Source organism: Carcharhinus amblyrhynchos, chromosome 7, assembly GCF_965287045.1.
Source record: "Carcharhinus amblyrhynchos chromosome 7, sCarAmb.v2.hapA, whole genome shotgun sequence".
Classification (NCBI taxonomy): Eukaryota; Metazoa; Chordata; class Chondrichthyes; order Carcharhiniformes; family Carcharhinidae; genus Carcharhinus; species Carcharhinus amblyrhynchos.
In genome coordinates, this window is record NC_137330.1 from 752443 (window position 1) to 824531 (window position 72089).

Consider the following 72089-nt stretch of genomic DNA (forward strand, 5'->3'; position numbering starts at 1 on the left):
TGGGAGTTCAGTGTGAGGAAAGACCCTGTTTGGGGAATACTGTAACAACCTGTGATTCTGGGAAAGGTCTCAGTTTTCATTTCACTCATTCATATTCAAAGAACAAAGAACAACACAGCACGGGAAACAGGCCCTTCGGCCCAACGAGCCCGCACCGCCATTTTAACATTATGAGTGCCCTCCTCTACCCATGACCTTTGTCTACACCTATTGGGGAAGATTGAGGGAAGACTAATTTAGGGACAATTTGTTACACCAATCAGCCTAAGAGCACGTTTTTCGGAGCACCCGGAGAAAACTCACGCACTCATGGGGAGAATGTGCAAACTCTCGCAGACACTACAGTGATGGATTTGATTGTTATAACCCATTGTGTTGTAACTCTGACACTGGTGACTGGAGCCTAGATTGTCAATGCCATGGGAAATGCCTCATTCTTGTTGTTAGTGCTCCATCCATTAACACTCTCTGGGGACGATAACTCAGGAACAATCCAGCATTCCCACTGGCCACAGCCAATGTTCTATTGAATGGGAACATTCGTTCCAAATTTACAGTTCCAGCTCCGAATGTTTCTGAGGATATCCAAAGTTGCCATTGGACGTCCTTGTGTCTGTTCTGCTATCCAATTGGAGTGTGAGAGATCTAAATCTTCTCTAATTTCACACACCCTGATGACCTTTCCTCTAACAATATAAAATAACAAAAACCTTTCACCCCCGAGTCTATAATTTACAACCGATCTAACCTCAGCTGTGATTTGAGGAGTGTGTGAGCTGATCTAGACTGCTCCTCGAGTGAGGAATTTCTTGCCAGCGTCGCCCTTGAAAGGGTGATTTCTAATTCTGTGATTTTGCTGACTGTTTCTCCAGGGTGAGATGAAAGAACACAGATTCTCCCAGAATGCTGCATCAAGGAATTAATTTCCCTCAAACAATTCCATTTCACCCGTTTCTCTTCCACACTCAGCGCTGTCCATGCAGACTGTTGTCAGAATTCACCCCATTGGACCCTGGAATCATTCCAATGGATCACTCCAGCTGGGGTCCAAGCTCAGAAACATCTGTCCTGTCCCACCCAGCCCATCCTCCAGCTGTTTAAAGCTTTCAATGGCTATCTGTCTCTCTGTCCCCTCCTGTCCAAAGGAAAGGATCTCCCTCTCTATCCCTGAAAAACAGTCACAATTGTCCACCCGACACCAGTCCCATCCTCACAGAAAAATCATTTCGTTGCTATAGTGCCTGTAATGTGCTAATCCCTTACTGGGTGTGTCAAAGGGAGCCATTAATTATTGAACACTGAGTGGAGATCTTAGTGTTGACAACTCAAATCAGTGTGGAGGGAGGGAGGTGTTTATGAGTGTCATTAAGTGGGGGGAGAGAGAGAGAGAGACAGGGGGAGAGGATTAGGGAGGGGATTCCAGAGGTCAGGCCCCCAGGCAGCTGAAGGAGCCCATTGTGGAGCGATGGAAAGTGGGGGAGAGTTCCCGAGGCAGCATTTATCCGGGTATGGAGAAATCAGAGGGTTCATAATCTAGAGGATCACACACAGATAGAGAGGAGTCGAGGACCATGGAGAGTTTGGAGAAGATGTTTGAACATTTTTTTTAAATGCAGCTTTTGTTCAGTTCAGTGGGGATGGTGCCGGGGGGATTATGTTCTTCTGTGAGTGGAGTAGCAGGAGGTGCTTTGGGCAGGTGAGGGGTGGGGGGATGGTAGTGGGAGGTGGTGAACTTGACTTGGCTTGGATTAGGACAGGGGCTGTGGGGGGATGGGCAACAGATATGTGGCTAATATTGGTCCGCTATCGGGTGAAAGATGGGAGGGAAGAGGAGAGATCCCGGGATGTGTTTCTATCTGATAGAGTCTGTCCCACCATTTAAACTGATGGAAAAGACAGAATCGACACTCAGTGGATATTCCAGTGAATATATCTTTCACTAGTTTCAATCTGACCCTCTGCTTCTCACTGTCTGAGTTCCTCTTTCTTTGAACATGGAGTTGGGGGTAGGGTGTTAGCGTGGATAGAGGATTGGTTGTCAAATAGGAGGCAGAGAGTGGGGGTCAATGGGTGCTATTCGGATTGGCGGTTGGTGACTAGTGGGGTGCCCCAGGGGTCGGTGCTGGGGCCTCAGCTATTTACCATTTATATAGATGATCTGGAGGAGGGAACCGAGTGCAGGGTGTCGAAATTTGCTGATGACACCAAGATTGGGGGAAAGGCAAATTGTGCGGAGGGTGTGGAGAGTCTGCAGAAGGATCTAGATAGGCTGGGCGAATGGGCCAGGAAATGGCAAATGGAATTTAATGTTGGCAAGTGTGAGGTGGTCCACTTTGGTAGGAAGAATGGTAGGAAGGACTATTACTTACGAGGCGAAAAACTGCAGCAGGCGACGTTGCAGAGGGACCTCGGGGTCCTTGTGCATGAGTCGCAAAAACCCAGCTTGCAGGTGCAGCAGGTGGTCAGGAAGGCGAATGGGATGCTGGCCTTCATAGCGAGGGGGATTGAATATAAAAGTAGGGAGGTCTTGCTGCAGCTGTATAGGGCATTGGTGAGGCCGCAGCTGGAGTACTGTGTGCAGTTTTGGGCGCCGCACCTGCGCAAGGATATTTTGGCCCTGGAGGGAGTGCAGAGGAGGTTTACTAGGCTGATACCGGAGTTGAGGGGATTGAGCTATGAGGAGAGGCTGAATAAACTAGGCTTGTACTCGTTAGAGTTTAGAAGAATGAGGGGAGATCTCATTGAGACGTATAAGATGATGAATGGGATGGATAGGATAGAGGTGGAGAGACTCTTCCCGCTCAAAAAAGACAGTAGGACTAGGGGGCACAGCCTCAAGGTAAAGGGGAGGCGGTTTAGAACGGAGTTGAGGAGGAACTTCTTCACTCAAAGGGTGGTGAATCTCTGGAATTCTCTGCCCGTTGAAGTGGTGGAGGCTGCCTCGCTAAATATTTTTAAGAAGCGGGTTGATGGGTTCTTGATAAGAGAGGGGATTAAGGGTTATGGGGAGAGGGCGGGAATGTGGAACTGAGCCACAACAGATCAGCCATGATCTTATTGAATGGCGGGGCAGGCTCGAAGGGCTAGATGGCCTACTCCTGCTCCTATTTCTTATGTTCTTATGAACTGAACCTCTTGCAAGTTGTAACCACTGCTTTCCGTTATACCACCTCACTACTATTAATATTCCCCTCAGTGCTGGACATTCTCCATTGCTTAGATCATTCTGTTTCTATTCCATTTCAACTGAAATTGAAGCATTTTGGGATAGTTGTGAGTGATTCATTGTTTGTGTGCGTGTGTGCGAGTGTGGGTCAGAGAGAGTGTGTGTGTCAGAGAGAGAGTGTGTGTGTCAGAGAGAGTGTGTGTGTCAGTGAGTGTGTGTGTCAGAGAGAGTGTGTGTGTCAGAGAGAGTGTGTGTGTGTCAGAGAGAGTGTGTGTGTCAGAGTGTGTGTGACTGTCTGGTGTGTGGGTGTCTTGCGTGTCTGGGTGCTGTCTGTAATTGAGTCAGTGTCCATTCCTGGGAACTTGTACTGACTCCATTTCCCACTCAGTGAGAGATGAGCACATCTCGGAGCTGTGACTTGTCCAAATGGACAGAGACTAAAGCCTTTCATTTGAAACAGGGCATTGGCTTCCTGCTCTCCTCAGAACTGATCTGTCGATCTCCATCTTTAACCATCTCAATTGTCACTGTTCACAGCTCCATCCACTCCGGAATGGAACTCCATCACTTGTACTGAACATTCATCACCACTCTCTGGGTGAAGAAATTTCTCCTCACTTAATCCTAAAAGGATTATCCCCTTATTCTCAATCTATGACCCTTATTTCTGGAGTGCCCCGCAATCGAGAACATTCTTCCTGAACCTATCATCTTTAACCCTGTTACAATTTTAAAATTTCTCAGATTCCCTCTCACTCTTCGAAACTCCAGTGAATATAATCCTAACCAATTTAGTCTCTCCTCGTATAACAGACCTGCCATCCCAGGAATCAGCCTGGTAAACCTTCTCTGTACTCCCTCTATCGCAAGGACATCCTTCCTCAGATAAGGAGACCAAAACTGCACTCAATACTCCAGGCGTGGCCTCACCAATGCTCTGTACAACTGCAGTAAAATTTCCCACTCCTATACTCAGAGCATCTCACTTTGAAGGTCAACATACCATTTGATTTCTTTACTGCCCGCTGTACCTGCGCACTCACTTCCAGCAACTCATGCAGCAGGACACCAAAGTGTCACCGTGTATCCACCTCTCTCAATTTACATCCATTCAAATAATAATCTGCCATCCTATTATTGCTATGAAGTGGATAACCTCACATGTATCCACATTTTACTGCATTGCCCCACATATCTCCACTCCTTCAACCTGTCTAAATCACACTGAACCATCTCTGCATCCTCCTCACAGCTCACCCTCCCACCCAACCTTGTATCATCTGCAAACATGGAGATAATGGGGTCCTAGCACAAATCCCTGTGGAACAGCAGCACAGATCCCTGTGGAATCTCACTAGTCAATGACCACCAATAGGAAAAATGTCAATTTCTGCCAACTCCTTGCTTCATATCGGCTAACCAGCTTTCTATACATCTCAAGAGACTAACCACAATCCTGTGGCTTTAACTTTACAGAGTAGTCTGCTGTGTGAGACCTTGTTGAGTAGGCCATTCGGCCCCTTGTTTTCTGCTCAGCCATTCAATTAGATCATGGCTGATTCTCTACAATATTCCTGCATAATCTACTTATCCCTTGATATCTTTAATATCTAGGAATGTATTGGTCTCTGTCTGGAATATGCTCAGTGACTGGGACTCCAGATCTCTCTGGAGAAGCAAAGAATTCCAAATGTTCTGAGTGAAGAAATTCCTCTTCATCTCAATCCAAAATGGCCAACTTGTCATTTCGAGGCAATGGCTGTGATTCTCCCAAAAGTCCTGAATTGGTTGGAGAACTGTTCTAAATCCCGAGTGTTCTCTTAGTTCAGCTTCTCACCTGAATCTCCACATTCTGTGCACTGCAGAGATCCCAGTCTGGAATCTCATGAAAGACCGGGGGCGTGGGGCCTATTCACGCTGGTGTTTGACAGTTCTGGAATTCTGCACATATGCGGTGGTCCCAATCTGTCAGTCTTCCCATTTGCTGGCCAGCTCGATTGCTAGCCAGCCCAGGACTCTGGCAGTGCTGTCCTTCCAGCCCCTGAGAATTACAACCAGTGTCTCTGTGATGGTGGGCTACCCAGTGAGGGGAAATGTACATTCTTCATCTACCCTGTGGAGCCCTGTGAGGATACTGTCTGTTTCAATTACATCGCCTCTCATTCTGTGATACTCGAGATAAGAGAGCACAGGTCCAGGCTGCTCAGTCTCTCCTAAGAGGACAATCCCAGGACTCAGTCTGGTAAATGGTCACTGTACTCTCCCTCTGTGGGAAATATCTCTTTCCTTTGGTAAGGAGATCAAAACTGTAGACAGTGCTGGAGATGCTGCCTTACCATGGCTCTATGCAAATGCAGCAAGACACCTTCACTCCTCTACTCAGGTCCTCTTGCAATGAAGGCCAACATAACTTTGACCTTCCACATTGCTTGCTGACCCTCCACATTTGCTTCCACGGATATGTGAACAATGATATCCAAATCCACCTTGGACATCAAGTCTTCCCGATCTCTATTTCAGAAATACTCTCACTTTCTGATTTTTCCAAAGAGGATGTTACATTTTTTTCCACATTGCATTCCATCCGCCATATTCATGTCCACACACTTCACCTGATTAAATCTCCTTGATGCTTTGCTGTGTCCCTCTCAGAACTGACATCCTCTCCTACCCCCCTCCACCGCTGCCAAAACTTGGGGACATTGCCTTTGGGACATGAGAACAGTTGGGTGTTTTGTCTTTGACTGGCCCAATGTGACACAATGGGTCGCAGGGGCTTTTTTTGTGCTGTTGATCTCTGTGACTCTCTGATCGTCCCCCCACCCCCACCGTGACAATCCGGGATAGCGGCTGTGAACAGCTGGGGCCCAAGCACCGATCCTTACGATGTCCCATTTTACTCACTGCCCCAGAAGCTGAGAATGATCCTTTTATTGCAAATTTCTACAATGTATTTTTTGAACATTTCTCAGCCTGTGTCAGTATATCAATGCCAATCCTGTGTACCCTCATTCTGCACATTAATCTCCTGTGTCCTTCTGAAAATTCCAGTGTACCACATTCACTGGTCCTCCCTTATCTATTCCTGTAGGTAAATTCCCTGAACACGCTAACAGTGTGGTCGCTCATGATTTCCCCTCAGTATATCCATGTCCACTGTCCAATCCTGGGGGGTCTGCAGTGTGTGGGGAGTGGGGGGAGTGGTGAGGGGTGGGGATCTTTCATACTTTGATTGTATCTCTGGTGGGATTAAAGGAGGTCCTTAATTACAAGGCTTAATACATTTCAACAGATTCCATCAGTGCATTTTCCTGTGATATGTTTAGCCCCACTCTGGGTTCTGATGCCCTGTCCATCCTATCAGGGTCTACAATCTCCTTTATCTTTCTGTGAAGCCTCTGAGCTGAAATCACATCGTTCCGCTGTGACCTCTCTCTAACACCGCTCACCTCTTTCTCAAACTTCCTCACATTGTTGCTAATCTGTATTAAAAGTGTTTATCTGTTTCCTGCAGATTTCTCCCCAACTCTCCCAATTTATCCCATCTCTCCCGACTCACCCCCTCCCTCCTCTGAATACAATTCCCTGCCCTCGCTGCCAAGCTGGGAAATACCCACTGAACCTTCTCGTATCAAATGAGAACCACACCAGCTTCTCCAGTCTCTCCCCATGATCCAAGTCCCTCGATAAGGATCAGGGGGTAAAGGGGTGGGATATTCACCATCAACGGGGTTCATTCGTGAATGAGAGTCTTCAGCGAATTTGGGAAATTTAAATATGGGACAACACTTGAGCACAGTTCTGGAATATTCTGTGAAATATATTTTGGCCTAATCTGTTAGTTCTGAGTCACTGTCCTTCCTGGCACTGGCTGAGTTCCTTTTTTTTTCAACTGAAGCTTCTTCAAGTTGAAACCACTATCTTTCTGCTGTGACGCCCCATTGCTATCGCTCTCATCTTTAACACTGAACACTTTCAGAGTGTTGGCTCATTCCTCAGAGTCGTGTCCAGCTTGTGTGAAGGTGTTTTTTTTATATTTGGGGATGGGTGTCTTTACAAAGTGTGAACTCAAGGCTCCGAGTGAATAAGTCAGGAGCGGTTACATCTGGGGAACTTGTATTAACTCCCTGTCCTCATTCACCCTGCTGGAGTTGAGGATATCACTGCGATGGAGATCTGTAGAGTGAACAGAGAATGTTAGAGTGTTTGTGCTCAGAATCAACCTCCCAATTTGCATATATCACAGTCTGAATTGTCACAATTCATGCCTCCAGCTGTTCTATATTGGAAGACCAACCCTTGCATTGAAGCAGAGAAAATGGAGCAAGAGGACGCCATTCAGCCCTTCGATCCTGCTGTGCTATTCATTATCATGGCTGATCATCCAACTCAATAGCTTGATCTTCCCGTCACCCCAAATCCTTTCATCCTTTTCACCCCAAGAGTTATATCCAACTCCTTCTTCAAAACATACATTGTTTCAGCCTCAGCTGCTTTCTGTGGTAGTGAATTCTCCAGGCTGACCACTGTCTGGGTGAAGAAATTTCTCCTCACCTCAGTTCTAAACCATCGACTTTGTATCCTCAGACTGTGATCCCTGGTTTCTGGATTCCCCCACTATCCCACTAGAGAATGGAGACTAATGTCCTTCAATGAACACATGACAGCAGTTTCTGTTTGTGGTCAACATTTCATCATCTCATCCTCATTTTGTTCAGTTTAACAACCCAAAGTGAGAATCCATTCCATAATGGTGCTCCCTGACACAGACAGACAGACTGACACAGACAGACAGACTGAGGGACATGCAGACTGGAAGGGACAGACAAAGGTAAGGACACACAGACAGACAGAAAGACAAGAGACACACAGACAGGTAGGGACAGACAGAGACAGACACAGTGACACATACACACGGAGACACACACACAGACAGGCACATGCTCACATGGACATACAAATAGAGAGACTGCAAAACAGACAGACAGACTGGAAGTGTCAGAGATAAGGACACAGCGAAACACAGACATACATAGATAGACACAAATACAGGGGCTGCAACAAAGATGGACAGACTAAGATACACACAGACAGACACATACACAGAGACTGCCACAAAGACAGGGTCAGGCACACTGTCAGAGACATGCAGAGGCAAGGTGCACACACACACAGATACACACACACTCACACACACACACAAAAATATGAGAATACTGGGAAGAAACTGATTACTAATATAAAAACTACGATAGAATCACACTGAGCTGAAGAGGCCCTTCAGCCCATTGAGTCTTCACCAGCACACGAGAACCACCTGACTTCCCACCTAATCCCATTCACCAGCAGTTGTCCCATAGCCCTGAATGTTATGATGTGCCAAGTGCTCATCTAGGGATTTTTTAAAGAATGTGAAGCAACCATCCATTGACATTCTCTGGGGAAGATATCTCAGGAACAATCCGGCATTCCCAGTGGCCACAGCCAATGTTCCATTGAATGGGAACATTCATTCCAAATTTACAGTGACAGCTCCGAATGTTCCTGAGGATATCCAAAGTTGCCACTGGACGTCCTTGTGTCTGTTCTGCTGTCCAGTTGGTGTGTGAGAGATCTAAATCTTCTCTAATGTTTACCTGTCTCTCTGTCACCTCCTCCCCCACCCAATCCAACAGCAATAAACTCCCTCTCTGTTCCTGAAAACAGTCACATTATCCAACAAACACCAACCCGATCCTCACAGAAACATCATTTCATTGATTTAGCGCCTGTAACGCAGTAACCTCTCACTGGACGTGTCAAATGGAGCAAATATCCATTGAACACTGTGTGGAGATGTGAATGAAGATGACGCAAAACAGTGTGGTGGAAGGGATGTATTTTGGAGTGTCACTGAGGGAGAGACAGACGGCATAGAGGATGAGGGAGGGGATTCCAGAGTTCAGGCCCCCAGGCAGCTGAAGGAGCCCATTGTAGAGCGATGGAATGTGGGAGAGAGTTCCTGAGGCAGCAATTATCCGGGTACAGAGATATCAGAGGGTTCATAATCTCAAGGTTCACACACAGATAGAGAGGAGTCGAGGACCAAGGAGAGTTTGGAGAAGATGTATGTCATTAACATGGACAATAATAACAGATACAGGAGAACACTATCCAGACACGGGTTCCCTCCGGGTCTCACACAAACTCAAATGTCAAACATGTCAGTGCTTCTTCAATAATCTCTGGGTCCAGACGGGGCTTCCATTGGCTTTCCGTTTAACAACACTACATGGACAGCCTCACATCAGAGAGGATCACCACCAGATTCACAAAGGGAATCAATGAGAGAGGGAGAATAATTGTCAGGCTGGTCAGAGACACTCACCTCTGGAATGAGCCAATATGTTGATTTCACAATTTTTAAATAACTTTACAACACCAATTCTAACATTCCACTCAGCTTCAGAACACAGGCAGAAGATAATGGATTTTCTCACTGGGTTGTTCTAGGGTGTTCCCAGTTTCTGAAACTATCTTTCAAATGTTCATTCTTTTGGAATCAGTTCCTCAACTCTCTGTGTGGAACCTCAGTTCAGGATGTGAGCACTGTCCTTCTACATAGGTCAATGGATGGTGTTTGTATTAACAATGTTTGGACATGTGATCCCTCCAATCTGTTTCTAATTGTTTTGTCCATTTGTTTTCTCACAGGGCAGCTAATAAAGCCACGGATATCGCTGAGTGAACCCACCGGGGTGTATGTTGTGGGAGAGACCGTCACCATTACCTGCACCGTCGATGGCAATTATCGAGATAAAACCTTCCATTTTTACAAAGGTCACCAACGTCTGACCTCCAGTGAAATTGACACAAAAGACAGCATTGGAACATTCCGGAACACTGGTAGAAGCAATGAGGGGTCATACCAATGTCAATATGAGATTTCCATCGGGAATAGGCAGCTCATATCCCCAATGAGCGAGAGTGTGACAGTGACTACAGCAGGTAAGTCACAGGGAGCAGAGATTGTTAAATATGTTGATTCAATGGGCTGGGTTTGTTTATAAATTCATCTTCAATTCCCACCACAAAACTGAACAGCCAGTGTTAGGAGGGAGCAGCAGATCCGAGTGAGTGTCCATTTCATCAGTGTTAGGAGGGAGCAGCAGATCCAAGTGAGTGTCCATTCCATCAGTGCTAAGAGGGAGCAGCAGATCCGAGTGAGTGTCCATTTCATCAGTGCTGGGAGGGAGCAGCAGATCCGAGTGAGTGTACATTTCATCAGTGCGAGGAGAGAGCAGCAGATCCGAGTGAGCGTCCATTTGATCAGTGCGAGGAGAGAGCAGCAGATCCGAGTGAGTGTCCGTTTCATCAGTGCTAGGAGGGAGCAGCAGATCCAAGTGAGTATCCGTTTCATCAGTGCGAGGAGAGAGCAGCAGATCCGAGTGAGTGTCCATTTCATCAGTGCGAGGAGGGAGCAGCAGATCCGAGTGAGTGTCCATTTCATCAGTGCTAGGAGAGAGCAGCAGATCTGAGTGAGTGTCCATTTCATCCGTGCTAGGAGGGAGCAGCAGATCCGAGTGAGTGTCCCTTTTATCCGTGCTCAGATAGAGCAGCAGATCTGAGTGGGTGTCCCTTTCATCAGTGCGAGGAGGGAGCAGCAGATCTGAGTGAGTGTGCATTTCATCAGTGCTAGGAGGGAGCAGCAGATCCGAGTGAGTGTCCATTTCATCAGTGCGAAGAGAGAGCTGCAGATCCGAGTGAGTGTCCATTTCATCAGTGCTAGGAGGGAGCAGCAGATCCGAGTGAGTGTCCATTTCATCAGTGCGAAGAGAGAGCAGCAGATCCGAGTGAGTGTCCATTTCATCAGTGCGAGGAGAGAGCAGCAGATCCGAGTGAGTGTCCATTTCATCAGCGCGAGGAGGGAGCAGCAGATCCGAGTGAGTGTCTATTTCATCAGTGCGAGGAGGGAGCAGCAGATCCAAGTGAGTGTCCATTTCATCAGTGCTAGGAGGGAGCAGCAGATCCGAGTGAGTGTCCATTTCATCAGTGCGAGGAGGGAGCAGCAGATCTGAGTGAGTGTCCATTTCATCAGTGCTAGGAGGGAGCTGCAGATCTGAGTGAGTGTCCATTTCATCAGTGCTAGGAGGGAGCAGCAGATCCAAGTGAGTGTCCATTTCATCAGTGCTAGGAGGGAGCAGCAGATCCGAGTGAGTGTTCATTTCATCAGTGCTAGGAGGGAGCAGCAGATCCGAGTGAGTGTCCATTTCATCAGTGCTAGGAGGGAGCAGCAGATCCGAATGAGTGTCCATTTCATCAGTGCTAGGAGGGAGCAGCAGATCTGAGTGAGTGTCCATTTCATCAGTGCTAGGAGATTGTATGGGCTGTCAGGGAGGGGTAGAGCCTCTGGGTGCGGGAACATGTCACGTCCTTTCAGGGCTGTTTGTCCATCCTTTGTCCCACCTGGCACTCAGTTCTCACCTGTGGCTCCCTGTAGCTGTTTGAATGCGACAGCGGCCACACCCCGGGCAATGGCTTCGACTAGCCGGCTAAACCGGGTGAGGGTAGCCGACAGGTCTCAACCCTCGGTGAGATACGGAGGTGTCTATCCCAGCATGTGAAGACAGACTCCGGTGGATTTGAGTGGACGAGACCAATGGAAGGTCCAATGGCCAAGAAGGTGGTCTCTGCAAGCGTCGTGGAATGCGAAGATCAGACAAGATACAGAAGACGTCCTGGTCATCCACTGCGCCTAGTCCCATCTCCAGCCGTCTTGACTCTTGACTTGCCACTGGATCCAGATGGAAAATGGGAAGAGAGAGACGGACGCTGTGCAACTCTCCCTCACTTTAATCCAAATCAGGTACTAGTTTTGATGCCATCATCATCATCATCGTCCAGTTCAACCTTTGAAGTCCTGTGGCAGTGGGTGAGAGACGAAACAGCAGGTGCTGTTTCCCAGGTACACTGGGAGCTGTATTCACACAGGGGGCTCAGGTCTAATGGTCATTTTCCGCTGACCGAAGCAGCAGTGAAACTTGGTGTCTACCTGGGCGACTGAGCAGCCCTCTTCAGGAACGCACTGCTCACCTCCGTAGAATGAGGAAGGGGCTCGAAAAGGTGCCCTAAACATTGCCTGCTCCACTCCACTCTGGCCAGTTTACCGCGGCTGGTGGAGATCCCATCTTGCGGTTGAACAAACAAAATAAAACACAAGGTGACACCGCTCACCATTAGCACTTGGAACATGAGCACGCTTTTGGACAACCCTACAGCAGACAGACCACAGAGAAGAACAGCCTTAGTTGCCAGGGAGCTTGCAAGATATAACATTGACATTGCTGCCCTGAGTGAAACGCGTCTTGCCTACATAGGTCAGTTGACTGAAACTGGAGGTGGATACACTTTTTTCTGCAGTGGTCACGGCAGCGATGAGTGTCGTGATGCTGGTGTTGGATTCGCTATCAGGAGTCACCTTGTTCGGAAACTTGCTAGTCTACTCAAGGGTGTGAACGATCGGCTCATGACAGTACAGCTTCCGCTACAGAACAGAAGTCAAGCCACCCTGATCAGCACCTATGCCCCCACAATGAAGAACCCGGAAGAGATGAAAGACAAGTTCTATGAAGAACTAGACGCCCTACTATCAGCAGTGAGCAGTACCGACAAGCTGATCTTGCTTGGCGATTTCAATGCAAGAGTAGGGTGTGACTCTGCAATCTGGCAGGGAGTCATTGGGAGGTATGGAGTGGGCAAGTGTAACAGTAACAGCCTACTCTTAATGAAGACCTGTACACCACACAACCTCCTCATCACCAACACAACCTTCCGTCTGCCTACCCGTAACAAGACCTCCTGGATGCACCCCCACTCTAAGCATTGGCATCTTATCGACTATGTCATTGTCAGGAGAAAAGACAGGCAGGATGTCAGAGTGACCAAGGCCATGTGTGGTGCTGACTGCTGGACAGATCACAGGCTCATTGTCTCCAAAATGAGGCTCCGCATCAGACCCAAAAGGAAGCAAGGTTATGAAAAGAATCAATGCGGCCAAGCTAAAGAACCCCAGCATAGCTTCAGCACTAGCTGAAGACTTAGAAATCAAGCTTGCTGACCTACACCTCGCAGGCAGCACTGAGGATGACTGGGAATGCTTCAGAGATGCTGTCCATTCATCTGCACTGAAGATGCTCGGGCCCTCTACCCGCAAGCAGCATGACTGGGTCAACAAGAATGATGGGGAGATACAGGCTCTACTTGTTGGAAAGAACCGTCTTCATCGGGCCTGTCAGAACGACCCATCTTCAGCTGCCAAGAAAAATGCTTTTACCAGTGCTCGCAGGACAGTCCAGAATAAACTGCATAAAATGCAGGGTGCCTGGCTGAGCGCCAAGGCAGATGAAATACAGGGATATGCTGACAGAAACAACTTGAAACGGTTCTATGAAGCCCTCAACACTCCCTACGGACGTCAATCTGTCGGGAGATCCCCCTCCTGAGTACAGATGGTACAATTCTCATTACAGAGAGGACTCAGAACCTGCGGAGATGGGCTGAACACTTTGAAGCCGTCCTCAACTGACTTTCATCTATTAACGATGAGGCAATGGACAGGATTCCCCGGGTCGATATCAACGGCGCCATGGATGACCCACTGTAGTAGCTGAAGTCACGAAAGCTGTCAGCCAGCTATCCAGTGGCAAAGCCCCAGGGGCAGATGCCATACCAGCAGAGACCTCCAAAGCAGGTCTTGTACTTATTGAGAAGCTCACCGAGTTGTTCCAGTCCTTTTTGAAGCAAGGATCCATTCCTCAGGAACTTAAAGATGCTTCCATCGTACACCTCTACAAGAGGAAGGGCAATCAGCAAGTATGTGACAACCACCGAGGAATCTCGCTGCTCTCCATCACAGGAAAAACCCCTTGCAAGATTCTCTGAACTCCAGCATGAACAATTCTAACCTGGTCAATCTCTCCTCATACATCAGTCCCACCATCCCCGGAATCAGCCTGGTAAACCTTCGCTGCACTCCCTCGAGAGCAAGAACCTCCTTCCTCAGAAAAGGAGACCCAAACTGCACACAATATTCTGGTGTGGCCTCATCAGGGCCCCTGTATAATTGCAACAACACATCCCTGCTCCTGTACTCGAAACCTCTCGCAATGAAGGCCAACGTACCATTTGCCTTCTTTACCACCTGCTGCACCTGCATGCTTACCTTCAGTGACTGATGCACAAGGACACCCAGGTCCCTCTGCACACTCCCCTCTCCCAATTTACAGCCATCAGCTAGTAATCTGCCGTTATGTTTATGCTTCCAAAGTGAATAACCTCACATTTATCCAAATTATACTGCATCTGCCATTGATTAGCCCACTCACCCAACCTATCCAGATCATTCTGAAGGATCTCTGTATCCTCGTCATAGTTCACTCTCCCACCCAACTAATCCCACCCAATTGGTGTGAGCAATTCTTGAGAGTATGAAAATAGATTAGTCCCCTGGGCCAGATGGGATTTATCCTCGGATTCTCTGGGAGGCTCGGGAGGAGATTGCAGAGCCTTTGGCTTTGATCTTTATGTCGTCATTGGCTACAGGTATAGTGCCGGAAGACTGGAGGATAGCAAATGTTGTCCCCTTGCTCAAGAAGGGGAGTAGAGACCATTCTGGGAATTATAGACCGGTGAGCCTTACTTCTGTTGTGGACAAAGTTTTGGAAAGGAGTATAAGAGATAGGATTTATAATCATCTAGAGAGAAATAAATTGATTAGTGATAGTCAACACAGTTTTGTGAAGGGTAGGTCGTGCCTCACAAACCTTATTGAGTTCTTTGAAAAGATGACCAAAGAGATGGATAAGGGTAAAGCAGTTGATGTGGTGTATATGGATTTTAGCAAAGCATTTGATAAGGTTCCCCATGGTAAGCTACTGCAGAAAATACAGATGCATGGGATTGAGGGTGATTTAGCAGTTTGGATCAGGAATTGGCTAGCTGATAGAAGGTGATAGTTGATGGGAAATATTGAACTTGGAGTTCAGTTACTAGTGGTGTACCTCAAGGATCTGTTTGGGGCCACTGCTGTTTGTCATTTTTATAAATACCTAGATGAGGGTGTAGAAGGATGGGTTAGTACATTTGTGGACAACACTAAAGTCAGAGGAGTTGTAGACAGTGAGGATGGATGTTACAGTTTGCAGAAGGACATAGATAAGCTGCAGAGCTGGGCTGAGGGGTGGCAAGTGGAGTTTAATGCGGGAAAATGTGAGGTGATTCATTTTGGAAAGAGTAACAGGATTACAGAATATAGGGCTAATGGAAGGACTCTTGGTCGTGTCGATGAGCAGAGAGATCTCGGTGTACATGTGCATAGATCCCTGAAAGTTGGTACCCAGGTTGATAAAGTTGTTAAGAAGGCATACAGTGTGTTAGCTTTTATTGGTAGAGGGATTGAATTTCGGAGCCGTGAGATCATGTTGCAACTGTACAAAACTCTGGTGCGGCCGCTCTTGGAGTATTGCGTACAGTTCTGGTCGCCGCATTGTAAGAAAGATGTGGAAGCATTGGAAAGGGTGCAGAGGAGGTTTACTAGGATGTTGCCTGGTATGGTGGGAAGGTCTTATGAGGAAAGGCTGAGGGACTTGAGGTTGTTTTCATAAGAGAGAAGGTTAAAAGGTGACCTAATTGAGGCATACCAGATGATCAGAGGATTAGATAGGGTGGACAGCCTTTTTCCTCAGATGGTGATGGCTAACACGAGGGGACATAGCTTTAAATCGAGGGGTGATAATTATAGGACGGATGTCAGAGGTAGGTTCTTTACTCAGAGGATAGTAAGGGCGTGGAATGACCTGCCTGCAACTGTTGTGGACTCGCCAACATTAAGGGCATTCAAATGGTCAGTGGATAGGCATATGGATAACATTGGAATAGTTTAGGTTAGAGGGTCATTAGATGGGTTCCACTGGTCGGCGCAACATCGAGGGTCGAAGGGCCTGGACTGCACTGTAATGTTCTTTGTGCTAACCATGCGTCTGTTGCTGTGATCCTCATTGCTCTGCCCATCATCCTGTCCATTTTTCTCTTCTGCATTTCTTCATGTTCGCTTTATTTTCTTCTTGACTCCGTCTTCTAAAGAAGGGAAAATTCCAGAAAGATCTGCATGAGATTAGTACCAAGGTCTGCATCTAAACAACACAGAGTCCTGGACCAATAGTGTAGAGTGAGCTGGGAGTGTTTGATGGGGGACAGTGTAGAGGGAGCTTTACTCTGTATCTAACCCCGTGCTGTACCTGTCCTGGGAGTGTTTGATGGGGGATATTTGGCCTTGGAGGGAGTGCAGAGGAGGTTCACTAGGCTGATACCGGAGATGAGGGGGTTGGACTATGAAGAGATAGTAAGTAGACTGGGTCTGTACTTGTTGGAGTTTAGAAGGATGAGGGGGAATCTTATAGAGATGTATAAGATAATGAAGGGGATGGATAGGGTAGAGGTAGAGAGATTATTCCCGCTCAGAAAGAACAGCAGGACTAGAGGGCACAGCCTCAAGATAAGGGGGGAGCAGTTTAGAACGGAGTTGAGATTCACCACTCAAGAGGGTGGTGAATCTCTGGAATTCTCTGCCCGTTGAAGTGGTGGAGGCTACCTCGCTAAATATATTTAAGTCACGGGTAGATAGGTTTTTGGTAGGCAAGGGAATTAAGGGTTATGGGGAGAAAGTGGGAAAGTGGAACGGAGCCACTTCAGATCAGCCATGATCTTATTGAATGGCGGGGCAGGCTCGAAGGGCTAGATGGCCTACTCCTGCTTCTACTTCTTACGTTCTTATGGATAGTGTAGAGGAAGCTTTACTCTGTAACCCCATGCTGTCCCTGTCCTGGGAGTGTTTGATGGAGGACAGCGTAGAGGGAGCTTTACTCTGTATCTAACCCTATGCTGTACCTGTCCTGGGAGTGTTTGATGGGGACAGTATAGAGGGAGCTTTACTCTGTATCTAACCCCATGCTGTACCTGTCCTGGGAGTGTTTGAAGGGGGATACTGTAGAGAGAGCTTTACTCTGTATCTAACCCCATGCTGTACCCGTCCTGGGAGTGTTTGATGGGGACAGTGTGTAGGGAGCTTTACTCTGTATCTAACCCCGTGCTGTACCTGTCCTGGGAGTGTTTGATGGAGGACAGTGTAGAGGGAGCTTTACTCTGTATCTAACCCCATGCTGTACCCGTCCTGGGAGTGTTTGATGGGGACAGTGTGTAGGGAGCTTTACTCTGTATCTAACCCCGTGCTGTACCTGTCCTGGGAGTGTTTGAAGGGGGATAGTGTAGAGGGAGCTTTACTCTGTATCTAACCCCATGCTGTCCCTGTCCTGAGAGTGTTTGATGGAGGACAGTGTAGAGGGAGCTTTACTCTGTATCTAACCCCATGCTGTACCTGTCCTGGGAGTGTTTGACGGGGGACAGTGTAGAGGGAGCTTTACTCTGTATCTAACCCCATGCTGTACCTGTCCTGGGAGTGTTTGAAGGGGGATAGTGTAGTCTCCGAATCGACTACTTCACTCTCCATCTCAATAAAAAATTCTTCATGTTATGGGTGCTCATTCCCAAGGGGTCTCACACGGCTACATTGACAATGATTCCCTTCTCATTACACAGTGCCTAATCTAAACTGGCCTCCTCTCTCGTTGGTTCCTCCACATACTGGTGAAGGAAATCATCCTGTTTACACTCCAGGAATTCCTCCTCTATGGCTTTGTGGCTTATTTGATTTGCCCAATCTATGTGCAGATTAAAATCACCCATGGTCACCGATATTCCCTCATCACATTCATCTCTAATTTTGTGTTCAATGCCATTCCCAACATCACCACTGCAGGTTGGGGGTCTATAACTGATACAAACTGATGTTTCTGCCCCTTGGTATTTCCCAAATCTACCCACATTGTCAGAGCTAATATCCTTTCTCACTATTGTTAATTCTTCTTTAACCAGCAGCACCACTCCACTCCCTTTTCCTTTTGTATCTGTCCTTCCTAAATTCTGAATACCCTGGGACATTCAATTCCTAACCCTGGTCCCCCTGCTGCTATGTCTCAGTAATCCCAATTATATCGCACCCATTTACATCTATCTGCATGATCAGTTCATCCACTTTATTGTAAATGCTCCATGTGTTAAGGCTCAGAGCCTTTAAGCTTGTCTTTTTAACATTGTTTCCCTCACTCCCAACATTTTTCCTTCTAGCCCTGTTTGAATTTTGTCCCTGGTTTCTCTGCCGATATCTTTTCTTATCCCCTTTTCTATGTTTTGTTTTTGCCCTTGCCCCCTCCTTCTCTGACTCTTTACACAGATTCCCATCTCCCAGCATATTAGTTTAAACCCTCCCCAGCCGCTCTAGCAAACAGTCCCCCTTGGACATCAGTTCCAGTCCTACCCAGGTGTAACCCATTCAATTTATACAGGTCTCAGCTTCCCAACAACCGGTCCAAATGTCCCAGGAATCTGAAACTCTCTCCCTGACACCTTCTCTCCAGTCTCATATTCATCCGATATATCCTGTCCTTTCTATTCTGACTAGCAACTGGCACTGGTAGTAATCCTGAGATCACTACCTTTGAGATCTATTTTCTTCCTGGCTCCCAGTATTCTGCTTTTAGAACCTCATCCCTTTTTTATCTATGTTGTTTGTACCGATATGTACCATGACCACTGGCTGTTCACCCTCCCTCTCCAGAATGTCCTGTACCCGCTCTGAGACATTATTGACCCAGGGAGGCAACATACCATCCTACAGTCGTGTTTGGGACCACAGAAATGTCTGTCTATTCCCCTTACAGTTGAGTCCCCTATAACCATTGTACTGGCACATTTTTTATCCCTCCCCCGTGCAGCAGAACCAAACACGGTGCAATGAGTTTGGCTGCTGCCGCTTTCCCCTGAAAGGCCATTTCCCTCAACATCCAAAACGGTGTATCTGTTCTGTGGGGGAATGGCCACAGAAGATTCCTGCACTACCCTGCCTGTCTGCCTGTGAGTGCAGGGAGATGCAGTGTGAAAGTCCGCACCATTGTTGGTCGTTTATCCAAGAACTAATATGGAATTTGTTCAAGATATTCGGTAGACATTCTCACAATGTCTATTCTCTCAGTGTGTTTAAACACATCTTCCCTGATCCACTGCTTTCTCTGTCAAGGGTTAACTTTATATTTGTCCCCAGTGATGTGTTTGTGAGCTGAAACCACAGGTTTCCGTTACAAACACTGACTGTGACTAAAATACACCCAGATTGATAGTTAATTTTCTCTCTCTATCGGTTTATTGTGACATCGCAGATTGCTTGTAAACTATTTTCTGTTTCCCTGCATTGACACAATGTTCAGTTCTCATTATTGAGACGGCACTTTCTCCTGTTGTCTCCTGGAGTTGGTCACATCATTGAGATGGAGATCTGTGTAGACAGCAGAGACTAATGTCCTTCAGTAAACACATCACAGCAGCTGCTGTTTGTGGTCAACATTTCATCATCGCACCCTCGTTTCGTTCAGTTTAACAACCCAAAGTCTGAATCCATTCCATAATGGTGCTCTCAGACAGACAGACAAACTGAGAGACACACAAACTGGAAGGGACAAAGATCAGGACACAAACCCAGACACAGACAGGCAAAGTATGAGACACGCAGACAGTTAGGAACAGACAGACAGAGATAAGAACACATTGGTATACACAAGGACACAGAGACACGCACAAGGATAGACAAAAGCACAATGACTGCAACAAATCCACACAGATAGACACAGACACAGAGAGAGACTGCCACAAAGATAGGGACAGGCATATGCACAGAGATACAGCCAGACATATACAGAGACTGACATAGGAACAGGCAGAGACAGACAAAACTCCGAGACAGACAAGGCACACACTCGTGCACAGAGATATAAGCACAGACACAGACAGACGCAGACATACACAGAGTGCGACAAATACAGCAATAAACACTCAGGCCAGCAAAGAGGAAAAGACACACAGAGATAAACAGACACACACAGACAGACTGACACAGACATTCAGAGGCAGACACACACAAAGAGACTGACACTTAGGCACATAGAAACAGAGAAACACACACAGGCGACCACACACACACACAGACACATGCACACAGAGACAGGCACAGACAGAGACAGACAAAAAGAGACAGACAGAGCCAGACACAGATGCAGACAGAGAAAACATAAAAATATGAGGAATATGGGGAAGAAACATTTCCACTTAGTAGAGGAGAGGCATCAATAAAAGGGCTTCGGGGGTGGGGCGGGGGGAGCACAGATTTAAGGTAAGGGGCAAGAATGTTAGAGGGGGTTTGAGGGAAATATTTTTTCACCCAGAGGGTGTTGGGAATCTAGAACTTGCTGCCTGAAAGGGTGGTAGAGGCAGGAACTCTCACAACAACTAAAGTGTTTAGATGAAAACTTGCATGGCCATTGCACACACAGCTGTGGAGCAAGTCCTGGGAAATGGGATTACAATGGATAGTTTGTTGATGGCTGGCACAGTCATGATGGGCTGAAGGGTCTCTTTGTGTGCTGGAAACCTCTCAGACTCTGTTCAGTCTCCAAATCTGTTTGTGCGTCTCAGCATCAGATCTAATATACATTTCATTTCGAAATAACCTCTCAATCTGAGATTTGAATTGAACAATTTTCCAAAGGAACAATTGTAATTTGCAGCAGAGAGTTCCAATCTGAGAGCACCAGTTTCCTGTGGAGAAGTGTTTCTGAGCTTCACTCCTGAAGGTGCTGGTCCCAGAGTCTTGTCTCTGACTCTGAGCCCCACATTCCAGAGCTGGAACCACTGGGCTTGTTCCCCTTCAAACAGAGCCGCTTCAGAGGAGCTTTGAGTAAACTTCTCCAAATCATGATGGATTCTGATCCATCACTTGAGCTGTAATCCATTCCGGTTTTGGGAGACAAGGCAATTGACAAGGAAGTATTCAATGAATGGCAGGACACTAGGAAGTTCAGTGGAACAAAGTGACCTTGGAGTGCTTGTCTACAGATCTCTGAAAACGGAAGGATATGTTCATCGGATGGTGAAAAAGGCATATGGGACACTTGCCTTTATCAATCGAGGAATAGGTTACAAAAGCAGAGAGGTCATGTTGGAGGTGTAAAGCACTTTGATGAGGCCACAGCTAGAGCACTGTGTGCAGTTATGGTCGCCACATTATAGGAAAGATGTGATTGCGCTGGAGGGGGTGTAGAGTACATTCACCAGGGTACTGCCTGGGATGGAGTATTTAGGTTATCAAGAAAGCCTTGGTAGGCCTGGGTTGTTTTCATTGGAGCAGAGAAGACAGAGGGGCGACCTGATCGAGGTGTACAAGATGATGGGAGATATGGACAGAGTGGGTAAGGAGCAGCCATTCCCCTGACTTGGGAGGTCAGTCACGAGGGGACAGAGGTTAAAGGTGAGGGGCAGGAAGTTTAGGGGGGGATGTTTTCACCCAGAGGTGATGACGGTGTGGAATGCGCTGCCTGGAAGGAAGGTGGATGTGAGATGTCTCACATCCTTTAAAAAGTATCTGAATGAGCACTTGGCATGTTAGAACATTCAGGGATATGGGCCAAGCTCTGGTGAATGGGATGAGGTGGGAGTTCTGGTATTTCTCGGGCTGTCGGTGCAGACGCGATGGGCTGAAGAGTCTCTTCAGCACTGTATGTTTCTATGAGAGTCAGTGACCAGAGCACAGACAATATAATGTGACTGGTGACTGACCCACATGGGGACACGAGAGGGACACATTTCTATTCACGCAGCTAGTTGTAGTGATCTGGATTTCCCCTCCTGAAATGTCGACAGAAGCAGCTTCAATAGGAACACTCGAAACAAAATCAGATCATTACCTACCTGGAGAAAAGATTGGATATTGGGAAAGTGGGGGGCAGTGGGATTAATTGCAAAGATCTGCAAACGATTGGAGATGGGAGTTCAGTGTGAGGAGAGACCCTCCTTGGGGAATATTGTAACAACCTGTGATTCTGGAATTCCGGGAATGGTCTCAGTTCTCATTTCACTCATTCATATTCTCCCGTTTCAGCAGCTTTTGCTGTTCAGCCTCTCTCAAAGTAAGTGTCCACATTTCTCTCTATCATGACATTGTGATTTCAATCGTGACATTGAATTGTGAAATTCAATGTGTTGGATTCACTTTGAGTCACTTTGATCCCGGAGTCAGTTTGCTGGAGAGTTTTGGGATTTCAGTGAGAGCTGCTGATCGAGATCTCCCCTGATCCCCTTGTTAAATCTGGAGTGGATCTCCCCAGGGTGCAAACAAAATCGGGTGTTTGCACCTTCTGAAATCAGAGTGTTCACCATTAACCAGGATCTGAGCTCAAACGCTGATTGTGTCCATTTGAACAAAGAGAGCAGTGAGAAGCTGCTGCCTTGGGAACAGGTTCCAGGCTGGTTCACTGATTGACTGTGAGACAGAGTGAATCTTACTGAAATGGAGAGATCCCGGGGTCTGTTCCTGTCTGATAGAGTCTGTCCCACCATTTAAACTGATGGAAAAAACGGAATCGACACCCAGTGGATATTCCAGTGAATATATCTTTCATTAGTTTCAATCTGACCCTCTGCTTCTCACTGTCTGAGTTCCTCTTTCTTTGAGCTGAACCTCTTGCAAGTTGTAACTACTGCTTTCCGTTATAACACCTCACTACTATTAATATTCCCCTCAGTACTGGACATTCTCCATTGCTTAGATCATTCTATTTTTATTCCATTTCAATGTCGCAACTGCATTTGAAGCATTCTGTATGTAAGAGTGTGTGAGAGAGTCTGCGTGTGAGTGTTTGTGTCAGTGTGAGTGAATGTGCTGTCTATAATTGAGTCAGGGATCTTGGATCGACTCCACTTCTCCACTCATTGTGCACATTTCTCAGATGTGACCTGTAAAGAGCGGAGACCAAAACTCTTCATTAGAAACAGGGTACCACCTTCCAACTTTCATCTAAATTGTCACTGTTCACAGCTCCCTCCACTCCAGAATGGAACTCCCCTACTGGTACTGGACATTATTTGTACACAAACCCCATATCTGTACCTCACACTGCACCCCAACTAGTTTTATCTGTCTTTCAGTCAATAATTGCCTCAGCCACAGAATTACTCTGTTCCCCGTGAACTGTAGGGGCTGTGGGAACAACACAATCTTGGATTGCATGATTGGATTGACATTTCAAAGACTCAGCACAGAATTAGTTTGTCTCCAGTTCTTTGGGACACAGGAATGTAGGAACAGGAGTAGGCCGTTTGGCCCTTCAAGCCTTCTCCACCATTCGCTTTGGGAACGGCTGATCATCAAATTCAATACTGTGATATCGCCTTCCCCCATATCCCTTGATCCCTTTAGGCTCAAGACCATAAGACCATGAGGCCATATGACCATAAGACGTAGAAGCAGAGTAAGGCCACTTGGTCCATTGAGTCTGCTGCGCCATTCAATAATGGCTGATATTTTTCTCATCCCCTTTCTCCTGCCTTTTCCCCTTCACCGCTCATGCCCTTATAATCAAGACTGTATCTATCTCTGTCTTTAGGCACTTAATGTCCTGGCCTCCACAGCCTTCTGTGGCAGAGTTCCACAGATTCTCCACTCTCTGGCTGAAGAAATTCCTCCTCATCTCTATTTTAAAGGATTGTCCCTTTAGCCTGAGTTGTATCCTCTTGTTCTAATTTTCCTCCTGTGAAAACATCTCTCCACATCCACTCTATTCAGGTCTCACAGTATCCTTGAAGTTTCAATAAGATCCCCCAACACATTGTATTCCAGCTGCCCCTTCATTGCTCACTCTCATAACCTGTCCAAGTCCTCCTGTCGTCCCTGCTTCCTCAATACCACCTGACCCTCTACATATCTTCTTGGCATCTGCAAACTTAGCAACAGTGTCTGCAGTTCCTCCTTTTAAATCATTAATGTATAATGTCATCACCAGCTTGAACATTCTTTCTGAATTTATTCTAACTCTGTTAGAATTTTCTAAGTTTCTATGAGATCCCGTCTCACTCTTCTAATCTCCCATAAATATCGTCTTAACCGACTTAATCAGTCCTCATATGACAGACCTGCCATCCCAGGAATCAGGCTGGTAAACCTTCACCGTAGAACATAGAACATTACAGCACAGTACAGGCCATTCGGCCCACGATGTTGCGCCGACCTGTGAAACCGATCTAAAGCCCATCTAACCTACACTATTCCAATATCATCCATATGTTTATCCAATGACTAATTAATGTTGCTGAGTCCACTACTGTTGCAGGAGGGCATTCCACGCCCTTACTACTTTGAGTCAAGAACCTACCTCTGACATCCGTCCTATATCTATCACCCCTCAATTTGAAGCTAGCTCCCCTCATGCTAGCCATCTCCATCTGAGGAAAAAGGCTCTCACTGTCCATCCTATCTAATCCTCTGATCATCTTATATGCCTCTATTAAGTCACCTCTTAACCTTCTTCTCTCTCATGAAAGTAGCCTCAAGTTCCTCAGCCATTCCTCATAAGACCATCCCACCATACCAGGCAACATCCTGGTAAATCTCCCCTACACCCTTTCCAACGCTTCCACATCCTTCCTATTATGCAGAGACCAGAACTGTACACAATTCTCCAAGTGTGGCCACACAAGAGTTTTGTACACCTGCAACATGACCTCATGGCTCCTAAACTCAATCCCTCTACCAATAAAAGCTAATACACTGTACGCCTTTTTAATAACCCTTTCAGCCTGGGTGCCAACTTTCAGGGACTTATGCACATCAACACCGAGATCTCTCTGCTCAACCACACTACCAAGTAACTTACCATTAGCCCAGTACTCTGTATTCCTGTTACTCCTTCCAAAGTGAATCACTTCACACTTTTCCGCATTAAACTCCATTTGCCACCTCTCAGCCCAGCTCTGCAGCTTATCTATGTCCCTTTGTGACCTGCAACATCCTTCCGCACTGTCCACAACTTCACCGACTTTAGTGTCATCTGCAAATTTACTAACCCATCCTTCTACGCCCTCATCCAGATCATTTATAAAAATGACAAACAGCAATGGCCCCAAAACAGATCCTTGCGGTATACCACTAGTAACTGAACTCCAGGATGAACATTTCCCATCAACCACCACCCTCTGTCTTCTTACAGCTAGCCAATTTCTGATCCAAACCACTAAATCACCCTCAATCCCATGCCTCTGTATTTTCTGTAATAGCCTACTGTGGGGAACCTTATCAAATGCTTTACTGAAATCCATATACATCACATCAACTCCTTTACCCTCATCCACCTCTTTGGTCACCTTCTCAAAGAACCCAATAAGGTTTGTGAGGCATGACCGACCCTTCACAAAACCGTGCTGACTATCCCGAATCAAATTATTCCTTTCCAGATGATTATAAATCCTGTTGTGGGCAAAGTTTTGGAAAGGATTGAGAGATAGAAGTAAGGCTTACTGGTCTATCATTACCAGGGTTGTCTCTACTCCCCTCCTTGAACAAGATTTAATCATCATAGAAATTATAGAACCCTACAGTGCAGAAAGAGGCCCTTCGGCCCATTGAGTCTGCACCGAACACAATCCCACCCAGGCCCTATCCCCATATCTTATACCCACTAATCCACGCATCCCTGGACACTAAGGGGCAATTTCTTAGCATGGCCAATCAACCTAACCCGCACATCTTTGGTCTGTGGGAGGAAACCCACATAGACACGAGGGGAATGAACAAACTCCACACAGACAGTGACCTGAGCCAGGAATCAAACCCAGGACCCTGGAGCTATGAAGCAGCAGTGCTAACCACTGTGCTACCGTGCCGCCCCTATTTCCCTGTTGGAACATGTTCCTTTGCACAGATTAATAGTTATTCACTCACCAACCTGCTGCTGAAGATGACCACCTTCTGATCCATTTCTAATTGTTCTTTTCATTTCCTCCACTGCAGCAACACCAGTAAAGCCAGTGATCACATTTAACCAGCAGACAGAACATAAGAACATAAGAAATAGGAGCAGGAGTGGGCCATCTAGTTCTTCGAGCCTGCCCCGCCATTCAAAAAGATCATGGCTGATCTGTCTTGGCTCAGTTCCACATTCCCGCCCTCTCCCCACAACCCTTAATCCCCTCTCTTATCAAAAACCCATCAACCCGTGTCTTAAAAATATTTAGCGAGGTAGCCTCCACCACTTCAACAGGCAGAGAATTCCAGAGATTCACCACCCTTTGAGTGAAGAAGTTCCTCCTCAACTCCGTTCTAAACCGCCCCCACTTTATCTTGACGCTGTGCCCCCTAGTCCTACTGTCCTTTCTGAGCGGGAAGAGTCTCTCCACCTCTATCCTATCCGTCCCATTCATCATCTTATACGTCTCAATGAGATCTCCCCTCATTCTTCTAAACTCTAACGAGTACAAGTCTAGTTTATTCAGCCTCTCCTCATCGTTCAACCCCCTCAACTCCGGTTTCAGCCTAGTAAACCTCCTCTGCACTCCCTCCAAGGCCAAAATATCCTTGCGTAAGTATGGCGACCAAAACTAGTCTGGAATACATGTTGTTGAGGGTCAGAGACTGTCCTCACCCTAACCATCAGTTCCAGGATGAGCAAGCCAAGGAAACAGCCATTATTAGTGGGAGCTGCATCCACCTCAGGCTTTACCAGACACATGAACACTGCAAACCCGAACGGAATGAAACCTATAATCTGCTGATCGACTGAAAGTCTAGATTGAGAGGACAGGAGTAGCATGACAGTGACAGACTGTTATAAAGGGGAGGATTATCTCCTCTCTGAGAACTAACACCCAACCACTCAAAAAGGAGTCCCTCGTTTCATAATCAGATGAAAGTGTGTGAGGAATAGTACCACCTGCTCTTCAGCAATCATTAGTGGTTAAATCAAAATAACTCCCTAACACTCTAATAGTAACAAGTAACACTTTATTGATCTAATAGTGAACAAGTTAGACCTATTGAGAAACTGAACAAAACATGATTCTAATGGAATGCTGCTCCATTGAGTACAATTCCCACACATAAGAACAACAGAATTTAGTCACTCTCAAAATTACAACCAGGTTTGTCGCCTTCCGGAATATTCTGTCTTCTTTCCTCTTTGCTGTCTTCACTATTGAGTTGAGGCTTTCTTTTAGGACATAAATGAGGCCATCAGAGCCAGCAGTGCCCTTTCTCTCTCTCTCTCTCTCTCTCAGAACTGAACTAAGCTGTCATTCGGCAGGTGGCTGTTGCTTTTCTTTGTTTCACTGCCCCCTTCTTTATACCCCTGATGACAAATCCACATCTCCTACAATGTGATTGGTTCTCAGGTTAGCAAAGCGTCAATTTCAAATCTATTAGGTTGTTCGTATCTAAGTGCCTAATTCAAATTTGATTGAGTAAATTCAAAACATCCAAATGCCTGAAGCCTGTTACGAAGGCAATCCTGTTGTTTAGCCTTGTACTACAATATTTCAGTCTGTGCACTGGCACCACATACACAGGCATCGTTTTTTTTTACTTTCTAAGCACAGGGAACTCCTCAACTTCTCAACTGTGTGTGGAAGCTCAGTTCAGGAGTGAGGGTCCATTTGATCAATGCTAGGAGAGAGCAGCAGATCTGAGTGAGTGTCCATTTCATCAGTGCTGGAAGAGAGCAGCGGATCCATGTGAGGGTCCATTTCATTGCTCAACAATTGATGACAGAATGGGTCGTGAATTCACCCACTGTGCATTGAACGGAGCAGTTGGGGATCAGGGTAACCAGACTCTGGGCAGGGTCTGTAATATTGGGGCAGAATAATTAGACACAACTGACTTCCACCTCAGAGCACAACGTTTCACAGAACTTCTGTAACACTGGTCTGTGAATTCATCCACTGTGTATCTTACGCTGACAGTTCCTAATGACCATCAGAGCCTCTTAAACATCATTCTCACAATATTCACTTTATTGGAAGTGGGGGTTATTTAAATCCAGAAGTCCTGATCATTCTTTCACCAAAAATGAAACAGTATCAAATTGTATCACTCCAGATTAAAGTTGTAGAAATGAAAATCATACCCAGGAATATAAATACAGATTTAGTCCATAGTCTAGCCTTGTGACTTGTTTATCGTTATGGAACGAGAAAATCTCTTAGGAAACTGTTTATTTCCATATCCCAGGACCCCGCATATTTAGCATGGCCAATCCCCCTAACCTAGACATCTTTGGACTGTGGGAGGAAACCGGAGCACCCAGAGGGAACCCATGCAGACACGGGGAGAACATGCAAACTCTATACAGACTGTTAGCTGTAGCCAGAATCAAATCCAGGTCCCTGGCACTGTGAGGCAGGAGTGCTAACCACTGTTCTACCATTAGAATTACCAGTAATAATCTGTTTCCTACAACTCAGCATTGAATTTACAATCAATCATTACCACTTCTCTCTTTCCAATTGCAGTTCTGAATAAGGCATATTTCTGGGTGGATTCTGATGATGCTGCTCAGGGTGGAGATGTCACCTTTAACTGTAGCAGCCCCCGCGACAATCCTGCCATTGCATTTTACTTAAACAGGCAAGGAGAAATGGAATCAGTCAGCGTCAAGTCAGCTACTGCAGGCATACATTCCGTCACCTTCACCATCAAGAATATTAATCAATCTGAAATAGGAACTTATACCTGTCGGTATGAAGCAGATGTGAATGGAAGGAAGCTAACCTCAGGTGATAGTGACCCTGTAAACATCACTGTGAGAGGTGAGTGAGATTCACTGTCAATATATCCATCTAATTTTTGTAAAACGGTTTCCCTGTTTCACTTCCAATCTCTGACCTTTCTTGGTTGCACTAACTAACAACTTAACAGTTCAAACTGCCCTGACATGGTGAACCGAGTGCTCCCTCCACACTGTACAGTATGCAGCATGTTGTAGGTAAAATAATACCTCTGAGACTGTTAGTGAGTCAAAGTACAGTAGCTTTTATTTCAAAGCTCTGGCGTTTATTCCAGAGATTTGGAAGAACTGGTTCCTTACAATGGCATACCAGACTTCTCATAGAACACAAACACACAAGTGGGCATTTATGCACAATGAACTCCAGCAGTAATCACGATTCAAAGTTCCAATTCCTATCAGGCCTCCAGGTCTTCCTTCCCTGGTCACAATTTAGCTTCAGAGTTGACCAGAGATTACAGTCCAGCTGGCAGCTGCAGTCATGTCACAGGCTTCAATCTGGTCACGATTCTGCAGCAGTACCGGCATCCCTGTCTTTGAAGTTACTTGTGTGATTGCAGCTGTCCCAGCAGGACTCTTCCTGTTAAAAGCCAGTATCGCGATCTGCCATCAGCAGCTGTCAAAAGCTGGTATCATAAACTACCATCTGTCTAACGATGTCCAACTAACAAATAGGTAAGATTTGCAAAGTCGACAAAATAACAGCCACATTATATATCTGTCTTTATAAAAATGAGAATTGAACCATGTAATACATGAACAAATAACTTATATTAATGCCAAGAGCAGTATAAGCTAAAAGAGTCAGCCATGAGGAAGGGTTATGTTTGTGACATATTCTAGGTACAAAATCCATTAACCCTTTCCCTTCTTCAGGTACAAAATGCATTCATCCTTTCCCTACTTCACAGAGGCATTGTGTTCTGAAGAACTAAATAGATGGCTAGGCTTGTGATGCAGACCACAGCATCGAGAATTAAAGGTGTACAAGCTTCCCAATAGCTGTGATTGGTGAAACAGCTATCTGCCAGGAAGTTGGCATACGGTCACCATCTCACAAGGGACTTCATGAATTCCGATCAAAGTTTAGGACATTGACCAATGGAAACTGAGTTCCCGACTGCCAAACTTTAGTTGGTTCATTGGGACCCACATCCACACTCCAATTGTCTCGCCAACTCTGAGGTGCACTGTATGCTGGCAGGGGTGTTTTTAACCAGGAAACATAGATTAAAGATAATTAACAAAATAATCGGAATGGAGATTACTATTCATTTTTTGTTTCCTTGTATGTAATGGGTTTTTGTGATCTGGAACACCTGTAGAAATCACATTGGAAAAATATTCGGTAACTCTCAAAAGAGAATTAACAATACTCATTGGAAGAAATGTTAACAGATAATGAGGAGCAAAAAAAAACATTTGGGTGGGGGAATGGGGCTGACTGAATCAGGCATTTAATGGGATAGCACGGGCATGATGGGCCAAAATGTCTCCTCCTCTTTTGGATGGTGTTATGATTCTACATCAGGTTTTTAACTCATTCTTTTGTTCTCTCCTTCTGGTCTGGAACTAACTTTGGTGTGCGTGGTTTTTGGGGTTCAATTCCTGTCCTGCATTCAGTTCCAGCTTATTCACCTCGTGTAGAAGCTGTTCATTGACAATGTTCTGCTCTCTCTCTCTCCTTATATCTCATTCAGAAAATAGCTCTGTGACTTCTCTAGTGGCTGGCATTGGTTCTGCTGTGGGTCTGATTCTCATCCTCACTCTGCTGGGGTTCTGCCTCTGGAGGAAAGGTAGGTCAGGTTCAGTAGAAGAACTGGTCATCAGACATGCCAAGGTAACCGTCATCTCTTCATGATCACTATGACCAATTGGCTAATGCAACCACCTCTCTGACATCAGACGTAGGGGAGCCCCATTTCATGGCTGAAGTTGGAAGGATAGAAGGTAGTAAATAGACTTGGGTGCAGTAGAAAAGCAGGAAATATCAACTCTACCACCTGTCAGATAGACACTCAAATATTCAATGGCATTGCACTCTCAAGAGCTAAACAGATGGCTGGGTTTGTGATGCAGACCACAGCCATACAGCTAATTTTAGTCAGGTTCAACTTTGCCTTGGCTGGTGACAGTGTCACACAGGGTGATCCAACAAATTTGAATGCCTCTCCCACAAAGCTATCAGGTTATGAGGAATGGAGCGAGAGCTTGGAGAGGTGGTTTGATGCAGGTTGTTCAGAGAGGAGATGGTATGGAATCTGGAACTTTGCAGGAAATACAAAGCAAGACAGTAACAAGCTGGTTAAAATTAAGATTGGACTTTCGAATTAGTAACCAAGAAACACGGGGTGAAGTGCTACACCCACCCCAATATGGCCATCGATGGCTGGGGTTATCGGCCCCTCGGATGTGATAGCGACCTCAAAAATGTACGGCAAAATCGTATTTTCCTTCAAGGCAAGCAGGTGGTCCATCTTGCTCTGGAAAAGGGGCTTATGGTGGGCAGAACATTCCTGGCAGTGGATCCACTGAGACCACACAGAAAATGATCCTTTGAAATGACCAGCCCCAAATCCTGGCGGAGCTCCTCCTCCCCCACATTTACCTTCACTAGGAGGTCAGGTCTGAGGTGACCCCCCCATCCCGTGCAGCTTTGGGATGCTCCCTGAAGCACATTTACTCCTTCCAGCAGAAGGTCTTTGTTTGCCTGGTCCTTTTGAGGTTCTGAATCTCCCGCTTAGGGAGGATGGTTAGACGCTAGTGCATATTCACAAATAGGTTCCATTTTCAGATCTTACAGAGATATTTTTACGTTGAGCCTCCTCAACGATGGTCGCCCTAGCGACAGATTTTTTTCTGCCAGGTGCATAGCCTGAATAATGATGTGCATCTCCAGTACATAGATCTGGAGGGTCTTCAAAACTCCTTGTGGGCGTTGCCCATCTTTTACCAGGACTTTCTCAAAGTCTGGAACACCTCTGCCTCGCACAGTGGCTCTCCACCGCTTGGAGTAGCAGCTATTGTTCAAGAGTCACTGCTCAGGAATCTGTTCCTCTTCCCATAAAACATCAGGTGGCTGGTGAAGAGGGCCGTGGATGCTGGGGTGACCAGGATCAGGGACATACTGGGTGGCAGAGGACTGAGTTGGATGACACCTACGAGCTCGGCGAGTGTGCAGGTGTGGGTGTCCAGCGGGCAGCCAACACCATCCATGACCTTAAAACAGTTGTGCTCGGACCTGAGGGCACACATGGTCTGGAAGTGGCACAACTGTGAAATGGGATCCTGTCTGAGTGTACGCCTACTCTGATGAAATTTCACATTTTCCCCAAGCCTAAACCCCACCCCCCCAGGTCAGGTATCCAGTTTGAGCCGTCTCACAGAAATGCCCTCCGTGCCCTTTGCCACTGCACAGAGTCATTTCCTGTATGGGCTGCTGCTGCACACCTTCCACTACTGTCTCCTCATCCATCGCCTACATACACCTTGGTGGGCCTTGTTACCTTCCAGTGGTGGAGGGCCTCAGTGAAGGTCCCTCTATGGAGGATTCCTCCTCCACTAGCTTGGGGACCTGGGGTGGAGGGTGGTGCTGGCAGCAATTCTGTACAATCGAAGGTTACACCAGTTCAAGGGCTCCCAAGCGTTCCATTTTTGCAATCTTGTGGAGTACATGAGCCATGTTTACATTGAATGTCATAGGCCGCACACCTTGTTTATTTACTTGAAAAACTTTCAGTTGATGTTTTGTTTACACTTTAGCCCCACATTCCTGATCTACTGACACCTGGTGCAGAAGGGGGCAGGGAAGGGGGAAGACCTCCTCGTGAACCTGCTCCTGAGCCTGGCTAAATTTGCCATAACACGGCAGCGAGCAGCCTAGGGGGTCATCTAACTCGACTGTCTGCCCCTCTACCACGGTTACATTTGTGGCCGGGTGTCCTTGGAGAGAGAGAGAGCATGCGGTGTCCGAGGGCAATGTTGAGGCCTTCCAGGACTGGGGTGCACGATCGACCCCTTCAATTACATTTTAGTTTGATGTTTTAAGTTTCATTTCTACTTTCTCTTTTTGTGGACTGCCCCTTTTGATTTGTCCCTCAAGCAATTTAGTTTAGTTTAATTGTTTTGCCAAAAAGATTTACAGGAACTTAGTAAGATAGAGGGTTACAGGTACGCCTAGTAATCTCTAAGGTAGGGACATGTTTGGCATAACTTTGTGGGCCGAAGGGCCTGTATTGTGCTGTAGTTTTTCTATGTTTCTCGAATATTTAACGATTTAACCCTCGTTTAATTGTTTTGCATTAATTGGATGCTGTATTGGGCTTGGGGGCAGCGTTGTGACATTCGTGGGAATGTATGAAGATGTGTTAAATGGCCTTTGTCTGGAAGTCTCTTGCCTTTGAGTATCAGAGGAACAAAGCTTTCCCATGGGATGTTTCACCCCACTCTGCCCCTAGTCCCTGCTGTTACCTCTTATTTTACCCTTGTCAAATGAATGGACGCTTTCCCTTAAGATGTTTCTCACACTCCAATTCTTCATCTCTTTCCCAAGGAATAACTCTCTAATCTTCAATTCACTCAGCCGATGGAGCTTGTCAATCATTGACAAAATAGAAGAGAGTTGCGAGGGTGAACGTTGGTCCCTTGGAAGATGAAACTGGAGAGTTAATAGTGAGGAACACTGAAATGATGGAGGTGATAAATAAATACTTTGCCTCAAGTTTTGAGGGTGGAGAACACTAGTACCATTCCTATAGGAACAAACATGTCAGGGGTAATAGAAAGGGTAGAACTTAGAACAATCAACATTGATAATGAAAAGGTGCTCAGCAAACTATTGGGATTGAGGACAGATAAGTCCTCTGGGCCTGATGACCTACATCCTAGGCTATTAAAAGAAATGGCGGCAGAGATAGTGGATCCATTTGTTCTCATATTCCAAAATGTCCTGGACATAGGATTGGAAAAATGTGAATGTTATCTTATTCAAAAAGGGAGGGAGGCAAAAAGTGGAAAATTACAGACCAGTTATTTTAACATCTGTTGTTGGGAAAGTGTTAGAATCAGCCATCAAGGAAACAATATCAAGACTTTTGGAATGTCAAAACACCATCCATCAGAGTCAACATGGTTTTATGAAAAGCAAATCATGTTTGACTAATTTGCTAGACTTCTTTGAGGATGTAACAAGCAAAGTGATTAATGGGATCCTGTAGATGTTGTATATCTGGACTTTCAGGAGGTCTTTGATAAGGTGCCGCACAAAAGGTTAATTCACAAGGTTACATCATATGGGATTAGGGGTAATTTATTAGCTTGGAAAGGTGACTGGCTGATGGACAGAAGACAGAGAGTCGGGATAAATATTTACTTTTCTGGATGGCAAGAAGTGACTACTGAGGCGATATAGGGTTCGGTCTTTGGGCCCAGCTATTTACAATCTATATTAATAACTTGGATACAGGAATAGAGGGCTCCACAGCCACATTTGCAGATGACACAAAAATAGGCAGGAGGAAATAAGAACCTTACAAATGGTTACAGATTGGGTAGAAGAGTGGGCCAAAGTGTGGCAGATAGAGTTTAACGTGGAGAAATGTGAGGTCGTGCATTTTAGTCACAAAAATGGGAAGGCGACTTACTAACTAAATGGGGAGACACGTCGGGGTGCTCCGGTGTAGAGGGATCTGGATGTGCTCATAAGTCACAAAAAAACTAGCATGCAGTTACAGCAGATAATAAAGAAAGCAAATGGAATGTTGGCATTTATAGCTAAAGGAATAGAATATTCCCCCCGCTAGACTGGCTAACTCTAAGGGTCAGGAACAGAAGGGTGGGGGCCGCAGGAAGGAGGGTGGAGACCAAATACCTCAGCCTCTCAATCTGCATAACAGGTTTGAGGTTCTTGCTTCCAGTGTGGACGAGAACGAGGGCTGTGAGGTTGGTGAGCAAACTGCACACGGTACAGTGATGCAGACACAGGACACAGGCAAAGAGAAGGTGAAAAGGAACGTAGTCGTAATTGGGGATAGTGTGGTTAAGGGTATTGACACTGTCCTTTGTCACAATGACAAAGTGCACAGAAGGTGTGTTGTCTGCCTGGTGCTTGGGTCCAGGATGTTGCATCTGGGCTGCAGAGGAACTTGGAGTAGGAGGGTGAGAATCCGGTCATTGTAGTACACGTGGGTGCCAACGACGTAGGCAAAATGCGAACTGAGGATCTGGGGAGGGAGTATGAAAAACTGGGAATGGAATTAAAAAGTAGAACTGACAAGGTGGTTATCTCTGGACTACTGCCTGAACCGAGTGCAGATGGGCGTAGGGTTGATAAGATTAAGGAAATGAATGGGTAGCTCAGGGACTGGTGTGGGAGGAATGGGTTTGAATTTATGGGGCATTGGCACCAGTATTGGGGTAGGTGGGACCTGTTCAGGTGGGATGGGGTTGATCTGAACTGGGCTGGGACCAGAGTCCTGGTGAATCGTGTAGATAGGACTGTAGATAGGGCTTTAAACTAATTGGGGTGGGGTGGGGGGGGGGGGTGCGAGTGTAGGTGAAATTACGGGGTCTAAAGTAAAGGAGAGGGTACAGGTAAGGGAAGAGGCCAAGGATGTCCCAATAATAAAAAGGAATAGGGGGCGTGAGTATGGTTGGTGGCGTTCTGGCAAATAGGGTACAGGTGAAGGCTGGGATGAAGGCACTTTATCTGAATGCACGAAGCATTCGGAATAAAGTGAATGAGCTGGTGGCGCAGATCAGCACAAATGGATATGATCTGGTGGCCATTACAGAGACGTGGCTGCAAGGTGACGGGGACTGGGAGCTGAATGTACAGGGGTATCAAGTGTTTAGGAAGGATAGGCGGGAGGAAAAAGGGGGCGGTGTAGGTCTGCTGATTAAGGATAGCATCAGGGTGGTAGTAAGGGATGATGTAGGAGCCAAAGAGCAGAAAGCGGAATCACTGTGGGTGGAGATTAGGAACAGCAAAGGGAGGAAGACGCTGGTGGGTGTCGTTTATAGGCCCCCAAATAATGATCTGGAGGTGGGGTGGGCTGTTAACGTTCAAATAAATGCGGCGTGCAGGAATGGAACGGCGATAATTATGGGGGATTTCAATCTACATATTGATTGGTCGACCCATGTTGGACGCGGTGGGCTCGAGGAAGAGTTCTTGGAATGCTGCCAGGATAGTTTCCTTGAACAGTGTGTGTTGGAGCCGACGAGGGAGCGAGCTGTCTTGGATCTGGTGTTATGTAATGAGGCAGGTAGAATTAGGGACCTTGTGGTGAAGGATCCTCTTGGGAAGAGTGATCATTGTATGGTGGAGTTTCTGATGTAGATGGAGGAGGAGATAGTGGGTTCCCAGACATGTGTCCTTTGTTTGAACAGAGGAGAGTACGGTAGGATGAGAGAGGAATTGGCGAATGTTGATTGGGGGAGCGCGTTGGAAGGTAGGTCTGCTGAGGAACAGTGGAGGATCTTTAAGGAGATCTTTCTTGGTGCTCAGCAGAAATTTATTCCGATGGTTAAAAAGGATCGTAGGAAGAGAGATAATCAGCCGTGGATAACGAAGGAGGTAAAGGAAAGTGTTAAATTAAAAGCGGATGCGTTTAGAGTAGCTAAGAGTAGTGGGCGAGAAGAGGATTGGGAGAGGTTTAAATGTCAACAAAGAATGACGAAGAGGTTGATAAAGAAGGGTAGGATAAACTATGAAGCTGGGCTAGCGCTTAATATAAAAAAGCATAGTAAGAGTTTTTATAAATATATAAAAAGGAAGGGGCTGACTAGGGTGAATGTTGGACCCTTAGAGGATGAGAGGGGGGACTTAGTGGTAGGGGATGGGGAAATGGCTGAGGCCTTGAGTAACTTTTTTGTTTCGGTCTTCACGGAGGAGGACGTGAATAGTTTGCCGGGTGTTAGCGATGGAAAGATGGTAGGAGTGGAGGGTCTGAATGACATTATTGTTACTAGAGAGGCAGTGCTCGACAGACTGGAGGGACTGATTGTGGACAAGTCCCCAAGACCGGATGGAATGCATCCGAGGGTTCTGAAAGAAATGGCGGAGGTGATAGTGGATGCCTTGGTGATTATTTTCCAAACGTCGCTGGATTCCGGGGAAGTGCCGGAAGATTGAAAAACGGCTAATGTTACGCCGTTGTTTAAGAAGGGTGGCAGGCAAAAGGCAGGGAATAATAGGCCGGTTAGTTTAACGTCTGTTGTAGGTAAAATGTTTGAATCCGTGATCAAGGAGGAAATAGCGAGGCATCTTGAGGAGAATTGTTTGGTAGAGCAGACGCAGCACGGTTTCGTTAAGGGGAAGTCGCGTCTGACAAATTTATTGGAGTTCTATGAGGATGTGTCTAGGGCGGTGGATAGAGGAGAGCCGGTGGATGTGGTGTTTCTTGATTTTCAGAAGGCGTTTGACAAGGTGCCTCACAAGAGATTATTACAGAAGGTCAGGGGGCATGGAGTTGGGGGTAGGGTGTTAGTGTGGATAGGGGATTGGTTGTCAAATAGGAGGCAGAGAGTGGGGGTTAATGGGTGCTATTCGGATTGGCGGTTGGTGATTAGTGGAGTGCCTCAGGGGCACTCCACTGGGTGCTGGGGCCTCAGCTATTTACCATTTATATAGATGATCTGGAGGAGGGAACCGAGTGTATGGTGTCGAAATTTGCTGATGACATCAAGATTGGTGGAACGGCAAATTGTGCGGAGGGTGTGGAGAGTCTGCAGAAGGATCTAGGTAGGCTGGGCGAATGGGCCAGGAAATGGCAAATGGAATTTAATGTTGGCAAGTGCAAAGTTGTCCACTTTGGTAGGAATAATGGTAGGAAGGACTATTACTTACAGGGCGAAAAACTGCAGCATGCGACGGTGCAGAGGGACCTCGGGGTCCTTGTGCATGAGTCGCAAAAACCCAGCCTGCAGGTGCAGCAGGTGGTCAGGAAGGCGAATGGGATGCTGGCCTTCATAGCGAGGGGGATTGAATATAAGAGTAGGGAGGTCTTGCTGCAACTGTACAGGGCACTGGTGAGGCCGCAGCTGGAGTACAGTGTGCAGTTTTGGTCGCCGCACTTACGCAAGGATATTTTGGCCTTGGAGGGAGTGCAGAGGAGGTTTACTAGGCTGATACCGGAGTTGAGGGGGTTGAAATATGAGGAGAGGCTGAATAAACTAGGCTTGTACTCGTTAGAGTATAGAAGAATGAGGATTGATCTCATTGAGACATACAAGATGATAAATGGGATGGATAGGATAGAGGTGGAGAAGCTCTTCCCGCTCAGAAAGGACAGTAGGACTAGTGGGCACAGCCTCAAGATAAAGAGGGGGCGGTTTAGAACAGAGTTGAGGAGGAACTTCTTCACTCAAAGGGTGGTGAATCTCTGGAATTCTCTGCCCGTTGAAGTGGTGGAGGCTGCCTCGCTAAATATATTTAAGACGCGGGTTGATAGGGTTATGGGGAGAGGGCGGGAATGTGGAACTGAGACACGACAGATCAGCCATGATCTTATTGAATGGCAGGGCAGGCTTGAGGGGCTAGATGGCCTACTCCTGCTCCTATTTCTTATGTTCTTATAAAGGTAAGGAGGCAGTGTTACAACTATACAAGGCATTCGTGAGGCCACAGCTGGGATATTGTGCGCAGTTTTGGTCCCCGTATTTGAGGAAAGATGTAATGGCATTGGAGGCAGTTCAGAGGAGGTTCACTAGATTGAATCCAGAGATGAAGGGTTTATTGTATGAAGAGAGATTGAACAGTTTAGGTCTATATTCTCTGGAATTTAGAAGAATGAGGAGAGATCGAATTGAGGTATTCATGATGATAAAAACATATGGATAAAGTAGACATGGAGCCAATGCTTCCACTGGTGGAACCTTAGAACATAGAACATTACAGCGCAGAACAGGCCCTTTGGCCCATGATGTTGCGCCGACCAGTTAAAAAGCAATGACCCTCTAACCTAAACCAATCCCTTTCCATCCATAAACCTATCCACGGATCTCTTAAACGCCCCCAAACTAGGCGCATTTACAACCGCAGCAGGCAGGGCATTCCAATCCCTCACCACCCTCTGGGTAAAGAACCTACCTCTGACATCCATCCTATAACTACCACCCCTTAATTTAAAGCTATGCCCCCTCGTGCTAGCTTTCTCCATCCGAGGAAAAAGGCTATCACTGTCCACCCTATCTAAACCTCTAATCATCTTATATGTTTCAATAAGGTCCCCTCTTAGCTGCCTTCTTTCTAACGAAAACAACCTCAAATCCCTCAGTCTCTCCTCATAGGACCTCCCCTCCATACCAGGCAACATCCTGGTAAACCTCCTCTGCACCCTCTCCAATGCCTCCACATTCCTTCCGATAACGTGGGGACCAGAACTACACACAATACTCCAAGTGCGGACGCACCAGAGTTGTGTACAGTTGCAACATGACGTTGCAGCTCCTAAATTCAATCCCCCTACCAATAAACACCAAGACACCGTATGCCTTCCTAACAACCTTATCTACTTGATTCCCAACTTTCAGGCATCTATGTACACATACACCTAGATCCCTCTGTCCATCAACACTATTCAGAGTCCTCCCGTTAGCCCTATACTCGACACATGTTATTCCTGCCAAAGTGAATTACCTCACACTTTTCCGCATTAAACTCCATCCGCCACCTCTCGGCCCAGCTCTGCAACTTGTCCAAGTCTCTCTGTAAACTATGACACCCCTCTTCACTATCTACCACTCCTCCGACTTTGGTGTCATCAGCAAATTTACTGATCCACCCAACTATACCCTCATCCAGATCATTTATATAAATTACAAACAGCAGTGGCCCCAAAACAGATCCCTGAGGCACACCACTTGTAACCGAACTCCATGACGAATACTTACCATCAACCACCACCCTCTGTCTCCTATCTGCTAGCCAATTCCTGATCCAATTAACTAAATCACCCTCAATCCCAAACATCTGCATTTTCTGCAGAAGCCTTCCATGGTGAACCTTATCAAACGCCTTACTAAAGTCCATATATACCACGTCAACTGCCTTACCCCCATCCACCTGTTTGGTCACTTTCTCAAAAAACTCAATAAGGTTAGTAAGGCACGACCTACCCTTCACAAAACCGTGCTGACTATCTCCAATCAATTCATTACTCTCTAAATAACTATAAATCCTATCCCTAATAATTTTTTCTAAAACTTTGCCCACAACAGAAGACAGACTCACCGGTCTATAATTCCCAGGGAAATCTCTGTTCCCCTTCTTAAACAATGGGACAACATTCGCTATCCTCCAATCTTCTGGCACTATACCTGTGACCAACGACGACCTGAAGATCAGAGCCAAAGGCTCTGCAATCGCCTCTCTTGCCTCCCAGAGAATCCTAGGGTAAATCCCGTCCGGCCCAGGGGACTTATCTATTTTCAAACCCTCAAGAATATCTAGCACATCCTCCTTATCAACTGCAATACTTTCCAGTTTACAACCCTGTAACCCAGTGTTCTCCACAGCTACATTTATGTCTCCCTGCGTGAATACCGAAGAGAAATATTGGTTCAATGCCTCTCCAATCTCTTCCGGTTCCACACATAACTTCCCACTGCTGTCTCTAACTGGCCCTAATCTTGCCCTAACCAATCTTTTGTTCTTAACATATCTATAGAACGCCTTAGGATTCTCCTTAATCCTATCAGCCAAAGTCTTCTCGTGTCCTCTTTTAGCTCTTCTTAACTCACTCTTTAACTCCCTCCTAGCCAATCTAAAGCTTTCCAGTGCACTACCTGAGCCCTCAAGTCTCATCCTGACATAAGCCTCCTTTTTCCTTTTAACCAGCGAATCAACTTTTTTAGTGCACCACGGTTCCCTTGCTCGACCATTTCCTCCTTGCCTGCCAGGGACATACATATCAAGGACTCGCAGTAGCTGCTCCTTGAAAAAACTCCACATTTCGGACGTTCCCAGCCCCTGTAGTCTCCTAGTCCAACCTATGCTTCCTAATTCTCTCCTAATAGCCTCATAATTACCCTTCCCCCAGCTAAAACTACTGTCCCGAGGTTCATGCCTATCCCTTTCCATCACTAAGGTGAACATAACCGAATTGTGGTCACTATCACCAAAATGCTCACCAACTTCCAAGTCTAACACCTGGTCTGGCTCATTTCCCAGCACCAAATCCAATATAGCCTCACCTCTAGTTGGTCTATCTACATACTGAGTCAAAAAACCTTCCTGCACGCTTTGTGCAAAAACTGACCCTTCTAAGGTGAGAGTCATAGTCTGAGAATAAGGGGTAGCAAATTTAAAATGGAGTTGAGGAGAAACTACTTCTCCCAAAGGGTTGTGAATCTACGGAATTCCCAAATTTCCCAAAGTACGATGGATGCTGGGACAGTGAGTAAACTTAAAGGAGGAGTTAGACAGATTTTTAATTGATAAGGGGTAGAAAGGTTATGGGGAGAGCATATCAGCCATGATCGAATGGCAGAGTGGACTCAATGGGCCAAATGGTCTAATTCTGCTCCTATATCTTATGAACAGAGCCGTCTCGAGGAAGGTTAGTTTAACGTCTGTGGTAGGTAAAATGTTAGAATCCGTCATTAAGGAGGAAATTGCAAGGCATCTTGAAGGGAATTGCTTGATAGAGCAGACGCAGCACGGTTTCATTAAAGGGAAGTCGTGTCTGACAAATTTACTGGAGTTCTATGAGGATGTGTCTAGGGCGGTCGATAGAGGAGAGCCGGTGGATGTGGTCTTTCTGGATTTTCAGAAGGCGTTTGACAAAGTACCTCATAAGAGGTTATTGCAGAAGGTCGGGGGACTTGGAGTTGGGGGTAGGGTGTTAGCGTGGATAGAGGATTGGTTGTCAAATAGGAGGCAGAGAGTGGGGGTCAACGGGTGCTATTCGGATTGGCGGATGGTGACTAGTGGAGTGCCCCAGGGGTCGGTGCTGGGGCCTCAGCTTTTTACCATTTATATAGATGATCTGGAGGAGGGAACCGAGTGTAGGGTGTCGAAATTTGCTGATGACACCAAGATTGGGGGAACGGCAAATTGTGCGGAGGGTGTGGAGAGTCTGCAGAAGGATCTAGATAGGCTGGGTGAATGGGCCAGGAAATGGCAAATGGAATTTAATGTTGGCAAGTGTGAGGTGGTCCACTTTGGTAGGAAGAATGGTAGGAAGGACTATTACTTACGGGGCGAAAAACTGCAGCAGGCGACGGTGCAGAGGGACCTCGGGGTCCTTGTGCATGAGTCGCAAAAACCCAGCTTGCAGGTGCAGCAGGTGGTCAGGAAGGCGAATGGGATGCTGGCCTTCATAGCGAAGGGGATTGAATATAAAAGTAGGGAGGTCTTGCTGCAGCTGTATAGGGCATTGGTGAGGCCGCAGCTGGAGTACTGTGTGCAGTTTTGGGCGCCGCACCTGCGCAAAGATATTTTGGCCTTGGAGGGAGTGCAGAGGAGGTTTACTAGGCTGATACCGGAGTTGAGGGGGTTGAGCTATGAGGAGAGGCTGAATAAACTAGGCTTGTACTCGTTGGAGTTTAGAAGAATGAGGGGAGATCTCATTGAGACGTATAAGATGATGAATGGGATGGATAGGATAGAGGTGGAGAGACTCTTCCCGCTCAAAAAAGACAGTAGGACTAGGGGGCACAGCCTCAAGATAAAGGGGGGGGCGTTTTAGAACGGAGTTGAGGAGGAACTTCTTCACTCAAAGGGTGGTGAATCTCTGGAATTCTCTACCCGTTGAAGTGGTGGAGGCTGCCTCGCTAAATATTTTCAAGAAGCGAGTTGATGGGTTTTTGATAAGAGAGGGGATTAAGGGTTATGGGGAGAGGGCCGGAAAGTGGAACTGAGCCACGACAGATCAGCCATGATCTTATTGAATGGCGGGGCAGGCTCGAAGGGCCAGATGGCCTACTCCTGCTCCTATTTCTTATGTTCTTATGTTCTTAAATACTCTCTCCTTTCCCAGTTCCCTACATCCACAGACAGCATTTTTGAGAGAATATTTGATCAATGCAATATTAATGTTCCCATTGCTTATAAACCTTACCGTTCAAAGCCTCTCAAACAATCTTCCATTCTGTAAATATTCCAGACTTGTTCTTGCCCGAGTGCGAGCATGGCTTATCGTCATTCTTACCTCGCTGGAACTCTCCATTTCATTCATGCTTTGCACATTCCTCCCACCTCTGAGCAGAACAGACTTCCCCCTCCCTTGAACTGTTCTCTCCCAGTGCCATTTCCACCTATCGCCTCCTGGTCCCAATGTTGAGTCCCATGACTTGCTAAACCGGGGCTGCACAGCGATCTCAGTCACACTCTGAATTCTGTCCCTTAACATCTCCACCTTCATTATTCTCACTCCCCCATCCCTCAACGACACTATTGTGTAGTCAATATTAAACATTTGTCTTTACAATTGCTGGACACAGCACCCCCCATGAACACCTCAGCTGCAAGCACTCAGGTTGAGAGATTAACTAACCATTCGAGGCACTTGGTCCAGGATTCAGAATCGGTGATCAGTCAACTATCCGGGAAGCCACCATTCACATTTAGATGGGCCACTGGGAGTCTCACAGACCCTCTCTGCTCTTTGATTATTTCGCAAGCTCCTATTTTGTGGAATAACTTGTTCTCAATTTCTAACATGTGTTTGTTTCCCAGGGAAGACGGGAGGCAGCAGTGAACCCAGGTGAGACCATTAGTTTAAATTTCAATTACTTGTTCTCTACACAATGCTCACAATTACTGAATGTTCAAGAGAATTCATGCTCTTATGATGCATTGTGTCTTTTGTATTTAAGATACTCGCTTCCCCAACTCAAACCCACACAGAGCAAATTACTTGTAGAAAAGCAGACCAACAGACATACATACGAACACACACACACACACACACACACACACACACACACACACACACACGTAAACAAACACAAAGTGAAAGACATACACACATACACACACACACACACCCCCCAATGCGCAGCTTAAAAACCCTTCAAGGTTTTTGTTAATTTGAATCTCAGTAACAAATGTACACTGAAACAGTTCCATACGAACATTGCACCTGGCAGTATCGACAGGAAATATTTTACACTCGACACTGAAATCACATCTGTAGTCCATTCAATAACAGGCTCCAGAATTTAACACCCTGGGTCATATCAGATAAAATGACTGACTGACTGTTTCTCTTGTTTGAAGGGACACAGTGCCTTCTGTTGACAGCAGCAGCGAAACCCTTACGTGTGAGTTCACTTCTGCATTCCCACAGTCAGAATAATCCTTTATGTTCTGGAATCTGTCAGCATCTCATGAATCAGCACGAGGGGAGAATTATTACAGCTTTTTTGTAGCTAAGTTGATAAGCATATCTCCTTGTGTCAATCAGACTACCCGACAATGTGGAAAATTGCCCACGTATGTTCTGTACACAAGAAACAGGACAAATCCAACCCAGCCAATTACTGCTCCATCAGTGTACACTTGATCATCAGTAAAGTGGTGAAAGGGGCCATTTACAGCACTGTCAAGCAGCACCTGCTCAGCAATAACCTGCTCAGTGACACCCAGTTTGGGTTTCGTCAGGGTCACCCAGCTCCTGACTTCACTATAGTCTTGGTTCAAACATGGACAAAAGAGCTGAACTCCAGAGGTGATGTGAGAATGACTGCCCTTGACATCAGGGCTGCATTCAACTGAGTGTGACATGAAGGAGCCCCAACAAAACTGGAGTCAATGGGAATCAGGGGGCAACTCTCCAATGACTGGAGTTATACCTAGCACATAGTGTCAGTGATCTCAGCCCCAGGATATCTCTGCAGAATTCCCTCAGCATGGTGTCCTCAGCCAAACCATCTTCAGGTGTTTTGTTAATGACCTTCCCTCTGTCATAAAGTCAGAAATGGGGATGTTTGCTGATGACTGCACAATGTTAGCACCATTCACAACTCCTCAGATACTGAAACAGTCCATGCTCAACTGCAACAAGATCTGGACAATATCCAGACTTGGGCTGAGAAGTGGCAACTAACATTCGTGCCATGTAAATGCCAGGTGCTGACCGTCACCAAAAACAGACGATCTTATATGTAGACAGCTGTTGAATGCAGATGGGGAGATCCCTCACAGTGAAGCTGATGTATGAGGAGAGATTGAGACAGTTAAGATTGTATTCACTGGAGTTCAGAAGAAAGAGGACGGATATCTCAAAAACCTATAAAATTCTAACAGGACTGGATATGGTGGATGCGGGAAGGATGTTCTCAATGGTGGGAGTGTCCAGAACTACAGGGTAGAGGTGAGGAGAAATGTCTTCACACAGAGTGGAATTGACTGCCACATAAAGCAGCTGAGGCCAAAACATGGTGTGTCTTCAGGAAGTAGTTAGATATAAGTCTTGAGGCAAACAGGATCAGAAGATATGGAGGAATTCAGGATCAGGCAATTGAGTTGGATGATCAGCCATGATCATAATTAATGGTGGAATGTTGCAGTGAAGGGTAGCCCTGCACGGCAGTGTAGCAAAGGGCAAACGGCAAAGGTGAATTATTGTCAATATTCAAACATCAATGTGTTGTTTTCAAGTTGTTTTGTTTCTCTAGATGCCGTTCTGAACTTACAGACGAAGCAGAAGAGAGACAAAGTAAGTTTTAATTGACTGCATGTGTATGTTTGTGTGTGTATGCAAGAGAGAGGGAGAGAGAGAAAGAGAGAGAGAGAGAGAGCGAATGGGCAACAGACAATGTACGTTTGTGTTTGTGAGAGGGAGAATGTTTGTGAGTATATGTGTGTGTTTGATTGAGTGTGTGTGTATGATGGAGTGTGTGTGTATATACAAGAGAATACACTTGCTTGAGTGTATGTGTTTGAGTGCGAGTGTGCACATGGCATGCTGGTTAGGTGCAATTCTCCCTCAGTGTACCCGAACAGGTGCTAGTGTGGCGACTCAAGGATATTCATAGTAACTTCATTGCAGTGTTAATGTAAGCCTACTTGTGACACGAGTAAATAAACTTTGAACTTATCAAATGGAGGCCTGAGGAGTCAAATGGCCCCCTCCTGATCATATTCCTGCGTTGTCATGTTCTCATGGTGATTGGGTCTCGGTCTCTCCCAGAACGTTTCCCATTGAAGTCAAGGGGGTTTGAAAGGAGGGGATAAGGGTTGGATACCATCATTTACCATCTCAAAATTCTGCTGGTGAGGCCCTTCTTGTTATTCCCAAACTTAGTAACACATCCCACATTCCAGCCAATAACAAAACTGGGAAAAGCAGACAGCGTTGGAAAAAAGTCTGTGGAGAGGGAGAGAGAGACACACACAGAGTTAGTATTTCAAGTCTGCATGACACTTCCTGAGAATTAAGGAGAAGAGGCAGGGGGAAGTGGTGGCTGTTGTCCTGTTTAATAGGGGCTCAGAAGGTCGGAGCAGAGCAGAACTTCAGACTTGAGGTGGGAACTAGAAGAAAAAAAGACTTGCTGGGAAAAGACAAAAGGTGTGTTTAGGCTAAAGAAAATGTTAATAGCCCTTAAGGGTGACATAACCGAATGTGTTAATAGGATAACAAGGGTCAGAGCTGTGAGAAAGCAGAATGAAAAAACAAGTGACAGATGGTCCTGTGGGGTGGGGCAGTGATTAAAGATGTGGTCAGAGTAGAAGAGAGAGCTCAGTCTGATGTCTCTATGTTTAAGTTTAAAGTTTATTTAGTGTCACAAATAGGCTTGCATTAACACTGCAATGAAGCCACTGGGAAAATCCCCCCCGTCACCACACTCGATCTGTTCAAGTTTGCTGAGGTAGGATTTAGCACAGCCAATGCAGTGAAGCAGCCTTTCGGACTGTGGGAGGAAACTGGAACACGCAGAGATAACCCACGAGACAAAGGGAGAACATGCAGACTCTGCACAGACTGACCCAAGACAGGAATGGAATCCAGGTTCCTGGTGCTGTGAGGCAGCAGTGTTAACCACTGTGCCACTCTGCCACCAGTGTTGAATCCTGAAGGCTGGAAAGTTGCCTCAGAGGTGAGCTGCTTTTGCCCCAGTTAACTGTACTTAGCATTGAGTCACGCTCCCCAGCATAATCAGTATTGAATGTTTTGCCTCCTCCCTCCCGTTCATCAGCTGATGGAATAACACCAAACTCTTCTCAAACTTGACGATAATTTCTAGAATCTCTGACCCATCACCCCATTCATTTCAGGGCCAGCGTCAACCAGTCATCGCCCAGGTTGAGGAGACCACCCTCTACGCAGGGGTGAAGCTGTAGACCACTGATGGGGACTTCCCTTGATCCTGAGGAAGAAGTTTGGGTCCCAGCAAGCCAATGGCCATTGCCCTGTCACTCCTTCCAAAATGGTGCAAGCAAACGCTTTGTTTACAGGAGGGATACAAAGTGCTGGAGAGGTTCCACTCCCACCATTGACTCAACCTCACATTCCAGCTAAAGGGAATTCCTTGGGAATTCTGATACTGGGGTTATTCAGCCCCTCCACGCTAATGCTATTACTGAACGACAGCATGGGGCTGTTCTGAGCTTTTTTTAAATTTTGCTTCCTAATCCTTGATGACAATACATAAAAGAATCAAGTCATTTTTTGGCAAACTGTCTGCTTTCATCGATAGCCTTTTGGAGGCAATGAATTCCCAATTTTCTGAGTTTTATTCTCAATCTGTCTTTATATATGTTTAAGATTATGTTCTGTTGAATGGATTCTCCAAATCAGACTAAATGCTTTATTTGTCTCTTCCTCATCAAATAATTGCTCCTTAATTCTTTAACCAAAAATTGGTTAGAATTATATTGACTGGAGTTTGGAAGAGTGAGAGAGGGTCTTGTAGTAACTTATAAAATTCTAACAGGATTAGACAATGTAGATTCAGAAAGAATGTTCCCAATAGTAGGAGAGTCTAGAACTAGGGGTAATAGTTTGAGAGTAACACTTTTTGAACTGAGGTGAAGAGAAATTTTGTCACCCAGAGGGTGGTGAATGTTTGGAATTCACTACCACAGAACGTAGTTGAGGCCAAAACATTGTGATTTCAAGAAGAAATTAGACATAACTCTTGGGGATAAAGGGATAAGGGAGGAAGTGGGATTAGGAAATTGGATATGATTTTTCTACTCATGTTTATTGTAGGAAGTGCTTTTTTTGCTCTTACAGTTACTTAAGACGTTTTGGCAGATTCCTAATTTCTGAAAGAGTTTTGTTACTCATGGTTATTGCTGGAGAGCCCTTTTTCTGCTGTTCCAGTCATTTAAGATGCTTTGATAGGTTTATAATTTGTTGCGAGTCTGTTTGTAAACAACACTGCTCTCTTAGTTTCTCAATAAATACATGGTGGTTTCACATTGAAACATACTGGCGTTGCTCCAGTTACTCAGGTCTCTTGGAGGATCAGTTCTGGACCATTTATAATAAGGGTTTAGACCGTTTTATTGCAGACATGTCTTTATTGAAGGGAGATGTGAAATTAGGAGGGAAGCAAAATATGCAGATGCTGAAATCTAAAACAAAACAGAAAATGCTGGAAAATCTCAGCAGGTCTGACAGCATCTGTGGAGAGAGAACAGAGCCAGTGTTTCCGAGTCTACTGGACCCTTTCTTAGAGCTCTGACAAAGAGTCATCTAGACTCAAAACATTGGCTCTACTCTCTCCCCACAGATGCTGTAAGACCTGCTGAGACATTTTCTCTCTCTTCACCCTGAGTGCAGGAAAGTTCCAGACATCCCCCTCCACCCCCACCCCAAGCCCAAGCCGAGTCCATCTTCATCACTGTTGTAGGTAAAATAATATCTGAGACCATGAGTCAAAATAGTGGTTTTTATTCCAAAGCTCTGGGGAGAAACTGGCTCATTAAGGCTTACCAGACTTCTCATAGAACACAAACACAAATGGACATTTATACATTATGAGCTCCAGCAGGAATCACGATTCAAAGTTCCAATTCCTGCCAGACCTCCAGTTTTTCCTTCCTGGGTCGTGATGCAGCCCAGAGTTCCTCAGGAATTACAGTCCTGCAGGTAGGACATAGGAAACCCCTTCTGCAGAGTACCGGCATCCCTTCTTTGAAGTTACTTGTGCAATCATGGCTGTCCCAACAGGATTCTTCCTGTTAAAAGCTGGTATCGTAAACTACCGTCTGTGTAAAACGATGTCTAACTAACACAAATAGGTAAGATTTACAAAGTCTACAAAATAACAGCCACATTAAACTGTCTTTATACACATGAAAGTTAAAGCATGTAAGACATGAACACATAGCTTATATTAATGCCAGGAACAACATAAGTTAAAGAAGATCAGTCATGAAGGGTTATGATTGCCACATATTCTAGGTACAAAATCCATTAACCCTTTCCCTTCAGGTACAAAATGCATTCAGCTTTTCCCTACTTCATCACCATTCTGGACTCAGCGTTTGTGAATGTGTCAATGTTCATTTAAACAGACACCAGCAAAACAGCAAAATCAATCAATAATAGCTGGATATAACAACCCAAATGTCTTTGAAATTAACTTTCAATTATTCCATTAGTTCTGGTCATTATATGTACACATGTTTACATCTCTGTATATCTGCGTCCATTTATTTCCACATTTCAATATTAATTAATCTCTGAATGAGAGAATTTGTCCGTTAGTGATTTTCACGTCTCACATCTGATATAAATACACACAAGTGAAGCACGAGGTTATGAGATGAACCTGAACTACAGATACAATCCCTGTAGTTGAGACTGGTGAACTGAGCGGGAAGAACCTCTCCACCTCTACCCTATCCATCCCTTTCATCATTTTATACGTCTCAATGAGATCTCCCCTCATCCTTCTAAACTCTAACGAGTGCAAGCCCAGTCTATTCAGCCTCTCCTCATAGCTTGACCCCCTTAACTCCAGTATCAGCCTACTGAAACTCCTCTGCACTCCCTCCAAGGCCAAAATATCCTTGCGCAAGTGCGGCGACCAAAACTGCACACAGTTTTGGCTGCGGCCTCACCAGTACAGGCCCTTCGGCCCTTGATGTTGCGCCGACCAGTGGAACCAATCTAATGGCCCTCTAACCTAACCTATTCCAATGTTATCCACATGCCTATCCACTGACCATTTGAACGCCCTTAAAGTTGGCGAGTCCACAACTGCTGCAGGCAGGGTGTTCCACGACCTTCTACCCTCTGAGTAAAGAACCTACCTCTGACATCCATCCTATAATTACCACCCCTTAAATTTAAAGCTATGTCCCCTTGTGTTAGCCATCACCATCCGAGGTAAAAGGCTCTCACTGTCCACCCTATCCAATCCTTTGATCATCTTGCATGCCTCAATCAGGTCACCTCATAATCTTCTTCTCTCCAATGAAAATAACCTCAAGTCCCTCAGCCTTTCCTCATGAGACCTTCCCACCTTACCAGGCAACATCCTGGTAAACCTCCTCTGCACCCTTTCCAATGCCTCCACATCCTTCTTATAATGCGGCGACCAGAACTGTACGCAATACTCCAAGTGCGGCCGCACCAGAGTTTTGTACAGTTGTAACATGACCTCACGGCTCCGAAATTCAATCCCTCTACCAATAAAAGCTAACACACTGTACGCCTTCTTATCAACCTGGGTGCCAACTTTCAGGGCGTTATGCACACGTACCCCGAGATCTCTCTGCTCGTCAACACTAAGAGTCCTTCCATTAGCCCTATATTCTGTACTCCTGTTATTCTTACCAAAGTGAATCACCTCACACTTTTCCGTATTAAACTTCATCTGCCACCTTTCAGCCCAGTCTGCAGCTTATCTACGTCCCTCTGCAAACTGTAACATCCATCCTCACTGTCTACAACTCCTCCAACTTTGGTGTCATCAGCAAATTTACTAATCCATCCTTCTACACAAGAACATAAGAACATAAGAAATAGGAGCAGGAGGAGGCCATCTAGCCCTTCGAGCCTGCCCCACCATTCAATAAGATCATGGCTGATCTGTCGTGGCTCAGTTCCACATTCCCGCCCTCATCTAGGTCATTTATAAAAATGACAAACAGCAGTGGCCCCAAAACAGATCCTTGAGGTACACCACTAGTAACTGAACTCCAGGTTGAATATTTCCCATCAACCACCACCCTCTGTCTTCTATCAGCTAGCCAATTCCTGATCCAAACTGCTAAATCACCCTCAATCCCATGCATCTGCATTTTCTGCAATAGCCTACCATGGGGAACCTTATCAAATGCTTTGCTAAAATCCATATACACCACATCAACTGCCTTACCCTTATCCACCTCTTTGGTCACTTTTTCAAAAAACTTGATAAGGTTTGTGAGGCATGACCTACCCTTCACAAAACCGTGTTGACTATCCCTAATCAATTTATTTCCCTCTAGATGGTTACAAATCCTATCCCTTATAATTCTTTCCAAAACTTTGCCCACAACAGAAGTAAGGCTCACTGGTCTATAATTCCCAGGGTGGTCTCTACTCCCCTTCTTGAACAAGGGGACAACATTTGTTATCCTCCAGTCTTCCGGCACTATACCTGAAGCCAATGATGACATGGAGATCAAAGCCAAAGGCTCTGCAATCTCCTCCCTAGCTTCCCAGAGAATCCTAGGGCAAATCCCATCCGGCCCAGGGGACTTATCTATTTTCATACTCACAAGAATTGCCAACACCTCCTCCTTATGTACCTCAATCCCGTCTAATCGACTACCTGGTATCGCAGTATCCTCCTCGACTACACTGACTTTTTCCTGCGTGAATACTGACTAAAATTACTCATTCAGTGCCTCTCCTATCTCTTCAGGCTCCACGCACAACTTCCACTGCTGTCTCTGACTGGCCCTAATTTTGCCCTAACCAATCTTTTATTCTTGACATAACTGTAGAAAGCTTTAGGATTTTCCTTGATCCTAACCGCCAAAGTCTTCTCATGTCCTCTTCTAGCTCTTCTTAACTCTCTCTTTAACTCCTTCCTGGCTAATTTATAACTCTCCAGTGCCCTAACTCAGCCTTCACGTTTCATCTTTACATAAGCCTCCTTCTTCCTCTTCACCAGAGATTCAACTTCCATAGTACACCACGGTTCCCTCGCTCGACCACTTCCTCCCTGCCTGACAGGTACATATTTATCGAGGACTCGCAGTAGCTGCTCCTTGAATAAGCTCCACATTTCAGATGTTCCCAGCCCCTGCAATTTTCTACTCCACCCTATGTATCCTAAATCTCACCTAATAGCCTCATAATTACCTTTCCCCCAGCTATAACTTCTGCCCTTGGTATATGCCTATCCCTTTCCATCACTAAAGTAAATGTGACCGAATTGTGGTCACTATCACCAAAGTGCTCACCTACCTTCAAGTCTAACACCTGGTCTGGTTCATTACCCAGTACTAAATCCAATGTAGCCTCACCTCTTGTTGGCCTATCTACATACTTTGTCATGAAACCTTCCTGCACACATTGGACAAAAACTGACCCCTCTACCGTGCTTGAACTATAGATTTTCCAATCGATATTTGTTAAAGTCCCCCATAACAACTACCCTGTTACTTCCGCACCTATCCAGGATCATCTTTGCAATCCTTTCACTACATTTCTGGAACTTTTTGGAGGCCTATAAAAAAACTCCCAACAGTGTGATCTCTCCTTTCCTGTTTCTAATCTCAGCCCATACTACCTCAATAGACAGGTCCACATCAAACGTCCTTTCTGCCACCATAATACTGTCCTTGACCAACAATGCCACGCCTCCCCCTCTTCTACCACCTTCACTGCTCTGACTGAAACATCTGAACCCCGGAACCTGCAACAACCATTCCTGTCCCTGCTCTATCCATTGTGAACAACCTGTAAAGATGCTATTAACACATATCTGTACACCATAGAAAAACTGCCTAAAGTTAGGTAGACTGGATATAGTCAGGCACATTGATAACCCACATTATGGGAACAACTGTGATTTTAGTCACAAACACAGGATATAAAATTCGCTGATAAGAACATAAGAACATAAGAAATAGGAGCAGGAGTAGGCCATCTGGCCCTTCGAGCCTGCCCCGCCATTCAATAAGATCATGGCTGATCTGTCGTGGCTCAGTTCCACTTTCCCGCCCTCTCCCCATAACCCTTAATCCCCTCTCTTATCAAAAACCCATCAACCCGCTTCTTAAAAATATTTAGCGAGGCAGCCTCCACCACTTCAACGGGCAGAGAATTCCAGAGATTCACCACCCTTTGAGTGAAGAAGTTCCTCCTCAACTCCGTTCTGAACCGCCCCCCCTTTATCTTGAGGCTGTGCCCCCTAGTCCTACTGTCTTTTTTGAGCGGGAAGAGTCTTTCCACCTCTATCCTATCCATCCCATTCATCATCTTATACGTCTCAATGAGATCTCCCCTCATTCTTCTAAACTCTAACGAGTACAAGCCTAGTTTATTCAGCCTCTCCTCATAGCTCAACCCCCTCAACTCCGGTATCAGCCTAGTAAACCTCCTCTGCACTCCCTCCAAGGCCAAAATATCCTTGCGCAGGTGCGGCGCCCAAAACTGCACACAGTACTCCAGCTGCGGCCTCACCAATGCCCTATACAGCTGCAGCAAGACCTCCCTACTTTTATATTCAATCCCCCTCGCTATGAAGGCCAGCATCCCATTCGCCTTCCTGACCACCTGCTGCACCTGCAGGCTGGGTTTTTGCGACTCATGCACAAGGACCCCGAGGTCCCTCTGCACCGTCGCCTGCTGCAGTTTTTCGCCACGTAAGTAATAGTCCTTCCTACCATTCTTCCTACCAAAGTGGACCACCTCACACTTGCCAACATTAAATTCCATTTGCCATTTCCTGGCCCATTCGCCCAGCCTATCTAGATCCTTCTGCAGACTCTCCACACCCTCCGCACAATTTGCCTTTCCCCCAATCTTGGTGTCATCAGCAAATTTCGACACCCTACACTCGGTTCCCTCCTCCAGATCATCTATATAAATGGTAAATAGCTGAGGCCCCAGCACCGACCCCTGGGGCACCCCACTAGTCACCAACCGCCAATCCGAATAGCACCCATTGACCCCCACTCTCTGCCTCCTATTTGACAACCAATCCTCTATCCACGCTAACACCCTACCCCCAACTCCATGTCCTCTGACCTTCTGCAGTAACCTCTTGTGAGGTACCTTATCAAACGCCTTCTGAAAATCCAGAAAGACCAGAAAATCCAGAAAGATGCTAACAGAGCAATAGTCAGGGACAATAAAGAGACTGCCTGTGGTGTAGGAATAACACCAGATGTGCAGTGTGCAGTGAGGCATGTACACCACATCCTGTAGGAATGTATAAGGTCCAGGTTGTAACAACAAATGGTATGCAAGATGTGTTGTTTCTACAACTGAGCATACTCCCTAATGGGGAAGAAGGTCACTGAGATAGTCGGGACAGCAGTGATTAAGTTGCCAAAAGATTGATTACAGCCGGTCTGAACTGGACATGTAAACAGTTTTAGATAAGACGGATGAGTGTCCATGAGGACTAATCAAGTAAGGATATTAAATCAACACTACAATATGCACTCGTGATAACAGGAGACATGGTTAGAAGGGGAGTAGAGGGGACAGGAACTTGGGGCACCATGAGCCAATAGGGGAATGACAACATACTATTAGGACAGGGACCACCAATTAGGGGAGAACAACGTATTGTGTAATTGATTAATATGCTTGTAAGAATAGTATAAAACACTTGCTTAAACTCGATGTAAGGTGTGCCTATCTTTTGGACACCCGGTCTTGCAAGAACGTTAAATAAAATATCTTGCTCCTTCGGAACTTGACTCGACTAAATTGTTTGACTGTGAGCTGTGTTTCTCACACCATGTCTCTGTAATGGCCACAACAGTAGGCTGGAGTATCTGCACATTCGACAATATGCCTTGCGCTCAACTCCTGTTAACGTTTTATGACATAGAATTCACAAATGTGATGTAAATGGAGAAATTATTCTTCCGAATGCTGTTTAATTTCAGTCAATTTCAGGTTTTGATTTAATCATTGATTAAACAGCACATCAATTAAACCTCAAAAATCCTGAAAAAGGAAACTAATTGGCTGCTTCATTGATCACATCTGAACTATTGGAAACAACCTGTGTCAATCGATCCTGTCCCTGTGTCATTCCATTATTTAATAAAGCAACACATTGCTGCACAATATTTCTTACTACAGTGAAAAGTGTCAACTCAGATCTTCCAGACCTGCTGAAATACCAATGCGATGACCACTGGGAGTTGCCCAAGAAACTTAATCGTCCCAAAAACTCTCCCACCTCGAGCTGGAGTCGGAGAATTGGGACATTCCTGACCAATTAACGTGGATAGTCACTGAGAAAATACTCGACAAAATAAAGCCAAGCCGCACTCGTTGAATCCTCATTCCCAATGGGACCTTTCTGTTAGAATGGGGAAGTTGTTGCATCTCAAGACCGCTCCACCTTCTTGCCATAGCAATGGGAGCTGATTTGCAGAGGAACAGCAAACTTTAGTGTCGCCTGCTGACTGTCCATGAGAAAATTTATTGTAGTCAGAAATGGAGCAGGCAGCTTTGATAAAAAAATAATATTTTGTGAACCTGCACTTATCACCACTTATTTGGTTTCCCTTCACCAAACCCATCGTCCCTTTTCATTTTTCACCACGTCGGCAGCGTATCATCAAATCTTTACAGCATTGCAGATGGGAATATTTTCAGACAGGCTGGTGCTAGTGCCTAACTGCAGCCATGCCACTCGGTCGCTGAAACCTGACCTGCAACTGAACCTGAGCTCATCATATCTCCAGTGGATGAGATCCTCAAACACCAGTGTTGATCAGACCAATCTACCTTAAAGTTATTTCATTCACAACATAGCACTGCACCAATTATAGAATTCACTTCTGAAGCACAGATTTCAGTTTCACAAGGTCATCATTTTGTTTCATCAAAATCTGTCTGCTTCAGCTAAGATTACAACAAAAAAATAAAAAAATTGCTGGGAATTAAAGTAGTGAGGAGGCCATTAACAGGATTCAAGGTGAATTAGGCAAGTTGAATGGGTGAGTAAATACATGGCAGGTACAAGTATAATGTGAATAAATGTGAAGTTATCCACTTTGCCCAGAGAAACAGAATGGCAGAGAATTATTTAAAATGATGGTAGATTGGAAAATGTTGATGTACAAATGATACTAGTGCCCCAGTAAATGAAAGCAAGCATTCAGGTACAGCAAACAGTTAGGAAGGCAAATCGTATGTTAGCATTCACTGCAAGAGGGCTTGAGTATGACAGCAAAGATGTCTTACTGCAGCTGTACAGGCCCTTGGTGAGACCACACCTGGAGTATTGAGTGCAGTTCTGCTGTCCTTATTTTAGGGATTATATGCTTGCCATAGAGGGGGTGCAGTGAAGGTTCACCAGACTGACTGCTGGAATGGCAGGATTGTCATACAAGGAAAGATTGGGACAACTGGGCCTGTATTCACTGGAATTTAGAAGAATGCGAGGGGGTCCACATTAAAACAGATAAAACTCCGACAAGGCTGGATAGACTGGATGCAGGGATGTGGCTTCCTCTGTTTGGTGGGTCGAGAACAAGGGGGTCACAGTCTCAGGGCACAGGGGAGGCCTTTTAGGAGATTTTTCTTCACTAAGAGGATGGTGAACTTGTGGAATTCTCCATTACAGAAACCTACGGAGGCCAAGCCACTGAATATATTAAAGGTGGAAATAGATAGATATCTGGCCCTTAAAGGTGTTGGGAATATGGGGGGGGGGAATGCAGGAGTGTGGTGTTGAGATAGAGGATCAGCCATGATCATGCTGAATGGTGGAGCAAGCTTGAAGGGCCGAATGGTCTACGTCTGCTCTTTTTCTTTTAAACTCATTTATGGGATGTGGATGTCAATGACTGGGCCAGCATTCATTACCCATCTTCAGTTATCCTTGAGGTGGTGGTGAGCTGTCTTCTTGAACCACTGCAGTCCCTGAAGTATAGGTATTCCCACAGTGCTTTTAGGGAGATAATTTCAGGACTTTGCCCCAGTAACAGTGAAGGAATTACAACATATTTCCAAGTCAAGATGGTGAGTGACTTGGAGAGGAACCACCAGGTGATGGTGTCCCCACGTGTCTACTGTCTACTGCTCTTGTCATGCAAGATGGTAGTGGTCGTGGGTTTGGAAGATGCTGCCTAAGGAACCTTGGTGAGTTTCTGCAATGCACCTTGTAGATGTTACACATAGCTGCCATTGTGCCTTGGTGGTGGGGGGATTGAGTGTTTGTGAAAGAGGTAGCAATTAAGTGGGCTGCTTTGTCCTGGATGGTTTGAGCTTTGAGTGTTGTTGGAGCTGCATTCATGCAGGCAAGTGGACATGTTACATTACACTCCTGAATTGTGCTTGTAGATGATGGACAGGCTTTGAGAATCAGGAGGGGAATTACTTGCTGCAGAATTCCTAACCTCTGGCTTGCTCTTGTAGTCAGTATTTATATGGCTAGTCCAGTTCAGTTACTGGTTAATGGTAACCAGGAGCTGTATCCTGTTATGGCAAAGGATGATAAATGTACACTAAATTTGTCATTATTTGCTTTCAGTGACTGGTCTAAAAGAACATCCAAATCCCTTTGTACGTCAACATTTCCCCATCTATCACCATGTAATCAATACTCCGTCATTCTGTTTCTTCAGGTAAAATAGATAATGTCTCATTTATCCATGTTATACAATATCTGCCATGTGTTTGCCCACTCACTCAGCTTGTCTAAATCACCTTGAAGTCTCTTAGACTAGTCAGAGAGTACAAACCAGGCAGCAAGATGGGGAGGGCAGATGATGCAGGAAAGAGAGGGAGGGGTAGAATGAGTGGAACCAATTGAGGGTTGCAGTGAGGTTAGAAATTTCAGATTCAGGAAATTTGTAATAATTTTGTGCTAACCGAGCAGTGGGTGTTGGTGAATTATCAATCTGATTGGTAGATTGTTAAATCAATGCATCAAAAGGTTATGAGTCAAAGACAAGTACAATAAATACATGAACAGATCAGCAATGATCTCATTGGAAGAAACAGCAAACACTTGGGACTGTTAAATTAATTCTGTTCTTGTCAGTTTACAAATACCTGAGGTGTAAATCCTTGATGTGATAAAATTCCTCAATTAACTCCTGCTGATGCTGGAACAGAAAGACTGATGGGTGAAAAGTAATCTTGTTCCACAAGATTGTTCCACAAAATTCCATAATCTTGGAATCCACATTCCACATCACATCCAAATCATAATCCACATTCCATAATCTTATTCCACAAGGTGGGTCCGGACAGTGGGGACTGGGAACTGTGACGGCCGGGAAAGGTTGATGAGACTCAGCGTTTGGACACAAGGAAGGCGCTTCAATTCAATCCATGGAAATGTAATGTTCTCGGCACAACAACAGTGAAAAGGAATGTGGCACTTTAAACATTTCTGATTAAATCCCCACAGAGCAGAACTGTTCCCGCTCCCCTTGAATCATTCTCCGAGTCTCCGTCCCTCAGCCTCGCCAAGATTGGGTTGAATTCTGCCCCAATCAGTCACGAGGTACAGGTCCGAGTTTACTATTGGCTGCAGAGCTCTGATTGGCATCCGCATACACCAATCGGCAGAGGGAATGGCGGGAGGCCCCGCCCACGCAGGGTCACGCGCCTCGGCCGTTAAACACCCCGCACGCGGTCGGGGCGCCGCGAGAGGAATGTCACACCTGGGCACTGCGCATGGGTGAAACCGCCGCAGCCCTGCCAAAGGGGGAAGGCAAAACTCTGAACACAGCGCATGCGCCGGGCTGCTCGCCTGAGGTCGCCCTGGCCGGCCTCTCAGGGCGCATGCGCAACTGGCCGGCAGCCCCTGCCCCGCCATTCCGGTGAACGCGCAAGCGCCGAGTATCTGCCTGAGCGCGAGCGGAAAGAATTTGAATTTAACGGTGAGAAGGAGATTAAATAATGATCAATATGATCTGAATCTATAGAATTAACCGGATTATAACACTGAGTAACCGAGAATCATTGATGCTGTCTTCAAAATGATTGGATTCACTGCACTGAAGGGGCTTCAATTAACCCGGGTCACAAAGGTCACTGGAGGCAAATATCTGGTGAAGCAAAGATGGGGAGGCGGCAGAGTGACAGAGTTAGATTCAGAGAGGATCACACAGTGACAGAGTTAGATTCAGAGAGGATCACACAGTGACAGAGTTAGATTCAGAGAGGATCACACAGTGACAGAGTTAGATTCAGAGAGGATCGCACAGTGACAGAGTTAGATTCAGAGAGGATCACACAGTGACAGAGTTAGATTCAGAGAGGATCGCACAGTGACAGAGTTAGATTCAGAGAGGATCACACAGTGACAGAGTTAGATTCAGAGAGGATCACACAGTGACAGAGTTAGATTCAGAGAGGATCGCACAGTGACAGAGTTAGATTCAGAGAGGATCACACAGTGACAGAGTTAGATTCAGAGAGGATCACACAGTGACAGAGTTAGATTCAGAGAGGATCACACAGTGACAGAGTTAGATTCAGAGAGGATCGCACAGTGAGAGAGTTAGATTCAGAGAGGATCGCACAGTGAGAGAGTTAGATTCAGAGAGGATCACACAGTGACAGAGTTAGATTCAGAGAGGATCGCACAGTGACAGAGTTAGATTCAGAGAGGATCACACAGTGACAGAGTTAGATTCAGAGAGGATCACACAGTGAGAGAGTTAGATTCAGAGAGGATCACACACTGACAGAGTTAGATTCAGAGAGGATCACACAGTGACAGAGTTAGATTCAGAGAGGATCACACAGTGACAGAGTTAGATTCAGAGAGGATCACACAGTGACAGAGTTAGATTCAGAGAGGATCGCACAGTGACAGAGTTAGATTCAGAGAGGATCACACAGTGACAGAGTTAGATTCAGAGAGGATCACACAGTGACAGAGTTAGATTCAGAGAGGATCGCACAGTGACAGAGTTAGATTCAGAGAGGATTACACAGTGACAGAGTTAGATTCAGAGGATCACACAGTGACAGAGTTAGATTCAGAGAGGATCACACAGTGACAGAGTTAGATTCAGAGGATCACACAGTGACAGAGTTACATTCAGAGAGGATCACACAGTGACAGAGTTAGATTCAGAGAGGATCACACAGTGACAGAGTTAGATTCAGAGAGGATCACACAATGACAGAGTTAGATTCAGAGAGGATCACACAGTGACAGAGTTAGATTCAGAGAGGATCACACAGTGACAGAGTTAGATTCAGAGAGGATCGCACAGTGACAGGGTTAGATTCAGAGAGGATCGCACAGTGACAGAGTTAGATTCAGAGAGGATCGCACAGTGAGAGAGTTAGATTCAGAGAGGATCACACAGTGACAGAGTTAGATTCAGAGAGGATCACACAGTGACAGAGTTAGATTCAGAGAGGATCACACAGTGACAGAGTTAGATTCAGAGAGGATCGCACAGTGACAGAGTTAGATTCAGAGAGGATCACACAGTGACAGAGTTAGATTCAGAGAGGATCGCACAGTGAGAGAGTTAGATTCAGAGAGGATCACACACTGACAGAGTTAGATTCAGAGAGGATCACACACTGACAGAGTTAGATTCAGAGAGGATCACACAGTGACAGAGTTAGATTCAGAGAGGATCGCACAGTGACAGAGTTAGATTCAGAGAGGATCACACACTGACAGAGTTAGATTCAGAGAGGATCACACAGTGACAGAGTTAGATTCAGAGAGGATCGCACAGTGACAGAGTTAGATTCAGAGAGGATCACACAGTGACAGAGTTAGATTCAGAGAGGATCGCACAGTGACAGAGTTAGATTCAGAGAGGATCACACAGTGACAGAGTTAGATTCAGAGAGGATCACACAGTGACAGAGTTAGATTCAGAGAGGATCACACAGTGACAGAGTTAGATTCAGAGAGGATCGCACAGTGAGAGAGTTAGATTCAGAGAGGATCGCACAGTGAGAGAGTTAGATTCAGAGAGGATCACACAGTGACAGAGTTAGATTCAGAGAGGATCGCACAGTGACAGAGTTAGATTCAGAGAGGATCACACAGTGACAGAGTTAGATTCAGAGAGGATCACACAGTGAGAGAGTTAGATTCAGAGAGGATCACACACTGACAGAGTTAGATTCAGAGAGGATCACACAGTGACAGAGTTAGATTCAGAGAGGATCACACAGTGACAGAGTTAGATTCAGAGAGGATCACACAGTGACAGAGTTAGATTCAGAGAGGATCGCACAGTGACAGAGTTAGATTCAGAGAGGATCACACAGTGACAGAGTTAGATTCAGAGAGGATCACACAGTGACAGAGTTAGATTCAGAGAGGATCGCACAGTGACAGAGTTAGATTCAGAGAGGATTACACAGTGACAGAGTTAGATTCAGAGGATCACACAGTGACAGAGTTAGATTCAGAGAGGATCACACAGTGACAGAGTTAGATTCAGAGGATCACACAGTGACAGAGTTACATTCAGAGAGGATCACACAGTGACAGAGTTAGATTCAGAGAGGATCACACAGTGACAGAGTTAGATTCAGAGAGGATCACACAGTGACAGAGTTAGATTCAGAGAGGATCACACAATGACAGAGTTAGATTCAGAGAGGATCACACAGTGACAGAGTTAGATTCAGAGAGGATCACACAGTGACAGAGTTAGATTCAGAGAGGATCGCACAGTGACAGAGTTAGATTCAGAGAGGATCGCACAGTGACAGAGTTAGATTCAGAGAGGATCGCACAGTGAGAGAGTTAGATTCAGAGAGGATCACACAGTGACAGAGTTAGATTCAGAGAGGATCACACAGTGACAGAGTTAGATTCAGAGAGGATCACACAGTGACAGAGTTAGATTCAGAGAGGATCGCACAGTGACAGAGTTAGATTCAGAGAGGATCACACAGTGACAGAGTTAGATTCAGAGAGGATCGCACAGTGAGAGAGTTAGATTCAGAGAGGATCACACACTGACAGAGTTAGATTCAGAGAGGATCACACACTGACAGAGTTAGATTCAGAGAGGATCACACAGTGACAGAGTTAGATTCAGAGAGGATCGCACAGTGACAGAGTTAGATTCAGAGAGGATCACACACTGACAGAGTTAGATTCAGAGAGGATCACACAGTGACAGAGTTAGATTCAGAGAGGATCGCACAGTGACAGAGTTAGATTCAGAGAGGATCACACACTGACAGAGTTAGATTCAGAGAGGATCACACAGTGACAGAGTTAGATTCAGAGAGGATCGCACAGTGACAGAGTTAGATTCAGAGAGGATCACACAGTGACAGAGTTACATTCAGAGAGGATCACACAGTGACAGAGTTAGATTCAGAGAGGATCACACAGTGACAGAGTTAGATTCAGAGAGGATCACACAGTGACAGAGTTAGATTCAGAGAGGATCGCACAGTGACAGAGTTAGATTCAGAGAGGATCACACAGTGACAGAGTTAGATTCAGAGAGGATCACACAGTGACAGAGTTAGATTCAGAGAGGATCACACAGTGACAGAGTTAGATTCAGAGAGGATCGCACAGTGAGAGAGTTAGATTCAGAGAGGATCGCACAGTGAGAGAGTTAGATTCAGAGAGGATCACACAGTGACAGAGTTAGATTCAGAGAGGATCGCACAGTGACAGAGTTAGATTCAGAGAGGATCACACAGTGACAGAGTTAGATTCAGAGAGGATCACACAGTGAGAGAGTTAGATTCAGAGAGGATCACACACTGACAGAGTTAGATTCAGAGAGGATCACACAGTGACAGAGTTAGATTCAGAGAGGATCACACAGTGACAGAGTTAGATTCAGAGAGGATCACACAGTGACAGAGTTAGATTCAGAGAGGATCGCACAGTGACAGAGTTAGATTCAGAGAGGATCACACAGTGACAGAGTTAGATTCAGAGAGGATCACACAGTGACAGAGTTAGATTCAGAGAGGATCGCACAGTGACAGAGTTAGATTCAGAGAGGATTACACAGTGACAGAGTTAGATTCAGAGGATCACACAGTGACAGAGTTAGATTCAGAGAGGATCACACAGTGACAGAGTTAGATTCAGAGGATCACACAGTGACAGAGTTACATTCAGAGAGGATCACACAGTGACAGAGTTAGATTCAGAGAGGATCACACAGTGACAGAGTTAGATTCAGAGAGGATCACACAATGACAGAGTTAGATTCAGAGAGGATCACACAGTGACAGAGTTAGATTCAGAGAGGATCACACAGTGACAGAGTTAGATTCAGAGAGGATCGCACAGTGACAGAGTTAGATTCAGAGAGGATCACACAGTGACAGAGTTAGATTCAGAGAGGATCGCACAGTGAGAGAGTTAGATTCAGAGAGGATCACACAGTGACAGAGTTAGATTCAGAGAGGATCACACAGTGACAGAGTTAGATTCAGAGAGGATCACACAGTGACAGAGTTAGATTCAGAGAGGATCACACAGTGACAGAGTTAGATTCAGAGAGGATCGCACAGTGAGAGAGTTAGATTCAGAGAGGATCACACAGTGACAGAGTTAGATTCAGAGAGGATCGCACAGTGACAGAGTTAGATTCAGAGAGGATCACACAGTGACAGAGTTAGATTCAGAGAGGATCACACAGTGAGAGAGTTAGATTCAGAGAGGATCACACACTGACAGAGTTAGATTCAGAGAGGATCACACAGTGACAGAGTTAGATTCAGAGAGGATCACACAGTGACAGAGTTAGATTCAGAGAGGATCACACAGTGACAGAGTTAGATTCAGAGAGGATCGCACAGTGACAGAGTTAGATTCAGAGAGGATCACACAGTGACAGAGTTAGATTCAGAGAGGATCACACAGTGACAGAGTTAGATTCAGAGAGGATCGCACAGTGACAGAGTTAGATTCAGAGAGGATTACACAGTGACAGAGTTAGATTCAGAGGATCACACAGTGACAGAGTTAGATTCAGAGAGGATCACACAGTGACAGAGTTACATTCAGAGGATCACACAGTGACAGAGTTAGATTCAGAGAGGATCACACAGTGACAGAGTTAGATTCAGAGAGGATCACACAGTGACAGAGTTAGATTCAGAGAGGATCACACAATGACAGAGTTAGATTCAGAGAGGATCACACAGTGACAGAGTTAGATTCAGAGAGGATCACACAGTGACAGAGTTAGATTCAGAGAGGATCGCACAGTGACAGAGTTAGATTCAGAGAGGATCACACAGTGACAGAGTTAGATTCAGAGAGGATCGCACAGTGAGAGAGTTAGATTCAGAGAGGATCACACAGTGACAGAGTTAGATTCAGAGAGGATCACACAGTGACAGAGTTAGATTCAGAGAGGATCACACAGTGACAGAGTTAGATTCAGAGAGGATCGCACAGTGACAGAGTTAGATTCAGAGAGGATCACACAGTGACAGAGTTAGATTCAGAGAGGATCACACAGTGAGAGAGTTAGATTCAGAGAGGATCACACACTGACAGAGTTAGATTCAGAGAGGATCACACACTGACAGAGTTAGATTCAGAGAGGATCGCACAGTGACAGAGTTAGATTCAGAGAGGATCACACACTGACAGAGTTAGATTCAGAGAGGATCACACAGTGACAGAGTTAGATTCAGAGAGGATCGCACAGTGACAAAGTTAGATTCAGAGAGGATCACACACTGACAGAGTTAGATTCAGAGAGGATCACACAGTGACAGAGTTAGATTCAGAGAGGATCGCACAGTGACAGAGTTAGATTCAGAGAGGATCACACAGTGACAGAGTTAGATTCAAAGAGGATCACACAGTGAGAGAGTTAGATTCAGAGAGGATCACACAGTGACAGAGTTAGATTCAGAGAGGATCACACAGTGACAGAGTTAGATTCAGAGAGGATTACAGAGTGACAGAGTTAGATTCAGAGAGGATCACACAGTGACAGAGTTAGATTCAGAGAGGATCACACAGTGACAGAGTTAGATTCAGAGAGGATCACACAGTGACAGAGTTAGATTCAGAGAGGATCACACAGTGACAGAGTTAGATTCAGAGAGGATCGCACAGTGACAGAGTTAGATTCAGAGAGGATCGCACAGTGACAGAGTTAGATTCAAGGAGAATCACACAGTGAGAGAGTTAGATTCAGAGAGGATCACACAGTGACAGAGTTAGATTCAGAGAGGATCACACAGTGACAGAGTTAGATTCAGAGAGGATCACACAGTGACAGAGTTAGATTCAGAGAGGATCACACAGTGAGAGAGTTAGATTCAGAGAGGATCGCACAGTGACAGAGTTAGATTCAGAGAGGATCACACAGTGACAGAGTTAGATTCAGAGAGGATCACACAGTGAGAGAGTTAGATTCAGAGAGGATCACACAGTGACAGAGTTAGATTCAGAGAGGATCACACAGTGACAGAGTTAGATTCAGAGAGGATCACACAGTGACAGAGTTAGATTCAGAGAGGATCGCACAGTGACAGAGTTAGATTCAGAGAGGATCACACAGTGACAGAGTTAGATTCAGAGAGGATCACACAGTGACAGAGTTAGATTCAGAGAGGATCACACAGTGACAGAGTTAGATTCAGAGAGGATCACACAGTGACAGAGTTAGATTCAGAGAGGATCACACAGTGACACAGTTAGATTCAGAGAGGATCACACAGTGACACAGTTAGATTCAGAGAGGATCACACACTGACAGAGTTAGATTCAGAGAGGATCGCACAGTGACAGACTTAGATTCAGAGAGGATCACACACTGACAGAGTTAGATTCAGAGAGGATCGCACAGTGACAGAGTTAGATTCAGAGAGGATCACACACTGACAGAGTTAGATTCAGAGAGGATCACACAGTGACAGAGATTCAGAGAGGATCACACAGTGACAGAGTTAGATTCAGAGAGGATCACACAGTGACAGAGTTAGATTCAGAGAGGATCACACAGTGACAGAGTTAGATTCAGAGAGGATCACACAGTGACAGAGTTAGATTCAGAGAGGATCACACAGTGACAGAGTTAGATTCAGAGAGGATCACACAGTGACAGAGTTAGATTCAGAGAGGATTACACAGTGACAGAGTTAGATTCAGAGAGGATCACACAGTGACAGAGTTAGATTCAGAGAGGATCACACACTGACAGAGTTAGATTCAGAGAGGATCACACAGTGACAGAGTTAGATTCAGAGAGGATCACACAGTGACAGAGTTAGATTCAGAGAGGATCACACAGTGACAGAGTTAGATTCAGAGAGGATCACACAGTGACAGAGTTAGATTCAGAGAGGATCACACAGTGACAGAGTTAGATTCAGAGAGGATCACACAGTGACAGAGTTAGATTCAGAGAGGATCACACAGTGACAGAGTTAGATTCAGAGAGGATCACACACTGACAGAGTTAGATTCAGAGAGGATCACACAGTGACAGAGTTAGATTCAGAGAGGATTATACACTGACAGAGTTAGATTCAGAGAGGATCACACAGTGACAGAGTTAGATTCAGAGAGGATCACACAGTGACAGAGTTAGATTCAGAGAGGATCACACAGTGACAGAGTTAGATTCAGAGAGGATCACACAGTGACAGAGTTAGATTCAGAGAGGATTACACAGTGACAGAGTTAGATTCAGAGAGCATCACACAGTGACAGAGTTAGATTCAGAGAGGATTACACAGTGACAGAGTTAGATTCAGAGAGGATCACACAGTGACAGAGTTAGATTCAGAGAGGATCACACAGTGACAGAGTTAGATTCAGAGAGGATCACACAGTGACAGAGTTAGATTCAGAGAGGATCACACAGTGACAGAGTTAGATTCAGAGAGGATCACACAGTGACAGAGTTAGATTCAGAGAGGATCACACACTGACAGTGTTAGATTCAGAGAGGATCACACAGTGACAGAGTTAGATTCAGAGAGGATCACACACTGACAGAGTTAGATTCAGAGAGGATCACACAGTGACAGAGTTAGATTCAGAGAGGATCTCACAGACAGAGTTAGATTCAGAGGATCACACAGTGACAGAGTTAGATTCAGAGAGGATCACACACTGACAGAGTTAGATTCAGAGAGGATCACACACTGACAGAGTTAGATTCAGAGAGGATCACACAGTGACAGAGTTAGATTCAGAGAGGATTACACACTGACAGAGTTAGATTCAGAGGATCACACAGTGACAGAGTTAGATTCAGAGAGGATCACACACTGACAGAATTAGATTCAGAGAGGATCACACAGTGACAGAGTTAGATTCATAGAGGATCACACAGTGACAGAGTTAGATTCAGAGAGGATTACACACTGACAGAGTTAGATTCAGAGGATCACACAGTGACAGAGTTAGATTCAGAGAGGATCACACAGTGACAGAGTTAGATTCAGAGAGGATCACACAGTGACAGAGTTAGATTCAGAGAGGATCACAAAGTGACAGAGTTAGATTCATAGGATCACACAGTGACAGAGTTAGATTCAGAGAGGATCACACAGTGACAGAGTTAGATTCAGAGAGGATCACACAGTGACAGAGTTAGATTCAGAGAGGATCACACAGTGACAGAGTTAGATTCAGAGAGGATCACACACTGACAGAGTTAGATTCAGAGAGGATTACACAGTGACAGAGTTAGATTCAGAGAGGATCACACACTGACAGAGTTAGATTCAGAGAGGATCACACAGTGACAGAGTTAGATTCAGAGAGGATCACACAGTGACAGAGTTAGATTCAGAGAGGATTACACACTGACAGAGTTAGATTCAGAGGATCACACAGTGACAGAGTTAGATTCAGAGAGGATTACACACTGACAGAGTTAGATTCAGAGAGGATCACACAGTGACAGAGTTAGATTCAGAGAGGATCACACAGTGACAGAGTTAGATTCAGAGAGGATCACACAGTGACAGAGTTAGATTCAGAGAGGATCACAAAGTGACAGAGTTAGATTCAGAGGATCACACAGTGACAGAGTTAGATTCAGAGAGGATTACACAGTGACAGAGTTAGATTCAGAGAGGATCACACAGTGACAGAGTTAGATTCAGAGAGGATCACACAGTGACAGAGTTAGATTCAGAGAGGATTACACAGTGACAGAGTTAGATTCAGAGAGGATTACACACTGACAGAGTTAGATTCAGAGGATCACACAGTGACAGAGTTAGATTCAGAGAGGATTACACACTGACAGAGTTAGATTCAGAGAGGATCACACAGTGACAGAGTTAGATTCAGAGAGGATCACACAGTGACAGAGTTAGATTCAGAGAGGATCACACACTGACAGAGTTAGATTCAGAGAGGATTACACAGTGACAGAGTTAGATTCAGAGAGGATCACACACTGACAGAGTTAGATTCAGAGAGGATCACACAGTGACAGAGTTAGATTCAGAGAGGATCACACAGTGACAGAGTTAGATTCAGAGAGGATTACACACTGACAGAGTTAGATTCAGAGGATCACACAGTGACAGAGTTAGATTCAGAGAGGATCACACACTGACAGAGTTAGATTCAGAGAGGATCACACAGTGACAGAGTTAGATTCAGAGAGGATCACACAGTGACAGAGTTAGATTCATAGAGGATCACACAGTGACAGAGTTAGGTTCAGAGAGGATCACACAGTGACAGAGTTAGATTCAGAGAGGATCACACAGTGACAGAGTTAGATTCAGAGAGGATCACACAGTGACAGAGTTAGATTCAGAGAGGATCACACAGTGACAGAGTTAGATTCAGAGAGGATCACACAGTGACAGAGTTAGATTCAGAGAGGATCACACAGTGACAGAGTTAGATTCAGAGAGGATCGCACAGTGACAGGGTTAGATTCAGAGAGGATCGCACAGTGACAGGGTTAGATTCAGAGAGGATCGCACAGTGACAGGGTTAGATTCAGAGAGGATCGCACAGTGACAGAGTTAGATTCAGAGAGGATCGCACAGTGACAGAGTTAGATTCAGAGAGGATCGCACAGTGACAGAGTTAGATTCAGAGAGGATCGCACAGTGACAGAGTTAGATTCAGAGAGGATCGCACAGTGACAGAGTTAGATTCAGAGAGGATCGCACAGTGACAGAGTTAGATTCAGAGGATCACACAGTGACAGAGTTAGATTCAGAGAGGATCACACAGTGACAGAGTTAGATTCAGAGAGGATCACACAGTGACAGAGTTAGATTCAGAGAGGATTACACAGTGACAGAGTTAGATTCAGAGAGGATCACACAGTGACAGAGTTAGATTCAGAGAGGATCACACACTGACAGAGTTAGATTCAGAGAGGATCACACAGTGACAGAGTTAGATTCAGAGAGGATCACACAGTGACAGAGTTAGATTCAGAGAGGATCACACAGTGACAGAGTTAGATTCAGAGAGGATCACACAGTGACAGAGTTAGATTCAGAGAGGATCACACAGTGACAGAGTTAGATTCAGAGAGGATCACACAGTGACAGAGTTAGATTCAGAGAGGATCACACAGTGACAGAGTTAGATTCAGAGAGGATCACACAGTGACAGAGTTAGATTCAGAGAGGATCACACAGTGACAGAGTTAGATTCAGAGAGGATCGCACAGTGACAGAGTTAGATTCAGAGAGGATCGCACAGTGACAGAGTTAGATTCAGAGAGGATCGCACAGTGACAGGGTTAGATTCAGAGAGGATCGCACAGTGACAGGGTTAGATTCAGAGAGGATCGCACAGTGACAGAGTTAGATTCAGAGAGGATCGCACAGTGACAGAGTTAGATTCAGAGAGGATCGCACAGTGACAGAGTTAGATTCAGAGAGGATCGCACAGTGACAGAGTTAGATTCAGAGAGGATCGCACAGTGACAGAGTTAGATTCAGAGAGGATCGCACAGTGACAGAGTTAGATTCAGAGAGGATCACACAGTGACAGAGTTAGATTCAGAGAGGATCACACAGTGACAGAGTTAGATTCAGAGAGGATCACACACTGACAGAGTTAGATTCAGAGGATCACACAGTGACAGAGTTAGATTCAGAGAGGATCACACACTGACAGAGTTAGATTCAGAGAGGATCACACAGTGACAGAGTTAGATTCAGAGAGGATCACAAAGTGACAGAGTTAGATTCAGAGGGTCACACAGTGACAGAGTTAGATTCAGAGAGGATTACACAGTGACAGAGTTAGATTCAGAGAGGATCACACAGTGACAGAGTTAGATTCAGAGAGGATCACACAGTGACAGAGTTAGATTCAGAGAGGATGACACACTGACAGAGTTAGATTCAGAGAGGATTACACAGTGACAGAGTTAGATTCAGAGAGGATCACACACTGACAGAGTTAGATTCAGAGAGGATCACACAGTGACAGAGTTAGATTCAGAGAGGATCACACAGTGACAGAGTTAGATTCAGAGACGATTACACACTGACAGAGTTAGATTCAGAGGATCACACAGTGACAGAGTTAGATTCAGAGAGGATCACACACTGACAGAGTTAGATTCAGAGAGGATCACACAGTGACAGAGTTAGATTCAGAGAGGATCACAAAGTGACAGAGTTAGATTCAGAGAGGATTACACACTGACAGAGTTAGATTCAGAGAGGATTACACAGTGACAGAGTTAGATTCAGGGAGGATTGCACAGTGACAGAGTTAGATTCAGTGAGGATCGCACAGTGACAGAGTCAGATTCAGTGTCCTCCTTGTGCACAAGTAATGAAAGACCTTGCATTGGGTGCATGGTGTCCAGCGCTGTTCGTTAAGAGCCGACGAAGTGTGCCTAAGGTTGCTTGTACCCAAGGATCTCTGACACCTTTCTGAGGATTCTGAACTTCTGGATCACAGGGGCTCTCACTGCCCATTCATTCTGGTGGAAAATGGAAATTATTACATCTTGCTCACTGAATTGGAATCACACTTTCCATTTTTCATTGTCTTCATGTTATTCACAGAGACAGAATGTGACAGAGTTCTGTATATATGTATTTTTTATTCATTCTCGGGACATTGGCCAAGGGCAGTTGAGAGTCAACCAACCACACTGCTGAGGGTCTGGAGTCACAAGTTGGCCAGACCAGGTAAAGATTTCCTTCCCTAAGGGGGCATTGGGAACCAGATAGTGTTGTCCAACAGTCAACAATGGCTCCATGGTCATCAGTAGATTCTTAATTTCAGAAAGGTTTTATTGAATTGAAATTCGAACCCAGGCTCCCAGAACATGAGCTGAGTTTCTGGATTAATAGTTCAGTGATAATTACACTAGGCCACCGTCTCCCATGTTGGAATGAGCACGTACTTTACTGAATTCACATTGAAGAAAACAAACTCATGGGTAGCAAACAGATTTATCTGCAGTTCCTCCAGATCCTGACAAAACTTTGCCATCTCCTCTCCGATCATTTTCCCTCTTGGGGTTAAGTTCATTCTAATTGATTGGACTTTGTCGAGGAAGGCTAATCCACAGTGGATAGAGGGAAACCAGTAGATGTGTTGTATTTAGAATTCTGGAGGGCATTTGACAAGGGACCTCACAAAAGGATAATTCAAAAGAAAACAGCTAATGGTCTTGGAGGTTGTACATTGGCATGGATGGAGAATTGGCTAATGGGCAGGAAGCAGAGTGGGGATAAGGGTTTTTTTTTTCGGATTGGTGACCTGTAACCATTGGGGTTCTAAAAGGATTACTGCTGAGATCACAACTGATTACATTACATATTAATTAATTGGTATATTACTGAATTGGATACAATATATATTAATTGCTCATATTATTTAAATGGAGAAAGACTGCAGAAATCTGCAACAGAAAGCGATTTGGGATGGACTTGTGCATGAAACACACAAAGCTAGCAGGTAATCAAGAAAGGGAACAGAGCTTTGACCAATATTTCAAGGGGGTTGGAGTATAAGGAGAGGGAAGTCTTGCTGCAACTGTACAAGGTACTGGTGAGACCACATCAGGAGAACTTTGAGCAGTTTTGATCCCTTATTTAAGGAATTATTTCAGTAGAGACAGTTCAGAGAAGGTTCATTAGAATGATCCAGAGTATGGAGGGATTGAC